The sequence below is a fragment of the Lacerta agilis genome, chromosome 13 (assembly GCF_009819535.1).
Source record: "Lacerta agilis isolate rLacAgi1 chromosome 13, rLacAgi1.pri, whole genome shotgun sequence".
Classification (NCBI taxonomy): Eukaryota; Metazoa; Chordata; class Lepidosauria; order Squamata; family Lacertidae; genus Lacerta; species Lacerta agilis.
In genome coordinates, this window is record NC_046324.1 from 3,620,620 (window position 1) to 3,692,708 (window position 72,089).

A 72,089-nucleotide genomic window follows, 5' to 3' on the forward strand; every position below is an offset into this window, starting at 1 on the left:
CTAGCCTTGTGTTAATCCCCAGGAAAATGAGTGTCCTCTGATCTCGCTTTCCAAACTGCGCTCTTCCCAAGCCAAGAGCTGCTGCTGCCGCCGCCTTGTCCCAGCAGCTACCCCCGCCATCTGCTAGCCGCCTCCCAAGTTCTCTGTACCATCTGCCAGCCACTGGTCCACAGTAATCCCTGCATCCCAGCCAGACGGGCAGGGTATAAATAATAAATTAATAAATTGTTGTTGTTGTTGTTAATTATTATTATTCCAAGCCATTCGTTGCTTTCCTTCTGCTTTTCAGTCTCCCACTTAAAAGACTTCTAGATGACTGCAGTGCTTTGTTCGTGGGGCTGCCCTTGTCAGAAACAAAAGCTTCTGGAGAGTGCCCAGTGGGGTATGGCTGGTAGAGCTGCCATTCAGCTAGATGGACCACGGATCTGTGTCAGGAATTCAATGCAGCTCCCTCTGTCCCTGAAGGCACACTGTTTCTCCATGGGTGAGTGTACATGATTTCCTCTTACCTGGTGCTGCCTCCCTCAAGTGCACTTCCAAGTTCCTATTCAGGGCTGGAGGTACAATGTTCTGCTTCCATCACATCTACTCTCCACCCCCAGCCAGTGGTGACAGAAGCAGTAAGCATAGCTCTTCTGCTGATTCTGCTGGTGGGTAGTGTGATTGCTAATACAGCAGTACCAGCCTGGGCTGGAGCACATCCAGAAAGAAGAACCGTACCTCAGTGGTTCTGCATTTGCTTTGCATGCAGAAGCTCCCAGGTTCCACCCCTGGAATCTCTAGATAAGGCTGAGAAAGAGACTCCTGTCTGAAATCCTCGAGAGCTGCTGCCAGTCAGTGTGGCCAATGCTGAACTAGATGCACTGTAAAATGTTTTAAAAATAAGAAGAAAGAAAGGATGGATGATGCAGTGGCCAGCAGTCCAACCTGCCAATCTTTACCCAGGTGCTGATACCAGACCCGCTTGCCACCACTGATGCACCATCTGCTACTTCCAGGGTGGTCACTGAGAGGAGGGCTTGGCCGAGGCCCTAGACAGCTCCCCTAGTTCCATCAGTCACTGCGGCTACATCCTTTCACCATTTAGGGAGTGCATCTTGAAGACTGCTGAGATGTGAAGCTTAAAGGTAAAGGTAAAAGGACCCCTGACCATTAGGTCCAGTTGTGTCCGACTCTGGGGTTGCCGCACTCATCTCGCGTTACTGGCCGAGGGAGCCGGCCTACAGCGTCCGGGTCATGTGGCCAGCATGACTAAGCCGCTTCTGGCGAACCAGAGCAGCGCACAGAAACGCCGTCTACCTTCCTGCTGGAGCGGTACCTATTTATCTACTTGCACTTTGACGTGCTTTCAAACTGCTAGGTGGGCAGGAGCTGGGACCGAGCAATGGGAGCTCACCCTGTCATGGGGATTCGAACCGCCGACCTTCTGATCGGCAAGCCCTAGGCTCTGTGGTTTAGACCACAGCACCACCCACATCCATATTGTGTCCTGGGACCTGCCAAGATTTATTGAGTCTAAAACAGGAATGAGGAGCCTAATATTGCTGGAGTACAACATCCCTCATTCCTGACCATTTGCCATGGTGACTAGGGTGAAGGGAGTTGAAGTCCATCATCATCTGGAGTGTCAATGATCCCTGATCTTGAAAAGAATTACCTGCACTTTCTAGAACCTAACATGTATTCTCCAGGGGTCTCAGGTAAGGTAAGGTAACATGACCTTAGAAAGATTTAGCAAAGCAACCAAGAGCTTAAGGTGTCACCAGCACAAACACCTGATTAGCTCATTTCAAGCAAACAGAGGGAAGAAAGTACTAATTATCTTGAGAAGCACTAATTATCCAAGGTATTTAAACTACAAATATAGAAAGCTCTTTTACTTTTCTCTTTTACTTTGTCCACTGGGAAGCCTCCCATCCTTCTCTGCTCTCCAGCAGAAGGATCCAAGCTGGAAAAGAAGCTTAGGTGATTTCACAGCCTTCTTGGTGGAATTCACATATCTGATTCCCATTTATTACTGTGCAAAATTTCATGATGTGAGTTGGCTGCAAAATCCTGGGCAATGCATGAAGAACAATCCAGGCTGAGCTGGATTTTGGATTTCTAAGGAGAGTAATTATGATCCTGAGGGAATGTGCGGTGGGAGGCAAGCTGACCACCATGAGCTAATAACCTAGTTGTACTTGCAGGTCGCTGGGATTAGTGCAATGAATATGCTGGGCAAGATGGACCTTGATCTGATCAAGCAAGTTGCTTTTCGTGTTCTTAAGCTTGATTACAGAAAGTTACACTTGTCATGGCTGAAATTCATTTTGTTGGTTCACTAATCTGTTAAAATAATCTTTAATCTTGATTCCATTGTCTGGGGTATTAGCTGCCACTCCCAGTTTGGTGTTATCTGGAAGCACACACAGACACCAGCCCTGGAAGGCAAGAGGAGAAGGATACCTTCCAGGCAGAAGCCCTGAAAAAGAGGGCGGAGCAGAGCTAGAGAGGGGTGTGGCCTGGTGGTGGCACAACATAAATGGTGGCCCTCCAGAACTTCCTTATGTTGTGAACCTCTCTGAAGGGCGGAATACAAATTTAATAAATGAATAAAAATAAAATAAATTCAATTCCAGGTCTGAGGTACTCCACCCCTGGGTAAATAAGTAAGTAAGTAAGTAAGTTTTATTTACGGCCATTGGCCCAACACATAAAAAATACAATTGCAAAACAACCTATAATAATTAAAACCTTCGCCAGAGGCTGAAATCCTCTGCTCGTTACTAAATAAAAGCACAGACTGTCTGACTATCTATTTTACGCATTTTGGCTCCTGGATTAGCGGGGTTCTCCTGACCGTATCAGAGCCCTTTTTTCTTCTTTAGAGCTAAGACTCTGTTCAACCCTGGGTTTGTTTTGATGCAAAGTTCCTGTTGACTTCTCCCCCTTTTCCCAATTATGCTCCTTTCATCCAGATTCCCAGGATGGGGATCCATCGACAGCATCTACATGCCTTCTGAAAGCAACAGAATAAGTTGTCCTTGAAGGATTTTCCTCCGAAAGAAGGAAGTATCTGGGAAGGCTCATCATCTTCCAGAGTATCCCCGTCCACCAGATAACTCTAGTTCACAAACAAATTAAGTAGGAAGCTTTGTGTCCCATCTCTGGAAGAAGAGCACTCTAGTCAATAAAAGGCAATAATCAAGATCAACAGATGGCGGGAAGCTGTAAGTGCCCGAGGCAAGATGGATTGCCATGAATTTATGATATGATAATTCAGTTTCTCCAAGTCATGGTCATGTATCTGCATCTGAAGAAGAAAAAGATGCTTACTGTCCATGGCTCAAAACGCTTGGCACATCGAAATTAAAAGCCATAACCCAATGTAACTGATTTAAGGACCTGGAGGCCTGCACTTTCCTGTCACTAAAGGACTGTTCATCACCTTCAGCTTTTATAGTATATCTATACTATAAAACATTGTTGTTTCCCCAGGAGTGTCAGGCACTGTTGTTTTCTAGTATTTGCTATGCCCATCTCTGTTCTATTGCTACACTCTTTTCTCTCTATTATAAAAGGGAAGTTTGGATCCTGGTGTTCGGAAAGGTAAAGAATAATTATGTTTTAAATAAACTAAAAATGAATAAAACAGGCAAGCGTTGCTGCTCCCTTATTTTGAAGCACCCCAATCTCTGAGCAGTGAGAGACCCCAGGGGTTCCAAGAGCTTACTTGGGGTTCAGTTCCCTCAAAATGAAGGTGGGCTGCATAGGATGGAGGGGCTCACAGCATTAGCACACCCATAGATCTTGCTTCCCCAAACGTTTCCAAAGCACAGCACAGACCAAGACATGTCTCTGTGTATTCAGCTTGCAGCTTGCTTCCAGCTCGCTCACCCCCAACTCTGCCTATTGTTCTCCTACATAGCAGCTAGGTGAGGGGAAAGACCTGCCTATATGGTGTGGTGTAGTGGTTAAGAGTGGTAGTCTTGTAATCTGGTGAAGTGGGTTTGTGTCTCCGCTCCTCCACATGCAGCTACTGGGTGACCTTGGGCTAGTCACATTTCTTTGAAGTCTCTCAGCCCCCACTCACCTCACACAGGGTGTTTGTTTTGGAGGAGGAAGGGAAAGGAGAATGTTGGCCGCTTTGAGACTCCTTCAGGTAGTGATAAAGTGGGATATCAAATCCAAACTCTTCTTCTTCTTCTTCTTCTTCTTCTTCTTCTTCTTCTTCTTCTTCTTCTTCTTCTATACACTGAGGGTCAAGACAAAAAAAAAAACCCTTAACGAGAAAGGAGGGGGAGAGGGATTTTCATCTAAATAGCACTGATTGGTGGCCACAAACTGGTACACATTTTTTTCCTGTTCGACAATAAAATGTTATTTGAAAATGGAGACTTGGAATTGGTTTGAAGCCCTGGTCAAACAGCGAGCATCTGCCAGGGTCCCTTCGCCATACACCTCCCTCCCTGGCTCCCATCAAAAGATACAGTAAATAATTGTAGAGACTTGCATGTTAAAGGTGCCAGGCTCTAGCAGCTCTGGGGTGGGCTGAGAATGTCACCTGCCAGAAATCCTGGAGAGGAATCCGTGGCTCTCTATATGTTGTTGGACTCTAACTCCCATCATAACTGACAATGAGCTCATGGGAGTTGGAGTCCAACCATACCTAGGGAATGACAGAGGGCCATTTTGATGATAAAGGACCATAGCTCAGTAGTAAAGCATCTGCTTTGCATGCAGAAGGTCCCAGTTTCAATCCTCAGCATCTCCAGGTAGCTCTGGGATAGATTCCCTGTCTGAAACACTGTGTAGACAATACTGAGCTAGGTGGACCAATGGTCTGATTCAGTATAATCTGCCTTCCAGCTTCCACAGGTTTTTTACACATGCACACACACACAGCAATTCAAAGCTAGAGGGACCATTGATCTGGCTCCATATAAGGCAGCTTCCTCTGTTCACCAGGAACATTGGTGGTAGGCTCAGTGGTAGAGCACATCTGTTGCTTGTGTGCAGCAGGTCCCAGGTTCAATTTCCAGCACCTCCAGGTGTGGCTAGGAAAGACTCCTGGCCTGAAATCCTGCAGAGCTGCTGCAAAACAAGCCTAGATGGACTGATGGTGCAACTCAATAGAAGGCATATTCCTGAACATATGAACCAGCCCAGAGCAATCTTCAAACTGATCCTCAACATCCAGACAATGTTGTTTCTAAGGCTGTGTCATGGCAACATTAACCATTCTAAAGAAGAGAATTCTTGGCAAGTAGAATTGTCTCTGTATCCAGATACCTTGGTGAACCTCTCTCTCCGCACACTCAAAGCAGAGGAACTAACAGATGCTAAAGGAATAGCCAGATGCTTTAATTGAAGAGGAATTCAGGCATGATTTTATATTTTCTGACAGTAAATCTATAGCTTGAGTGGGAAGTTACTGAGTGGAATTCTCTGTTCTCCACTCTGGGCTGAGGAAACGCATTCCCCTTAGAAGCTGTCAGAATCTGAACTGAGACGTTTTGATAACAATTCGATATGAGCCTCCCAGCTATCCCGTTTCTCAGGCGTAATTGGTGGTGGAAGCCAGGCGATTAAAGCTCTTAGTCTATCTGGGATGGGCTGAGAAGCTTTCAATTCTCAACTGCAAAAGGGAATGTGCAAAAATCCCTCTTCCCTTTCTTTGCTCTAGAATGAAGACCTGGTTCAAATGGAAGCAGTGGATGGTCCACTGAGGGTGTCTTACTCAGGGGAATAGCAACATCAGGAGTTGGCATCCTCTTGCACATGCCAAGGCCTCATCATAATCATCATCTGTTCTTACATTACCCAGCCCTTCACCAGCAGGTCCCAGGGCACGTTACGACAATTGAAAATTCGGAATTAAAAACAGTTAAAACAAACTGCTACCAACATCTATTTCAGTGAGCAGAATTCAAGAGTGAAAAGCAGGTGCGTCTGTATGTCTGCATAGGAAGCTGCTTTATCCCAGGTCACACTTGTGGTCCAGCTAGCCTGGCACTGTCTGCTCCAGGGGTGGGGAACCTGTGGCTCTCCAGATGGTGTGGGACTCCCAATTCCTGTGGGACCCAGCTAGCACTGCCAACAGTGCGGGATGATGGGAGTTGTATTCCAGCAACATCTAGAGGATCACACCCCGATCTATGCTGAGTACCATAATGTAAGAACACCAGAAGAGCTTGGCTGCTGAATCAGACCAAAGAGGACCCATCTAGTCCAGGATCTTGTCCTCCCAGTGACCAGCCAGATGCCAATTGTGGAAAGCCCACAAGCAGGATATGAACTCAGCACCTCTCTGGGGTTTCAGACCATGGCCTCCCCACCCCCACCCCATTGTCTTCTCTGTGTTCCTTTTAACTAGAGATGGCGGGGAGAGAACCTGGGAAGTTCTGCCTGCAAAGTAGGTGCCCTTCTGCTGAGCTACAGTATTTGATGCAGGGCTGGAGCCAAAGGTTAGCATGGCTGGGCACCTGCCAAGGGTCCACAAACACACACCCAAAAGGGGCCCACTGACAAAGAGCCCCTTACAGCTGCTCCTCCTCTACACCATTGCAGCCTGTTTGTTCACCTGCCTCTTTCCCTGTCACAGAAAATGTGAGCAAGCAGAGGACTCTGGCAACAACTGTCACTGCCTGCTTTCTCATTGGCTGCCTGCCTAGGAAACAGTAAGGCAGGAAGCTGGAGGGGTGGAGCAACTAGAAACAATAGGAGGGAGGGAGGGAGGGAGGGAAAGAAAGAGGGACCACTGAAGGCATCCTGCTCAGGGGCTCCTTCAAAACCTGGAGCCAGCACTGCATCAGGATGAATCCAGAGCAGCTGGATTATTTATTTCTTTTTAAAGTTTTCAAAGTCACCTTCCAACCAAACAGATTCCAGGGCTTTTTTCTGGGGGGATGCAGGGGAACACGTACCCCTAAACATTTTGTGAATCTAACAGGAGAAGAAACAAACAAACAAAAAGTTTCTTCTGTAGCACGGTGAACCGTCAGTTCCGTTGCTACCCCCGATTGCGGCCTCATTTCCACTCACGGTGTTTCCCGAGTCTCAGACGGAATGAGAGTACCTCTAAACATTTTTTAAAGAAAAAAAGCACTGGCCGTATATGGTAATTTTTTTAAAAGATATAGTAGCACAGTGAAACTTCTCCTCTACCACAACAAAACCAAGCAGTTAAAAACACTTGAAATCTACGAAGCAGGCAGGGTCATGATGAAGAGGTAAATTTTCTAGATAACTTACTGTAAATGATTATGCCCTAAAACAGCTGGTGCTGGAACTCACCAGAGGGGTAGTGATCCTGGACTTAATCTAGAGTGGCGCCCAGGAACTAGTGTGAGATGTGTTGTTGAGCCAATTGGGAGCTGTGACCATAGTACTGTACTATTAAACTGAACGCACATGTAAATGGCCAAGTTTTGCTCCTGGATGCAAGTTGCTGGAAGCCACAGGAGAGGGAGAATGCCCTTGTGCTCAGGTCCTGTTTGCCATTTTCTCACAAGCATGTGGTAAGAAAAAGATGCTGGACTACATGGCCTGACCCAGCAGGCTCGTCTCTTTGCACCATCAAAAAAAGGCTAATGCTATTCTAGGCTGCATTAACAAACATATAGTGTCCAGGAAATCATAGTACCACTTTATTCTGCCTTAGTCAGACCATACCTGGAGTCCTGTGTCCAGTTTTGGGCACCATAATCTAAGAAGGGTATTGACAAGCTGGAAGGTGTGTAGAGGAGGGCAACCAAGATGATAAAGGGTCTGGAAACCAAGCCTTATGAGGAACAGTTGTGGGAGTTGGATAAGAAGAGACTGACAAGAGGTATGATAACCACCTTGAAATATCTGAAGGGCTATCAATTTTATATCCTTCTGTGATTAGATGAGTTATTTTGTCATTTTTAACCCTTTTAGATTTATCCTTGTTCTAAACTAATAATTGTGCACTGTCTACATTTTACTACACAGGTAATGTTGCATGAACACATTTTCTTCACATTTTATTTACCTCATATGGAAATAGATGTTGATGGAAATCTTGATTTATTTAATTTTGTTAGCTTGATGATTAAGCCCCTCTGGGGGAGGAAACATGATGTATACCGGAACTACGTTCAAGTGTTGAGCACCTGTTAATTTATGAGTGGATTCTTCTGCTATCAAGATTCAAATATATTAATGGTCATTAAGAAAAAGATTGCTCCTGTTATTTTCATGGTTGTTGAGGTTTCTAACTTTGTAACGGTTGCCCTGGTGATACTATCTTTTGTTACATTACATTTTGCTGTTTTATCACCACTCTCCCTGTTGTGTTGTTGAAGTACATGGAAGATGGAGCAAGGTTGTTTTCTGTAGGGCCCAAACCAATGGATTCAAATTACATGAAAAGAGATTCTGAGTAAACATCAGGAAGAACTTTCTGATGGTAAGAGCTGTTTGACAGTGGAACGGATTCCCTCAGAAGGTGGTGGGTTCTCCTTCATAGAAGGTTTTTAAGCAGAAGTTTGAAGCCTTCCTGTCAAGGATTCTTTAGTTGAGATTCCTGCTCGGCAGAGGTTTGGACATTTGGGTGCCTTCCAACTGTGCACTTGCATGATTCTTATGTGGGTGTGGATAGCTTTCCTTCTGATAACTCCCTGCCATTCACTTATCTTAGGATCCAAGCCACTATTAGCAGCAGGAAGTCAAAAGCAGGACATTGTCATTAAACCCAACAGGCACTCCCTTACATTGTCTCGCCAATCTCCAATGGCTGCACTCCTCTGTCCCCCATCTGTCTGGGATGCGGAGCATCACTTTGAAAGTGAATTGATGCAAAACAAAATACTGGTTCTGATTTATTTCTAGAGGGGTGGGGAGGGGAGCCCACAAAACGAAATTAAAGAACTCCACCAAGCCTAAAATACAAATCATGCAGAGCATTTCTTCATTTCCACAACACAGAGTGGGAAAGGTGGCTACGGAATGCTTTCAGCGCTCCAGGAGTAGGTGAAAGGACAAATTAAAGACACATTTTCCCACCGGGTCAGAGCAGTGCTCCTCAGAAAGCAAATTGAGAGAGTGATGTTTAAGGCAAGATCAGAGAGCGTATCAAACAAGTGCTTCTATTACCTAGAGGCCGATGCAAGACCGCGATGCAGCATTTGACAGATGAAAGCGGATACACATGTAACGTTAAACAAGCCGGCAGCTCATACTCTGGTGCTGAATGAACAAACAGCTTCCAGGCCGGCCTGGATTAACCATTAGGTCAACAACCTGATCCTCCCTGGAAATGCCTAGTGCAAATGGCAGGTTTGCATCTCACAGATGCAGCTCCAGAAATAGATGCAAAGCATGTGCAAGGGAGCAGGAGTGCGAGGTATGTTTTGGGAAGGGAGCAGTGGAAAAGATCTGTAGTGCATGTGCTAGTGCTAGCCTGGAGACATCTTTACAAAAAGTACGGTAATAATAATAATCACAAAGTGATGTGGAAATGTGATGCATGACTGGGAAAACGAGAAAGAGAAAAAATGGAAATGGACAGATTCCCTATTGCAGAGTGGGATGGACCTGAAGGGATTCAACCAATTGCCTTTGAAGAGGAGTCTCAAGACTCTGAATGTGTTCGAACACTAAATCATTCTCAGTGCATTTCTTCTTATCTTGGCCAAAGACAACCACCATTTGGCTTTTTCAGCTCCTTTATAAACAGCACCAAGAAAGTGCTCTTTCACTCTGTGCTGTGGTCTTTGTCTCGTCCAGTTCCTAGAGTCATCCAACTCATGCATTTATTTCAGTCTCGCCCAGCTATGCCAAACACTCGTGCCGATTTGGCAAAGGGACGCCATCCTAGGAGCCAGTTTCCCCTCCACAGATGTATATCCCTGGCTGGAACTTCGGAAGAGAACAGGCAACAAAGCTTTTAATCTTTAGCTTTCATTTTCTTCTGGTTTGGCACTCATCCAGTTAACAGCAGCCACTGGATGAGTGCCAAAGACCATCGCTGCCTGATGGCTCATGCGCTAGAAGATACAGGGGATCTCTCCACCCCACCCCATCACCAAGGAATGGCATCTGTGCAGGCCCAAACACATCCCTGGCAACCAGATTTCAATCCTTGAAGCCGCAAAGGTCCCTCAAGTGTCAGAGGATGAAATGTCATTTCAGCCAAAAGAACAAGCCATTGGGACACAAGGCAGCCACTTCTTTTTGCCCCATTGTCACATTTCAACAGCTTGGCTTCTTCAGCATGCTGAGTGCGCCATGGTTCAAGGTGGCCAAAGAGATGGGGAAGGAAGGACCACACAATATAAAAAACGAACATATCGTTTCTTTACAAAACCAGAGTTGGTTAGAGAAAGAGAGAGAAAGGGGCTCATTAAGCCTTCACACTGGGGTTTGGGAACATATGAGGTTGCCTTCTACTGAGTCAGACCACTGATCCATCAAGTGCAGTATTGCTTGCTCTGACTGGCAGCCTCTCTCTTGGATTTCAGCCAGGGGTCTCTCTCCAGCCTTAACTGGAAATGCCAGAGGATGAACCCGGGAGCTTCTGTACACAAAGCAAGGGCGCTCTAGCACTGAGCTGTGGCACTTTCCCCAAAAGCAAAATAAAATTGCAATCCTAATGGTTCTGATATTAAAAAAAAATACAGAACGCTGCTTTGTGCAAAGCTATACCAGTTGGTTCATCTAGCTCAACCCTGCCTACACTGACTGGCAGCAGCTCTCCATGGTTTCAGACATCCTTGGAGATGCTGAGGGTTGAACCTGGAACCTTCTGCCTGCAAAGCCAAAGCTCTAACACTGAGCTATGACTATTTCCCTGACTGGGAATGGGAACAGGGACTTTGCCAGCTGTTTTTTGCTCTCTTAGCTGCCTCCTCAACCATTTGCTTCCCTCCTTCCTTTCAATCACTTGCAGTTTGGCTGACCAAATGGTATTCTGCAGCATGTATAATTAGGAGAGCAGAAAACTCCTCTGCTTCGGCAGCTTATTTCCCCTCCCCGAGCTGGGAAAGTCAGCCTCTTTTCTGCCAAGAAGGGTTACCTTCAAAACACACCTAACATCCCCCAAAGGTGACTGAGTATCTTGGAGCCACTCTCTGCCTTGCTGAACACGTGTGTGTGTGTGTGTGTGTGTGTGTGTGTGTGTGAGAGAGAGAGAGAGAGAGAGAGAGAGAGAGAGAGAGAGAGAGAGACTCCTTCCCTGACCATATTGCAGGAGTAGGGGAAGGGATGAATATTTCATGACAATAATTTTCATAATAAATAATTTTGCATAAAATGCTGCCACAGCCTGTTAGATTATCTGCAACATTCCTTGCTTGTTCACTGCCTCTCCCCTCTTTCAAAAGGCTGCCTGGAAAATGTGGATGTTTCAGAAAGTCTGGAAGAACTCCTCCTCCTGTGCCCATCCACAGCAGTCTTCAGAAAGTGCTGTATCACGTGGAAGAACAAGGGCCAGGGCCGGCCTACCCATGAGGCAGCGTGAGGCGATTGCCTCAGGTGGCAGATCCTCCTGTCGGCAGCGGATCTCCATGCCCGTTTTCACTGCTGTGCTGCATGTCCACATGCCGCCGCGCCCCCCACCACTACCAAATGGCAATCGCACACCTGCTTTTACTCCCCAGGCTGCCTCAAGCAGTGTATGGACATCTGGCATTTTTGGTTTTGCCTAAGGCAGCAAAATGTCCTGGTCTGGCTCCAACACGGACAGTCTCCTGGCGGACAGAATGGTTTTGTCGGTGTAAATCTCCCCCCTTCCTTCACCTGAAGTAGCCATAAAGGAAAGAACACAATATTTTGTTTCTTGTTTATATATCCTGAAATGTATCTTTGTGTTTCATCTGTCCTAAGTAATGGTTCAATAATGGCTTACCTGTGGTGGGATTCATGCTTAACAGGATATAACACTATAACTAAGTTGTTACTGTAGCTTTGCCTTTTGTCAATGTTTATTTGCTTCTCTGTTGCTGGAAAACCTTTCAGATTCATTGCTCTGGACTTGTATGCACTACCAGGCATGTCCAAAGTCCATTTCAGGGGCCTAATCCAGCTCGCCAGTTGGCTTAATAGGAGCCAGTGTGGTGTAGTGTTTAAGAGGTGTAGACTCGTAATCTGGGGAACCGGGTTCGCGTCTCCACTCCTCCACATGCAGCTGCTGGGTGACCTTGGGCTAGTCACACTTCTCTGAAGTCTCTCAGCCCCACTCACCTCACAGAGTGTTTGTTGTGGGGGAGGAAGGGAAAGGAGAATGTTAGCCGCTTTGAGACTCCTTAGGGTAGTGATAAAGCAGGATATCAAATCCAAACTCCTCCTCCTCCTCCTCCTCCTCCTCCTCCTCCTCCTCCTCCTCTTCTTCTTCTTCTTCTTCTTCTTCTTCTTCTTCTTCTTCTTCTTCTTCTTCTTCTTCTTCATCCGGTCCCTGTGGCAGTTTATTTCCTGGGGTAAAATCCTAAAAAAACCCAAAAACCTTCAATCCTAAAAAAAGGTTAACAACTTTGGTCAGCCCTCACGGCCCTCCACTTGATCAGATCTGGCCCTCTTTGAAAAAAGTTTGGACACCTGATGCAGAACTTTTTCTTTGTCAATGACAATTGTTATTTGTAAAAGTATAAATGTTTTTTTTATAATAATAATAATAATAATAATAATAATAATAATAATAATAATAATTTATTTGTACCCTGCCCATCTGGAAGAAGAAGAAGAAGAAGGTGCTGTATCCTGTGGATATTCCTATTTAGGCCTCTCAGAGGCAGGCTTTCCCTGTGGCAGGAGCAGGCACTGGCTGCATTGGGAATACACTGGTGAGTAAAAACTGATCTCTGAATGCAGAGAAACTCCAGGAGTCCCAGCGCTTTACCCATGGTTGGGTTTCCTCAGAATGAAGCTCAGTGGAGACTGTGGTGTCTTTAGGATATATGGTTGTATTTGCACCTATACAACAACCTGAGCATAGGATGGTGGAGCTCACAGCATTGACACTCCAACAGATCTTGCTTCCCCATTAATTTCCCAGGGAAGCACCAAGTCACAGTTGTGGGGTCCTGCACAGAGCAAGACATGTCTCTGTGTCTTCCAGCTTCCAGCATCAGCCCCAAACTCACATGCACACAATGCCCTCCTTGGTTGTGAGTTGGGGGTGGGAAAATGCCTACCCATTTGTCTCTGTGGCAACAGAGCAATCTCTTTGGTCATGTAAATGTACGTAAGGGACCAGCTCAGGCCATTGCCCTACAAATAAATATTGTCTAACCAGTTTACCAGGTTTGCTCTTGTACATTCTAACCCCATAGTTACAGGTATGGTGTAGGTCTATCATTCAGAATGACCCCCTCCTGCAAACTGATAACAATATATCTATTTTCATTGTTCCTTAGATATGGCAGGTGTACATTTTCATCTGTCTAGTAGCACCTAATGAGTTTTGGCAGATTGTCTTATGTTGTACACCCTCTTGGTAACTTCTGGTTTCAAGGTGGAATAGAAGAGAAATAAATAAAATTGTCGGCCCTGCCCACTCACAGGGACGCCCCTCTGTCTGATCTATTTAATCTGACTTTAAATTGATATTTTAAATTGTGTTTGACTGGATCTTCCACAGTGCCTTGCTTTAATGGAATACTGTAAAGAAAAGAAAATTTTTTGTCACTGCCAAACATGCTCAGGAGGGCTCCTTGAAAATATGTGTTTGCTGAAACAATTATTTCTATTAATACATTCTTGACAGTTGGCTTCATGTTGAGATTGTTACATGCCGCCCCAATCTCAGAGTGGTGACAGACTCCAGGGTTTCCAAGCACCAAACCCAGGGTTTGGTTTCCTTGGAATGAAGGTCAGCAGAGATTCTGGTGTCTTTAGGCTACATGGTTTATTTACAGAGATATATATTGAACCTGAGCACAGGGTGGAGGGGGATCACAGTGACTGAGATCTAGGTGTCTTGTCTGTCTTTCAGCAGCTTCTAGCATTCAAGCTATTGTTCCCCATCTCTCAGTTGTAGCTATTGCAAGTTAGCCCATTCTTGACATGCTGATGAGGGCACTTAAGTGGCTGGCAAATGTCATTGCCTTACAAAGAAACTTGCCTGACTGGTTCAGCAACCTCTTCTGCTAGATTCTAACCCAATGGATACAGAATCACATGCCTGGAGGGGATCCAAGGATATCATCCAGAATGACCACCCTCACACTCATAACACTATGCTCTCGTGTTCTCTCCTCCCTCCCTCCCTCCTTCCAAATTTTCTCTTTTTTCCTAATTGTTCATTAAATCCATTCCCAGTTTCCTTTTGAAACCTGTGTGTCAACTGGCCCAGCCTCCAGAGGGTCCTGAACTGGTGGGCTCTCTAGTGTCTGGGCAGGATTGAACCTGTGCTTCATCCATCACTACCCAACTCTGATTCATTATTTTTTTTAAATTAAGAGTGTATTCAGTGAAATTTTACTCAGAGGAGAGCCACTGAAGTCAATAAACACAACTAAATTAGGTCTATTAATTTCAGTAGCATTACTCCAAGTAAAACTTGGTAGTATACCACCCTAAGGTGGAATCTACACACATATAAAAAACGGTGTGAAAATGGTTTTTTAAAGCGTTTTGAAAAATACATTGAATTTTGCATAGCTCAGTCGCCATCTAGTGTCACATTTTTATATTGCACTTTACAACACATTTAAAACGTTTTATTTGCAGCTGTGTAGCTGAGTCCTAAGTTTTCTTTAAAAGGTTGGAGGGCAGGAGATGCTGGGGTTAGTATCCTGAGTTTGCAAAATATATCAAGCCACAAACTGCATTACAAAGGATTTTGTATTTTCCTTCCTCCAATCAATCCCACTTCAAGGAAGGCTGTGAGAATTATGTCCTAAACATGTGCACCAAATTTCATTCTAATCTTTCCGTGTTCAGTCATGTTACTGCATCACATTCCCACCCACAAAGCAACACAGCAAAACCTAGTTTAGCTAAAAGCATAATAATAATAATAATAATAATAATAATAATAATAATAATAATAATTTATTTGTACCCCGCCCGGCTTGCAACAAATATTAAAATACATTGAAATTTAGAATGGCCAAATATGAATTTAATGGCCACAAATGTTTCAGGGTGTGGTAATGTTATAATCTCCACTGCACACTCTCTCTCATGTAACCCCACACCTGCTCATGGTGAAAGCCGAAAATATTTGTGTAGCCGAAATACAATACGTCAGCCACTTATTCACCCTCCTCTCCTCTCCCACCCTGCTCCCATATCCATTTAGCATTAAGCCTGGTAAAAAGCCTCTTGAAATGGAATTTAAATAATTGTTTTTAGCACTCGTCCTCATTCAGCCAATTACAGCATAACATTGCATATTTTAAAAGAATATTCATTAGATTCAAAGCTGCAATATGAATTGCCTAGTCTCCCTCCAAGATGACTTGCTCTGGATGAGTGTGCCTTCCTTCTAGGAACAGCAAATCATGAATAATACTGTCGCCATGAGACACGTCTCCAAGGTTTGCTTTGGGCTAAGTCTCTTCCCTGGAAGGAGAGTAATATGCTGAGGTTTGTAAATTTTGATGCTATTTAAATAGAAATGATGGGGGGGGGGCCCATCCTCCATCTTTCTTCTTTACTAAGAATATATCATGAATGAAGGTGTCTCTGAGAGCTTCCACCTCAACCCATATTGGGGTTTCTTTGCTGGGCGGGGGGGGGGGTGCTCCGGTCCTCAAGAGAAAGTTTTTCTTTGGGAAAATGGTGGAGGTGGATACCTTTCACCCCAGTGTGACACCCCCAAATTAAACAAATAAAGCTTCTGGTTTCCAGAATGCTGCTGTTCTGTCTAGGCTGAAACACGAGAGCCCTGCATACATCCAAGATGTGACAGTCCTCCTCCTCAGGTGTTTTAAGGTTGGGGTAAAGGGAGGGAGGAACCACCTCCTGGGAACTGTGGAACCAAGAACTGAACTTAGGGGCCAAAAGTTGGATCTGGTCTGAGAACTACCTTGTGCTGACAAAATCAGCATAGGTGTGAATCGGAGGACAGAGCCTCTAACTTAATACCTGTCTGGGGGATGTGATTGCTACTAAAAGCACTGCATTGAGCATGAGAAATTTGGTTTCACAAGTCACCATTGGTTAGAACAAGGGTCCCGTCAAGGCCAGTAATAGATTTTTATTCCACCCCCAGCCAATACATTGGCTTTATGCCGATTGTGTATAGCAGCCAATGTTGCAACTCCTTGTGTAGGCAGGGATGGTTCTGCAATTATCATGAAAATTTATCCTGGGATTCTGAAATTCCAGCACACTGGAAGCTGCTTTACATCAAACCAGACCATTAGTCAATCCAGCTCTGATCCTGCTTGCTCTTTGGTTCTGACACCTGCCTTATTCTCTGACATTGCCTCCTGCTGCCTTCAGATCCAGGTTACCCTCAGCTCCTGGTCTCAGCTCCTGACTCTCTCCATGGGCTAGACCTGATGAAACACACTGATCATCAGGCTTCTGGGAAATCTAAATGCTAGCCCCATCCCCAGGGGGGTAAAAGCCCCAAATTAAATGAGATCCCACTGGGGAGCTGGAGCAGCTGTGCTGATGTTGGGCCTGCTCCCAGGGCAAGCAGTGAAATGGTTTCAAGCGTAACCTCCACTGGAAGTGTGGCATCGTTTGTTTGCAGTCCTAGGCTGGCCTGGTAGCTTTCTGAAGAGGAACTGCAGGAGAAAGTGTGGCTCATGGAAGCAGCTCGTGACGGGGCATCAGCACCTGTGTTTGGAGGCCTCACATTTCAGGCTTTATTTATCTATTTCATTTAAGGGAGCCAGTGTGGTGTAGTGGTTAAGAGCGGTAGACTCATAATCTGGTGAACCGGGTTCGCTTCCCCGCTCTCCCACATGCAGCTGCTGGGTGACCTTGGGCAAGTCACACTTCTCTGAAGTCTGTCAGCCCCACTCACCTCACAGAGTGTTTGTTGTGGGCGAGGAAGGGAAAGGAGAATGTTAGCCGCTTTGAGACTCCTTCAGGTAGTGAAAAGCGGGATATCAAATCCAAACTCTATGTACTGCTACATTGCAAAACAAAAACAAACCCAAACCTCCAAGCAGTTTACAAAAAGAATAAAAGCAATGAAATTATTAGTATAAACAATTAAAACATTCAGAAAATTAAAACCATCAATGCAAAACTACAAAACACTTCAACGTTCTATATATCTGGGTAGGCTTGTCGAAACAAAAATGTTTTTTAGCAGGCGCCGAAAAGAGTACAGTGATGGCACTTGCCTGATATCAATAGGCAGGGAGTTCCAACGTGTAGGTGCTGCCACACTAAAATATCAGCTTCTTAGAAATGTGGAATAGGTACAATGTGGCACTTGCAACAGCGGCAGTTCTGCAGATTGAGGCAGACAAGTAGATGTACATAGAGTAAGGCAACCTCACAGGTAAACTGTTTCCATGTTGTTAGGGGCTTTGTATACGCATAGTCACCCCTTGAAGCTGGCCCTGTGCAAATGTCTGCGTGTGCAACCTCTACACACTTTCAGGCAAGGTAGAAGAAGTATGTTTGAAGAATGTCACTCCCCAAACCTCAGGAATCTCAGCCAGCAGCATTCCTCGTGAGGTTCTCATGCATCCTGTGAAGATTTGCGCTTGTCATCCCTGAAAGATTTACATCTATTAATGCAATCTAGAATACAGATAAGCCACATTGTTCGTAAGGAGCACTTGATGGCTGTGTTGTCAAACAAACAGCTGCGTCTGTTTAAGCTGCAATTTCAAATGGCTTTTAGGCAGCTCGGTCCCTCACTGCTTCCTCCAAATTGATCTTGTGGCAGGGAGGAGGTCTTCTTATTCCCACTGTTGCAAAGTGCTGGTGTTATGTGCAGCTAAGACTAGGAAGGCCCTGTTCCAAAGCCCCCCTCAGCCATGAAGCTCACTGGGTAACCATAGAGCCACAGAGGCGGGAGGGCCCCTGAGGGTCGAACCCCCAATGCAGAAATCACAGCTAAAGAAACCCTGATGGACGACCATCCAACCTTTGCTTAAAAACCTCCTGTGAAGGAGACTAGTAGTGAGACACACCTTAGAGCCAGCGTGCTCCTGCCTTGTTTGCTTCCGGATCACTCCTTGATCCTGCTACCCGATTTCTCCTTTGGTCCTGACTGCTGGATCTCCAGTCCTGGCCAGCAGCTTGCCCTGCTACTCTTGGCTCCCCTCCAACTGGTGCCCACAGCTCAGCTGACACTGACATATTCAGATATTCCTTCCTAGGAAATGAGGGCAGGAAGAATGGTCCCTTTCCAGATGAGCTGTTCCAGCTCAGCGTATTGTTTCAGCAGAAAAGTGCCGCGGCAAGTTCCCTTCGTAGGTGATGCCAGCTTAATCAATCATCCCGAAGCCCCGGCAGGCATGAAGCAGAGAAGGGCTCTTCTGCCGTGTGCATCCAGCCTGCCCCCAGTTCTCTCCAAAGGGGCCTAATTCATCACTCCCTTAACCACAGAGCCAAGAGCATGCATTGCGCTCCAAGGGGCTCAGAGACACACACATTTCCGGGTGGCGGCTGTTTGCGGTCCCCCCACCCCACCCCACCCTGTCTGAAAATCAGGAAAGGGGCAGACCATAACACTGGAGCAAAAACACACATGTCAACTTGCTTCTTAAGAGCTGGGCGCCCATGGCGGAGGAAACTTGGGTTTTGCTTGCAATATTTCATTCCTGAAAATGATGGAATGGTTTTTTTAAAAAAAAAATGAATTAATCCAGCTGTGGAAATAAACAGTTGCAGAGCACATGGCAGAGGTAGGATCTGAGCCTCCATGTCTTGTTATCTGGTTATGTACATCATAAGACCCTGCTGGACCATCTTTCTACATATTTTATGTATTTCATATAATTCATACACCACTTGGTTACTTTAAAAGCCCTTAATGCATTTTACAAAAAGGATCAAACAATAACATTAACAATAAGAAAAACCAACACCTATAATCTAAGACTCTTGAAAAGTTATAACAATAGACTAAAACAGCCTTTCTCAACCTTAGGTCCCCAGATGTTTTTGGCCTACAACTCCCATCAACCCTAGGTAGCAGGACCAGTGGTCAGGGATGATGGGAGTTGTAGGCCAAAAACATCTGGGGACCCAAGGTTCAGAAAGGCTGGACTCAAAACAGATTAAATCTAGTCAAACATCCTGTTCTCACAGTGGCCAACCAGATGTCATAATTTGTCCAGGGAAACGGGAACAACGGGCATGCTCCCTGCTGGCCCAAACACCCCCGGCCGAACTGCCGGTCGGACTTTGAAGCCCTGGAACAGCAGCAGAAACCAGAGACCTAGCTTCAGAAAGCCAGGCACTCTTTCTGTCCATTCAGCAGCAGATGATGCACCACAGAGGCTAGCATGAGCATTATATATAAGCATTTATTAGGCGAACATGAGGACAAAAGAAAGCACACGTGCAGTCACCTCCATGTTCGGAAAACGAAAGAGAAAGTACAGACTGATGAACGGAAGTTCCCAGCAGCACACTGGAACACTATACAGACATGTGACAAGCTCCCATCCTCAGTCTGTTATTAAGGTGGAATGGGAATTACAACACCAGGTGCCTTTGAGAAATTTGTAAGCAGGAACTGACCACAAGAGCAACACTCTCCCCTCCTGTGGCTTCCAGCATTACAGTAGAAGCATTACTGCCTGCTGGTTACCTGCTATGGTCTGTGGATGAATGCAATAAAGATTATGCATTCATAGACAAGGAGCACTGGGCAGTGGTGTTCTGAACCCATAAATTCCCTGTAGTTTTCCAGGATTGGGGGGCTTGGATAGATGGTGTGGGCCACTAAAGAGAAGGTGAGCAAGTAAGAAACCCTTTCCCTTTCTTGACCTGAGTAGTCGAAAACTGACCCCAAGATCCACTTCTCCATCGCATCCATGGCTCTCTTCTCCCACTGATCCTCCTTCATCCTTTAAAGACAGCCCCACATTTTGGCTGCTCCGAGGGACTGCGATGCACAATCTGAAAGACACGAGCAAATATCCTTTGCAATATAGAAGAGGACTTTGCATGCAGTCCAAGCTTTGGGACTCAGAATCCTCCTCTGGCAACCAAATGAGGGTGGGGAAAGTGTCAGACAACTCTTGGATCGTATCTACTGCCTCTGGATATGGAGTGTCCATTTGGTTGTAATGGATTTCAGCCACATGATAGAACTTGCCTCCACTAATCCATCTAATCCGCATTGTGACACCATCTTGCTGCAGTGAATTTGAGAGGCAAAGGATGAATTGTGAGGCACGACACAAGAAAATTTCAGAGTAGAGAAGTCTCCGTTTACCCCCTTCTTAGCTTTAAATCTGAGTTTGAAGCTGCCACAGGTCAGTGCAGACAACATCACATTGCATCACTGCCAGCCACCCCTTTCCACTTCAGGGGTGACTCTGATTGTGCCACAGAAGCATCATGTAGGCAACACCTCGGAGGGGCGGATGTACAGAGCCCCTTTACTCCCCAATCCAATGAAGCTCAAGTTCACACCTCCCAAGCTGACACCAGCTAAATTTAGCTAAGCACAATGGATCCGGCTGTGTTTTGTGGGAAATAAACAAAAAGCCTCATTAAGGCTGCTGCACAAATGCTTCTTCATCTATATTTAATAAGATTTTTTTAAAAAAATTAAAAAATGTTTCCCAACCCTGTTCTCAGCAACAGTCTGAAAAAGCTCGTGTGCAAAGTTTTGGAGAACAATGAGGTTTGAAATTAAGACTGCAGGCTCCTTGGAGGCAGAGACATTGTTTCACATAAGGTACTCGGCCAAGTGTGCTGAGTGCTCCCGGGAAGGACAGATCCTGAAGTTGAGGCTCCAGTACTTTGGCCACCTCATGAGAAGAGAAGACTCCCTGGAAAAGACCCTGATGTTGGGAAAGATGGAGGGCACAAGGAGAAGGGGATGACAGAGGATGAAATGGTGGGACAGTGTTCTCGAAGCGACTAGCATGAGTTTGGCCAAACTGCAGGAGGCAGTGAAGGATGGGGTGCCTGGCATGCTCTGGTCCATGGGGTCACGAAGAGTCGGACACGACTGAACGACTGAACAACAACAACTCGGCCAAGTGTCATCCATACAAGGAAGGAAGGACCTGCATCAACAGCGGTTATTTGTATCACATATTGTTAAATTCCATTTCAATTTATTCCATTTATTATTACTTCCCACTGCCATAAGAAGTCCCAAAGTGATTGACGGGAACAACAGCATCCAAAATATACAATAAAAGTTCATTATGCTGAAACAAATATATTAAATTTGTTCATCCAGAAAATTCACTCAACACCATAAAATAACCACCACACCCATATAAGAATGATCGGGGAAAGTAAACAACCAAAAGCCAGACTATTGCATTGGAAAAATACAAACACACTTACCTGATGCCAGAAAGATGGCAAAGCCTATACTATGTGAATTATTGTATTTTAGTATTTTGTTGGAAGTCGCCCAGAGTGGCTGGAGAAACTGATCCAGATGGGCGGGGTATAAACAATAAATTGTTGTTGTTGTTGTTGTTGTTGTTGTTGTTTCCCAAGGAAGAGCAATCCACAATTGTGGAGCCACCACAGAAAAAGTCTGTTCCTTCATTGCCACCCTCCAGACACATCTCAGAAGGGGCCCACAACAATTGCTTACAGCAGTTTTGCCGGCAGGGACTCAACAAAAACTTCCCTGAATGAGGACACCATTTTGTAGATTTTAATAGTGACCCACTATGGGAGCCAATCTTGACTGGAAAAAGTAGGGTGTAAATAAATAAATAAATGCTACGGGCACGGCTGTTTGCCTTCAAGCTGGCCTGCATCAGATGGGATCCATACTGTGCTTTTTAACATTCTCCCACCTCTTGACTTGGCATTGCCCCACCCGAACATGCTAAAAAACCCACTGGCCATATTTGCACATCATTGGTAAACTAAAAACCACGACTCACATTTTATTTGCTCCTTCCCACTTCTGCCTACTCATGCTGGGTGGAAACAAACCCTGAAGCCTGGCTGAGCATTATATCTGCCCCAGGGTTTGTGGTTCGTTTCGCTGCATGCAACCCCAATATGAACTATGGTTTGCCCTTGGCCGGTTGTTGGATGTATAGCTAAGCCAAGATTGCAGTTTGGTCCCTCTCTGCGTGAGCTGGAAGGAGACAAACAGCCCAGATCATGGACATCACAGCAAGCAATCAACTATGGGTTACCATGACGTGTAAACTGGGCCGCTGTGGCACCTGTTCATGAGAAGCTAAGGAGCTCTGCTGGATCAGGTCAGAGGCCCATGGGGTTCTCACAGTGCCCAGCCAGTTGCCAATGGGGCAGGAGAGCCAACTTGAATGAAATATTGTGGGGGCCCAGGTAAGGCCCACCCCACATAACTGATCACATGACACAGTGCACACACACCATTTGAATGCCCATCAACTGGGAGGGGGTTTGCCCCCTGAAATATAGGAGTTGGCTCCTATGCAATGGGGTAACCACAAGCAAGGCCATGGGCACACTCATTGTCTCCCAGAGATGCTTACTGATCTAGGAGGCAGCACACAGCCATCATGGCTAGTCGCCAGGGATCTCCTCCTCCTCCCCCATTAACTTGTTGAATCCTCTTTTAAACCCATCCTAGTTAGTGGCAGCAAATCCCGTTGTTCACCCAGGCCGTCTGCATACTGGCCTAAAGAGACTAGCCTTCCTTCCTATATGGCACCGTTCTGTGGGTTTCAACGGCAGCCCACTTTGAGATCCAGTCTCAACTGGGGAAGCGGGCCACAAATTCAATACAGAAGTTCTGGAGTCATGTCTCAGTGCTCATTTGAGCACTTATGTGAAGGTCACCTTCAGGCACTACTCACTGCATCAGCTCTAGTCTTCCCCTTGGGCCAGACCCCCAAGATTCAGCGGCTCCCTCATGGCTGGAGCCTTTGTCCCTCCCCCCCACTTCTCCATGTAGCTTACTTGGAGGATGTTGCATTGAGTACGAAGTGGTTTGCATCCAAGTAGGTCGGCCTCAGGTGGCATCAATCCCTTGCTTTTTAGCCTTCTCTCGGGCCAAAATGCAGCGAAAAGGCTGCAACTCCCTAATGCACCTGTTCATGTGGGCTTATCTCCTTGAAGAGGCTGGTCCTTCTGAAATAGGATTTGCCTATTGGGCAAGATAATAACAGAGGGAGTCACAGCAGCGCCATCTATTGGCTCCTCACAATGCAGGACACTGACGTGAAATTCAAGTTATAGACCGTTGGAATAAGCACATGTTGTTAATTGAAGGAACAGACAGATAAAAATGAATGTTTGGTATTAATGCGGGGCTCCCCTGAGGCTGGCCCAGCTTCTTACACTGCACAGATAAATAAAATGCAGCGGCTCATCTGCTCACTGGGGCAGACTATTGCAGCCATGTGATGCCACTGTTGAAAGAATTGCACTATCACTTAGCTGCTGAGCAGAATTCAAGACTGTAACAATGAAAGGCAACATGTAGACCAATAAACAGTCAAGGCACTAATTCATTAAACATAACAAACAACCCATAATCCAGGACCACATACTTTTGTAAATATGGTTCCTATCCTAACATAAAAGTCTCTGAAAGTAATATAAGTCGTATAAGTCTTTTAAGCGACCGCTATGATAAATGTACGTCTGGCAATACAATGAACAGTCTCGGGAGGCACGTAGATGCACGTGGAGTGGTGCCAAGGTGATTGTGAGAGCAGTGATGCGGATAATCACACTGTTTCAAAATAATCTTCCTCAGCACGACACAACAATAAAAGGAGTAGTCTTCTAAGGAGCAGTGGTCATGACTTGGGCTGAATTCAAGGCCTGGTGTACAAAGGCCTACAAAGGAACACAGGTGGCGCTGTGGTCTAAACCACTGAGCCTCTTGGACTTGCTGATCAGAAAGTTGGCAGTTTGACTCCATGCGATGGGGTGAGCCCCCATTGCTCTGTCCCAGCTTCTGCCAACCTAGCAGTTCAAAAGCATGTTGTTGTTGTTCAGTCGTTCAGTCGTGTCTGACTCTTCGTGACCCCATGGACCAGAGCACGCCAGGCACGCCTATCCTTCACTGCCTCTCGCAGTTTGGCCAAACTCATGTTAGTAGCTTCGAGAACACTGTCCAACCATCTCATCCTCTGTCGTCCCCTTCTCCTTGTGCCCTCCATCTTTCCCAACATCAGGGTCTTTTCCAGGGATTCTTCTCTTCTCATGAGGTGGCCAAAGTATTGGAGCCTCAACTTCAGGATCTGTCCTTCCAGTGAGCACTCAGGGCTGATTTCCTTAAGAATTGATAGGTTTGATCTTCTTGCAGTCCATGGGACTCTCAAGAGTCTCCTCCAGCACCATAATTCAAAAGCATCAATTCTTCGGCAATCAGCCTTCTTGATGGTCCAGCTCTCACTTCCGTACATTACTACTGGGAAAACCATAGCTTTAACTATACGGACCTTTGTCGGCAAGGTGATGTCTTTGCTTTTTAAGATGCTGTCTAGGTTTGTCATTGCTTTTCTCCCAAGAAGCAGGCGTCTTCTAATTTCGTGACTGCTGTCACCATCTGCAGTGATCATGGAACCCAAGAAAGTGAAATCTCTCAAAAGCATACTAGCGAGTAAATAAACAGGTACTGCTGCGGCAGGAAGGGAAACGGCATTTTTGTGTGCTCTGGCTTCTGTCATGGTGTCCCGTTGCGCCAGAAGCGGTTTAGATGCTGGCCACATGACCCGGACAAATGCCGGCTCCCTCGGCCTGAAAGTGAGATGAGCGCCACACCCCATAGTCGCCTTTGACTGGACTTAACCGTCCAAGGGTCCTTTACCTTTACCTTACAAAGACCTATACAGTCTGGGAGCAGGATACCTGATAGATCATCCCACCTCTTATATAGCGAACGGAGGCAGCTATGTAAAGGCTGCATTCCCCCTTCAAACTCAGGCTGCCTGCCTGTTTTTTTATTTTATTTTAACCAGCTACTTCTGTACCACGGCAGCTGCCATAAAAATGAACAGTTCTTAAAAAGAGTCCCCCTTATAAAGGCCTGCTTGTGACATCAGCGTCGTTCTGGAAAACTGAATTCTGCAATCGCATTATGAATCCGGTCAGTTTGCTTAGCTGCTAACACCTATCCTTATGGCAAAATGAAATAATTTTATAACCTTGTTTGGAAATACTGTTTCAAAAAAGCTTCTCTCTCTCTCTCTCTCTCTCTCTCTCTCTCTCTCTCTGACACACACACACACACACAACCTCTTTCAACCTCCCCCTGGCTTCAGTCGTCCTTTTTTGCCAGGGCAATTTAGGCTACTGGGCACTGTGGCAACTGTCTATCTGAGAACAGAGATCACATCTGTGCTGCCTGGCAGTACGGCTGGGCCATCTGTCATTTGGGGCTAGCCTAACAGGATCTGGCAAAGAGAGATGAGCTTCCGTAACCAGGTAGGAATCTTGGAACGCTGGCAATGGCCTCAAGGCATCCTCTAATGGGAGAAGCTGCACCTGTCAGATTTCATCCTGCTAGGTAGCTATTAAAAGCATTGGGCCAGGAGGTGGGTAGTTGGGGGTGTTTAAAAACAAATAGCATTCACATGGGCCCTGAATAAACGTCACACACATTAAATTAGGGCTGCAAGTTTTGGTCAGTTTAATCCATAGATAAAATCGAACGTCAATTTATTGGGTGAGTCCACAATTGTTGAGGCTAGTTTGGATCTAATGATGTTACTAAAAGAAAAAAAGAAAGAAAGAAAGAAAGCTGGGTTTTCCTTCTCAGTTGTGCAAAGTTGTGCTTTGCTTATATCTTCCACTTCTGTCAAGGTCTCAATAAGGTGTTTAACACTAAAGTTGGGAAAATAGAGAAATCCATTTGAATGCAGCAACAAAGGCAAATAATTCACACACACACACACACACACACACACACACACACGAGAATAAAATGTTGTGAAGCAAAAAAGCCTGTGTTCAAATCCCAGGATAGCCTGAACTCACTCTGGTAGCCTTAGAAAAAAAGCATTCCAGCCTCAGTCACCCATCCTCCATATGGTGGTAGCAGGAGGAATCCAATGCTAGCCCTACTCAGATTAGGCCAATTTAAGTTAATGGACATTACAAATTTTGGTGATGATGATGATGATTTATAGCCCACCTTTCCCACAGACTGGGCCTCAAGGCAGCTTACAGATGAAACAGAAAAAACTAAAAACCTAGAAAAGATTGTCATTAAAAAGTAATTGAAATTAAGAGAATTAAAACTATATTTAAATGTTCTATTAAAAAGATAGTCACAAAACAAAAAGGTGACGCGGGTGGCGCTGTGGGTTAAACCACAGAGCCTAGGGCTGGCTGATCAGAAGGTCGGCGGTTCGAATCCCCGCGACGGGGTGAGCTCCCGTTGCTCAGTCCCTGCTCCTGCCCACCTAGCAGTTCAAAAGCATACTAGCGAGTAAATAGATAAATAAGTAGATAAATAGGTACCGCTCCGGCAGGAAGGTAAACAGCGTTTCTGTGTGCTGCTCTGGTTCGCCAGAAGCGGCTTTGTCATGCTGGCCACATGACCCGGAAACTGTACGCCGGCTCCCTCAGCCAGTAATGCGAGATGAGCGCCGCAACCCCAGAGTTGGACACGACTGGACCTAATGGTCAGGGGTCCCTTTACCTTTACCTAACAAAACAAAAGAAAAAAATATCACAACACTAGCCCTTTCCAGCTAGTTCCTAAAGGCCTTCTGGAATAAAAAGGTCTTCACTTGCCAGCAGAAGGACAACAAAGAGGGAGTCAGTCTAACTTCTGTAGGAAGGGAGCTTCAGAGACTCTTCCTCCAGTCCCTTGTCTAGGAAGGGAGCAGCCACTGAGAAGGCCCTTTCCTGTGTCCCAGCCAAGCATGCCTGTGAGGGGGAGGGACCAAGAGAAGGGCCTCCCTGAAGATCTCAGAGCCTGGGCAGGTCCGTATGAAAGAATATGTTCTTTCAGATAGCATTAATTTCAGTGGGTTTACTCTAAGAAGGACTTGGTTGGTTACAACTGAAAAATAGTACAGTGGTGCCCCGCTAGACGAAAATAATTCTTCCCGCGAAAATTTTCGTCTAGCGGGGTTTTCGTCTTGCGGAGCGGCAATGGGAGCCGCGCTCCGCAAAACGAAAAGAAAAAAAAAAGACGAAATTTTTTCGTCTTGCGAGGCAGCCCCATAGACTTTTTCGTCTAGCGGGGCAGCCTCCCGCTAGACGAATGCTTTCGTCTAGCGAGTTTTTCATCTAGCGAAGCATTCGTCTAGCGGGGTACCACTGTAATAATGATTCAAATTTTGTGGTTCACAATAGGGGGCAGCAGAGCACCAACTGAGAGGCCCATTTCACAGCAAACCCATTTCACAGAAACCTTTGCATTAAAGGGGGGTATCTGAGAGGTTTTTGGCCCAGTTTAAGCTCACCGCCTATGCCTGTAACCCCCAATCAGCATGCAAGTCTGCAATAGTTCCCCAAAAGAGCAACATGTCAGCAAAATACACACTTTGCCTTTGATCCTGGGGGGGGGGGGGAACTGAAAGACTGCACCACTTTGTGAAGACGTCTGAGCCTCCCCCTCCCCTTTTTAGAACAGGGGTGTATCCTTCTCCCCCAAGCTGTGTTGTTCAGAGATTTAATGTTCTAAAACTTGGTCCGGTTCAAGTCAAAGAAAATCCTGAGAAGGCTCAAAACGGTACTTTTGATAATATTAATAATAAGGTCCTGTCTCCACAAATCCGTGGAGTGTCTCCTTCCTTCCCTTCTCTTTTTAAGTGGTTGTGTGACTAATAAGGTGTGACATGGCAAAGATTTGCAAGCGTTCTTTTCCATAACATAAGTTCTTCTGGCTGACCGAAAAGGGGGGGCTAAATTTAGATACCTGGAGCAAACATGAGCCTTCTGAACAAATGGTGGGCTTAGAGACTCAAATTGGTTCTGACATGTACGTGTGCTGACAAACCTAAGTCCACCTTACCCCTTGTTCTCTGCCTCATTTGCAAAGTCACTAGGGAAAACCATAGAAACAATCTATTTTCCAGGCTGCCTAGGCCAGGGGTCTGCAACCTTTAAGACCAAAAGAGCCACTTGGACCCGTTTCCGAAGGGAAAAAAAAACCTGGGAGCCGCAAAACCATTGCAACATTTAAAACAAATATAACACTGCATTTTATTTTTAAAAATCCGATTTAAATAAAAAAAATCCGATTTAAATAAAAAAATCCTATTTAAATAAAAAAAATCTGATTTAAATTTTAAAAATCCATTTATTTATTTTTTAAAAAATCATTCATTTTTATCCACCCTGGGGACCACTACCAGGTCACAGCCAGATCCAAGGTGGGTTGCAACAGCATACAAATATTTGATTTGTTTTCTTTTTTTTTTTTAAATGAGTCCTCAACTGCACACTTGTGTTAAATGTTTGTCCCATGTCTAATTGAAGACTGCTGGCTTTTACAATAATCTTAGTGTCTTTTACTCTTAATATTTCAGACCAGAGGCTATGTTCACCTCTTCCAACCTCCTCTCTTGCTAAATAAAGCACAGAATTGCACCAGAGAAGCCTGTGATGTTTGTGCTGACTTGCATACAGGTGGCTGTAGTAGTTCGTAGTGTTCAAACCTTTTTAGGGGAGTTCCCTGCCCCCTTAATGACAATGGCGATAGATTTTGCACATGAACACAGATCCAAGTTAGGACTCCTCTCTTCCACGCCAACAGGTGCTTTGTCAAGGCTCCCCTAACACACACTCAGGACAGAGGAAAAACTGCAAAATGTCCCGGCCTTGCTCCGGGGCGGAGAGAGACGCGCGCCCGCGAGAGCGCGGTCTGATGCTGTGAGCGGAACCAGGAGCGAAGGAGGCAGCGGCAGGGAAACAGGCGCCGCTTCCTCGACCATTTTTAAAAAGAGGGCTTCCCCCCTCGCCCTCGCCTGCCACCCGCCGCCCCTGGCCCAGCCCACAGCTGCCTACCTCGTCGTCGCCTCAACGCAACAGCCAGCAGCCTTCCGAGAGGAACCGCGGCCAGCCCGCCCCCGCGGTCCCATGACCCAGCCGAGGAGTCCTGGCCTCCAGTGCCCGTGCGGGCACGCGTCCGAAGGCCCCCTTCCTGTCCCCATCCCGTCCCGCCTCCCAGGTGCCTCTGGATGCCGCGGGGTCCCACATAGCTGCCGACCCCGGAGCTCCCCTGTCCGCCCCAAGGCCGCATCCCACGCTAGGAAGACTCCTGGAGCTGGGCAGGGTTGGTCCCACCAGGCAGGCTTGGGGGGGCGGCCTCTCCCATGGACGCCTGCTTCGGAGGCGGAGGCGGGGTCTTCAAAGTTCCCCTCCCGCTCGCCCAGCTCCATCTCTTCCCGAAGGAGCGCGCGCGCCTCAGGTGCGCTCCCCGCCAGAGCCCTCAGCTGAGCTGCGCCACCTCTACTGCGTCCCCACCGCCTCCGAGCCCTGCTGCCCCGCTGTTCAAGGCCATGTGATCCTGGGTACGCCCCTGAGCAGCGCCCTCAGCCTCCGGAGGGCGGGCCGCCAGCCAGCTGGAGGGTGGTCGCTTCCACTGGCCAGCTGGAGAAGTGGGCGGGCGTATCTGCCCCGGAGCCCCAGAGCCGCGGCAGCCGTGTAAAAGAGCCGCATGCGGCTCCGGAGCCGCAGGTTGCTGACCCCCGGCCTAGGCAAAAGCACCTTGCCAAATGCAATTCCCTCCCCTCTACCCCATTACCCGTTCCGATGGGCTGTAACCAGGACCCTCAACATGGAATGTCCAGCTTTTATTTCTATAAAGGACTAGCTGGCCCGGCCACGTGTTGCTGTGGCTGATTTGGTGAAACGGGAAAGGGAGGTGCAGTGCAAAAGTGGAAGTGTATGCTTACCGACACTTTTTCTTGTTGAAGTTGAGGATGCGTGGTTTCCTTACCGGCTCTGCAGATGTTTTAGGCGCCACCATAAATGGCGGTCATTTCGTTTCCGGGTGTCCAGACTCTCCTCTCAGTGGAGATGGACTCCCGGAAATGACCAAAGTTTTTTTTCCGGTCGACTCCGCAGGCGTTACGGCCGTCTTGTTAGTGGAGGCGGCGTCGGAAACTGCTTCTTATCCGGCTGGCTCTACAGCCGCTACTGCCACCGCCACAAATGACGGTAAGTTTAGTTTCCACCTGCCCTGGCTGTTTTGTAAGTGGAGGTGGCGGCGGAAATTGAAAGGTTTGAGAGTGCCGTTTCCGCCCATCCTGGCTCTGTAGGTGGCCGAGGTAACACCGCAGATGGCGGAAGCGACGTTTCGTCTCGCTTTTCCTCCCCACCCGATGGAGCCATGGCCGCCAACCGCACAAACGGTTGTTCCTGCCTGCGTGGGTCTACAGCTGCCGCCAGAGACAGCAGCGGCGTTTGTGAGCGGCGTGCCCCTCTATTGGCTGGAGGTAGTGACGTAGTAACAGGAGGAGGAGGGGTTTGAGATGTTTTTAGTGTGTTATGCTGCATTCCGTCCACTGGAGGGAGCTGTGTTTTTTTGGCGCAAAATCCAATTTTTACCTGGGATAGGTGTATTATTTTTGCAATCTAACTACGTAAGATCCTTCCCATATGCCCATGGAACGTTGTGTCCAAATTTGAACGGAATCGGTCAAGCGGTTGCGGAGAAAGGTGGTACAGCACAAACACCCACCTTTTATGATTTTATATATAGATAGATTGGCACACTGCTCTTTGACTTGTTTGGATTTCAGGGAAGCACATCCAAAATACATATCATGATATAAGAGACAGTAAGAATGGAATGCTAGATAATAGGGGTCTTGGGTCTAATTCAGCAGGGCTCTTGTGATTTATCTGTCTATTACCCACCCTTCACCATAAGGTCCCAGAGCATGAGGACATCACAAGAGCCTGCTGGATCAGGCCAGTGGTCCATCTAGTCCAGCGTCCTGTTCTCACAGGGGCCAGCGAAATGCCTGTAGGAAACCCGCCAGCAGGATTCAAGCACAGGAGCACAAGCCTTCTCCCACTCATATGGTTTCCAGTTTCCAAGGTGGGTCTTAACATTAAAACACTATACAAAAACAGTTTGAAACAACTTACTATCAGAAAAATAAGGTAGGGTTGAAAAAGTTGTTGAACTTTTGAAAGGAAAATCTGGACGAATGGCAGCCATAAAGTAAGGCAAACCCTTAAAATACACTCTTATGGCAGCAAATACGTTATTTAAAAAGTAAAAGTGCCAGCAATTACAATTACAGGTGGGTAGCCGTGTTGGTCTGCCATAGTCAAAACAAAATCGAAAATTCTTTCTAGTAGCACCTTAGAGACCAACTGAGTTTGTTCCTGGTATGAGCTTTCATGTGCATGCACACTTCTTCAGATACACTGAAACAGAAGTCACCAGATCCTTAAATATAGTGGGGGAGTGGGGAGGGGTATTACTCAGAAGGGTGGTGGGAATGGGTGATAGGCTGATAAGTGTGGAAAACCTGTTGACGACTCTAAACGGCTGCAATTAGTCTTGCAGGGAAAGGTAAGGGGTGGGATGGCTAAAGATGGCTTTGTTATGTATAATGAGATAAGAATCCAATGTCTTTGTTCAAACCAGGTTTCTCCATGGTTTTAAGTTTGGTGATTAGTTGCAATTCAGCCACTTCTCTTTCCAGTCTATTTCTGAAATTTCTTTGTATTAAGACAGCTACTTTGAGATCTTTTATAGAATGTCCTGGGAGATTGAAGTGTTCTCCTACTGGTTTCTCTGTCTTGTGATTCCTGATATCAGATTTATGTCCATTTATCCTTTGGCGTAGGGTTTGGCCTGTTTGTCCAATATAGAGAGCTGAAGGGCACTGTTGGCATTTGATTGCATACACAATGTTGGAAGATGAGCAATTAAATAGTCCTGAGATGGTGTGTTTGATGTTGTTGGGACCAGTAATGGTGTTATCCAGGTTTATGTGGCAGCAAAGTTGGCATCTGGGTTTATTGCAGGCTCTGGTACCAGTGTCCATGTTGAGTCCTGTTTTTGTATTATTGTGGGCGCTACAAGCAATTACAATGATTGATTTTGTCATGGGCATCACATGAGCATCTGATCAGCCACTGTTGGAGATGGGATGTAGAACTAAATGGACCCTTTCTCTCATCTGGCACGGACAAATTCTGTGTACTGAGTCATAAACGTCTCACTAGGGAAAACCATAGAAACAATGTCTTTTCCAGGTAGCCAGCAGGTCCATCACAAGCAGGCACTAATCCTGGCCCAAGGCATTTTCTGAGGTGAAGTGGCCTTATTTGTGGTGGCTCCCCATTTATGGCATATACTTCCCAAACATATTTTGCCACCAGGCAAAAATGTGATAGTTCTCCCTTGCATTTGAAGATTTTTTTGTTTTACTTGCAGTTGTTACTGCTTTATTACTGATGGATACGTTATTTTCAATCCATCCAGATTTATTGCTTAAATTCAGAGGTCTTCGCAGCAGCAGCAGCAGCAACAACAACAACAAATGGGGGATGGGCAGAATACAACTGAGCAAGAAAGAAAACAGAATTAAACATAAGTCTATAATAGCAACTTAATTAAAACCAGGTCATCAACTCTTCAATGGCATAATTAGCAAGTCAAGCTCAGCCAGTTGTTTTACCTAAATTTAAATTCCCATCATACCAATGTCTAACAACTGGCCAAATTGAAACATGCAAAAGTAAATTTGAAATAGTTGTGGCAATCAAGCTTTTCCAGTACAATCTCACACTTGCCTTGTAAGATTGGATGCTGTGCCATTAAAAGGCAGCCACTTTTCTCAGTATCTTAATATCCTTGTTAAGAAAACAGGAAGCCTGTCTTTTGACACATTGACTAATGTTATTAACATACCAGCAAGATATTTCTCACTAATGCCTATAACTGTGTGTAAGAGGATGCTGAACTAGATCGGGGTGGAGAACCTGTGGCTCTGGGGAAATTGTTGGACTCCAGTTCCCATCAGTCCATGGCCACTGGCCATGCTGGATGTGTTGATATTTTCACCCCTCCCGTTGTGAGAATCTGGTGATCATATGTTTTGAGAAAGGAGGTGGCGGAAACTGCTCTTTCCCTCTTCCGTCCCTGACTGCCTGACTCTGTGTTGGAGAGAGTCTTATCCATGGGCTGCGTGAGGACTAAATCTCTCAGGCATGTCTTCTGTGTATATACGGTAGTAGCTATTAGAAATAAAAAGGAGTTGTGCTTCATAACCTCTACAGCTAGTTTCCGTGTTGTTTATAGGCCTACTCTGCTGGAGTCTGGTGCTCACAATGAGCTGTTGTGAGTCCAGTGCACCGGGACCTGTTCTCCGGGACTGGAAGGTCGGTGGAGGTGCTCCAGTCGCCTAGCCCAGTCGGGGCAGAACCAGGCACATTGGTTGTTGGACTCAGATGCTGCACATCGGTTAATGGGCATACTGACAGGATGGGGTTGGTGGCAGTTGGAGTCCACACAACATCTGGGGGTCACTAAGTTGACGGCAGCTGGTTAGTTCAATCCCTGGCTAAACAAGCTGCACTTTCTGATTCAAAGAATGTTGCCATTGCTGTCTTTGACATTTTCTCCTCTTGTTCCCAGTTTAGAAATTCTGCTTTTAATTAATAAACGATGTCTTCCCAGACAAAGAAGAAAGGAGTGCTTGAACACCTGCCACTCAAACGTGGTCTTTGTTGTTTAATTACCCCGTTGCAGAGGAGCAGCTTAGGTGCCAAACGCAACGGTAGGCTGTTCTCCTACCACAAAGGGATTTCATCAGCAGAAAACACAATGACACATAATTAACAGGGAGACGGAAGAATTCAGGATCAGCTGGTGGGTGCAGGGAGCTCATCAACAGACACACTGCACCTAAGTACTTTATATTGTTATCTGCTAGTTAGGAGTGAGGCTGGGGCGCAAAGATTTGGCTGTGATAAGGCAAGCTTCTGGATCTAGAGTTGGGTGTGAACAGCAAAGTGGCTAAGTGCTGGGACCCTGGTCTTGAGCTCAGAGTTGGAGGAAGAGGAGCTGGCTGAGCCCTGGCCTGCTGGCCCAACAGGTGGGGTACTGGACCAGGCTCCTGATTCTGTGGCTCAGAGCCCGCAGAATCTGAGGTTGGTGGCTTGGAGCCTACAGAGCCCAAGGATGGTGATTTGCAGCCTGCAGACCCTGAAATGGGAGCATCACAGATGCCTTGCCTTGAGTGTTACTTGCCAGGGCAAATCAAACACTTCCCAGAGCGGCTGGGGCAACCCATTCAGATGGCTGGGGTACAAATACATTGTTGTTGTTGTTGTTGTTGTTGTTGTTGTTATTCCCACACGTGTCCAGTGGCACGGGGAGCATGCCAGTCAGGATGTCACAGGAAGGTGAAGAAGCGTGGTGACTGGTCAGTCGCTGGGACTCACAAGTGGGAACAGTGCTGCTGTTGCATTCAGGTCCTGCTTGTGGACTTCCCATAGGCATCTGGCTACCCACCAGAAGAACTTGAAGATCCACAACCTTTAGACCAAGTGGGTGGAGCTTGGAACATGTGGACTGGAGGAAGAGTCTCATAAGGTCTCAGCTCACCAGTCCAGCCCTTGTTGGAGCAAACTGGATCACTCAGAGCTCTCCGTGGTGCTGCAGCTGCTGGCCTGCCTTGATGCCAGGATGGTAAAGTCCCAAATGGATTGTGTATACTTCTGGCTGCCCCCATCACAAACACTGTAGAGCTAGAACATGTACAGAAAAGGACACATGAGGCAAGTGAAGATCACCTCAGAGTGATATTCAACTGAACTTTTTCTCTCCCCTGTACCTCCAGCTGCCCTGCGAGAAGGATCCCAATGGCTTTTTAATAGGTTGGCATTGTTGAGGGTGGCTTTCAGAAATGTAGCTGAATGTTTCTTGTAAGCCATCTTAGAAGGATGGCTTTCCTGAAAGGAGGGGTATAACTAATTTGTAATAAATAAAGCAAGCTGAATGTAACTGATCTGTAGAAAGGACTATGAACTGAAAGCAGAGGTGCTGTGTGTACTTTTGTTACCCAAGAAAAATATTAATGAAAACATTTTAAATAAATAAATAAATAAACCAAGCAAAGAAATAGGAATCTGAAGCACCTTCCACATGAGGAGAGGCTAACATGAAGAGAGATTTTTATTCAGTTCAGGGGGGAGCGGTGACTATAGGAGCACCTGATAAAGATTTGCATAGCAGAGAGAGAGCAGAGAAATTTTCTCCCTCTCTTATCATGCTAGAACTGGGAGTCAAGCAGTGGAATGAACTGGCTGGGAAACTGTAATTTGTTTAGGGTGCGGGGAATTGTAGCTCTGTGAGGGGGAAACTATGGTTCCCAGGATTCTTTGGTGGAAGTCAAGGGCTTTAAATACATAGCTGTCAACTTTCCCTTATTTTGCGGGAAATTCCATTATTCCAGTGCCGTTTCCCGCTGCAAAAAAAGGGAAGGTTGACAGCTATGTTTAAATATATGGTGTGGATCTGCTCAGCGTCTCTTTCCAAGCATTGATGACTGTCGCCTGCTCTTTTTGAGAGAATATTCCAAGGGCGCCTCTTCTCCTTCAGTCAGTGTACAGACCACAAATCCAGAAATGGTAGCCCAGATTCTCACTGGCACCCTGTATTCGCCACCCGTGGACAGCACCTCACACTTGACACCACCTGGCTGTACCGCTTCAGGTATAAATGAAAGCCAATCCCATTTGAGTATCACTCCAACATACTGTATCTAAATGCAAATCAAGCCCTGTTGCGGAGGGGGGGAGGTGATCTTATGAGGAGAGGGAGTGTTTTCTGAGACATCTGGAGGGAATATTTTACAAATTGCAGTATGTTCTCCCTTAGGGGGCTATTTCATCATTTCATTTGATTATCCATGATGTTTTAACTACCACGTTTAAAGGTTTGGTTTTTTTCTCGCAAGAATGAAATTTTGAGCAGAGCAGCTACAAAGTCCCAAGGGGGGCGGGGGGTGGGTGGGTGGTGGAATTAGACTTAGGTAAGCCAACCATAAACGTAGAATTAAAATTGAAGTAGGGAAGATAGAGCAGCTGATGCAAAGATGAAAAATGGTAGCTGGGAGGGGAGGGAGGTAAGAGAAAGCAAGGATGGAGAAGAAATCCGTCACCTTTGTAGGAAGGTGCCACAATTCAACTAAATAAGCAGCAAAAAGAGAGAGATGAAATATGATGGCGCAAGAGGACAGGCTTAGAATCATAGAATTGTAGAGTTGGAAGGAACCTTGCAGGTCATCTCATCCAGCCCCCTGCAATGCAGGAATCTTCTGCCCAACATGGGGCTCGAACTCATGTCCCTGAGCAGTGGCGGAGGAAGCCTCTTCGCCGCCCAGGGTGGTGGAGCGGAGGCACCCCCCTGGGGGCGGGGCGTCACACGCGTGCGTCATGACGTCACGAAGCACATCGGATGCACTGCGCATGCCCGGAATTTCTGGGCATGCGTAGTGCATCTGGGCCGGCGCTGCTGCTCCCATGACAAGCTGGCAAGCGAGTGGCGGGTGGTGGGGCTGCCCCATCCTTGCTGCTTTAGGGACGGGGCAGCCCTACAACCCACCGCTCACTCGCTGCGGGAGCAGCAGCACCGACTCGGATGCACTGCGCATGCCCAAAATTTCTGGGCATGTGTAGTGCACCCGGGTCGGCACTGCTGCTCCCACAGTGAGCCGGCGAGCGAGCGGTGGATGGTGGGGCTGCCCCGTCTGCCCATAAAGAAGCACGGATGGGGTGCTGGGTGGCGGGGGAGTGGCGGGAGGGGCTGGGGAGTGTCACCCCCCTCCCCTGGAACATGGGGCACCCCGCCCCCTACGCCCCTCCCTTGCTACACCACTGTCCCTGAGATTTAGATTCTCATGCTTTCTGAGTGTGCTATCCCTTCCATCTTGTGGCCTCTCAGGTCTCAGATGCCCACTTCCTTCTTCAGGTTTAGGGAGGGTTACTTCTCTCTTGTGACTTCTCTCTTCCAAGGCACCTCCTTCCCAGGCCTCCACTTCTCCCTTCCAGTGTGAGGGTTGCTAACATTTCTTGCTACATTCACGTCATTCCCTGAAAGCACTATGATGGCACACCCAGGGCTGCCCCAAAATAATTCCGGGGGCCGTAGTCTTTTAAGGGTGGAGAGAGTTGTTAGGAGACTTTGCTATTCCCCTTACAGACTTAAAATTCTCAGAGTGGTTTAACAATCTCTCTTCACAGGGAAGTCAGGGAACTGTAGTTTTCTGAGGGGGATGGGGACTCCTAGCAAGTCCATACACAGCTGTCCTCTGTCTTCTTGACCCCCTCCCACTCAGCAGATGTACCTTGAGGCAGATGCCTCATTTTGCCCAATGATAGAACTATCCCTGTGGTCTGAAGCTCAACATCAAAAAATCTAAGATCATGGCCACTGGTCCCATCACCTCCTGGCAAATAGAAGGGGAAGAAATGGAGGCAGTGAGAGATTTCACTTTCTTGGGTTCCATGATCACTGCAGATGGTGACAGCAGTCACGAAATTAGAAGACGCCTGCTTCTTGGGAGAAAAGCAATGACAAACCTAGACAGCATCTTAAAAAGCAAAGACATCACCTTGCCGACAAAGGTCCGTATAGTTAAAGCTATGGTTTTCCCAGTAGTAATGTATGGAAGTGAGAGCTGGACCATCAAGAAGGCTGATCGCCGAAGAATTGATGCTTTTGAATTATGGTGCTGGAGGAGACTCTTGAGAGTCCCATGGACTGCAAGAAGATCAAACCTATCCATTCTCAAAGAAATCACCCCTGAGTGCTCACTAGAAGGACAGATCCTGAAGTTGAGGCTCCAGTACTTTGGCCACCTCATGAGAAGAGAAGACTCCCTGGAAAAGACCCTGATGTTGGGAAAGATGGAGGGCACAAGGAGAAGGGGGCAACAGAGGACGAGATGGTTGGACAGTGTTCTCGAAGCTACTAACATGAGTTTGGCCAAACTGCGAGAGGCAGTGAAGGATAGGCATGCCTGGCGTGCTCTGGTCCATGGGGTCACGAAGAGTCGGACAAGACTGAACGACTGAACAACAACAAAAGAACTATCCCTGCCCGCCTCCCTCACGCTATTATCAATGCCACCATCAGCTGCTCTTGCCTGCAGCTGAAGGAGAAAGTAGCCTATGCCAGAGAGATCAAGGAAGGTGAATATCCTGGCAGCAGCTGTGCTCTTCCTTCTACCTAGCGAAGCTGCTACAACAACACCGAAGGGGTGCAATGATCCCAGACAAGGCCTCTCCTCTCCCCAAAGTGCAGTGCTAAGATTTGCGCAAGTCTAAGGGGAATTTCTAACAGTTCTGAACCGGTGGTCTGTAGGAAGGAAGAAGAGGAAAAACAAAACAAATGTCTTTATTCAACACACCTCTTTGCTGCTGCTGTTCTTGAAACCTTCCAAGCATCTTGGCTTCCCACTTGGGCTCCGAGTTCCTGCCAGCTTTGTACTTAGAAGAGCTGAGTTCAAACTCTAAAATTCCACAAGCATTCAATAAACTCTGTTGGTGCTAGACAGGAGCATTTGAGGTAGTGGGATGGATAAATAGATATTTATTACTACGGCCATTGGCCCATCACACACGATTTTTCAAACAACATATGTATACTTAGCCTTTCTACTTAGAACTTCGAAAGGACTTTAAAGTAACAGACTAAGCAGTAAATTTACAACATAAAACATCACCCCCTATTTATAAAATTATAAAATTATAAAAACTATAAAAACTATAAAAAATTATAAAAACATCAATTAAGGTAACACATAATTACATCCTGAGTCATGATTTAAAAGGAATGTCCAATCCGCCCAGAAGTCCATTTTTCTTCTTTTGGGATAGGACGGTGATCAGAAATCTGGCAACCGTAAGTGATCTTCATCATTCAGTAGGTATCTCAGTTTGGCTTCGTTCGAGTCATCGGCAATTCCCTTTAAATATGGAGCAAGAAACTTACTCCTGGACGATGAGTGAAGAGCACAATCAAAGATTATGTGATACAACGATTCTGGTGCTCCGCAATTACAGTCACATAAGAGCAATATTTGTCCATTGGAGAATCTATTTCCCAACACGTTGGATGGGAAGGTGTTGAATCTTGCCTTTATAAAGGCATATCTATGAGCTGAGGAAGTTAAGGAATTCAAATAATTTGGGAGTTTTAGGGGGGGTAGTAAACCAAGGTTTAGAGGTGAACAGGTAACATTACCCAACACCATTTTCTGCTGCAAATCCATCTCCTCTAATCTACCCGTTTCTGTTCTTTTAGCAGGAACTATATCCTGCTCCAGTAGTTTAAAAGGGGAGATTCCCATTGCCATGATTTTCAGTTGTAATGTTTTTACCCACGGGCTCTGGAAATCATCCCTCCACATACATTGTATCAAGTACAGGTTTGGGAGATTGTGCCGTAGTGATAACCAGTGGCAAAGAATAAACTTCCACAGGGCATTTTCTAGGGATATGGTGTTAAGTTCCATGCGTATCGCAGTATTACTTACACAGTTGGGTAATTTCAGTAACCTTCTTAAAAATTGATTTTGAATAACCTCTAGGTAAGATAGGTTAACAAAAGTCCCCCAAATTGAGATGGCATAAGCAATTGTCGGGATATAGTGAGAAATATTTGTGGGGCAGAGAATGTCTGCTATCTCTCACTCATTGGAGTCACCTGTATGGTTACCTGAAGCAGGGAGAGGAGTAAAAGTGAGCAAAACTCTCCACATGCTCAAGGTACTTTATTCTCTCCTGCATCAGTGCTGACACACTTCTGGTTTTGTGGATTTTCTACCACATTGCTTAGGCTTTAGGCAATGAAAGTACGTGTGCATAAAAGAAAAAAGAAACCAGTGTGTTATTGTGGCACATGCTGTCCCTCTACTGTACATGGAAATTGCAACCTATTGCACAGCTCTTTTCCGGGTCACAAGATGCTCTCAATGGGTGATGAGTGGTGCTTGGAACTGGGATCAAAAGCCAATGTAGATTAAATAATAAAGGAGTCATGTGACCTGAACAACTGGGCCTGGCAGACCATGAAGCTCAGGGGGATCCACTTCTACCAGTTCTCTAGATCCACTCAATGTGTCCCCAACGAAGACTCCGCATAGGAAGCAAAACATCACAGAACTTAACCAACCTTCTCCCAGTTGCTGCCCTCCTGCTGTTTTGGACTACAACTCCCATCAGCCATATACACAACTGGAGGGCATCAGGTGGGCAGAGGATGATCTTAACTGATGAAAACTGAGGTGTTTTTAATGCCTTTCCTATAAACCACTTGGACAAAAGTTTGCTGCAAGTGATCCCTCCCATGTTTTTCTTTTTTAAATCACTTTTACGTCAGATTCATTTCAATGGGACTTCTGAGTCTTCTATATTTTTGACATTTTCTGGTTATAGCATATATAGTTGCAGGGGGGGTGGGGGACATTAAATTATTAGCTTGTGTACAACACACCGAGCTTAAATGCTATCCAGCCTGTCAAAAGAAATGTCTTAATTAGCTAGACGAGAGCCTTTTTTCTTGACACAGCTTGTCAGGCAAAACATCCTACTCTGAGGGAGTTTAAGTGAATTCAGTTGTAGGAATTTAATAAGACCTGATTCCGCTTCCTGTGCAGGAGAAGGAACAGGAATTTCTCTCTCTGCTCAGTGGGGCTCGGGGGATCCTCAGGGACCTGCGTCAGAAAGAACAGCCAGTTGATGGAGAAGCACAAACCTTCCAGGAAGGCAGGAGGAGGAGGAGGAGGAGGCTGGCTTCAAAGGTTTCACGAGAGAAGCTAAAACAAAAGAAGAGGACCCCCCCTTATTAAATAAAAGATGCAACTGGAAACATGTAAATGGAAATAATTAACAGATTGGATTTTGTTCATCAGGTGCTGGCAGCACTAGAATGTGGGGCCGATAGTTGCAGAAAAAGTGATGTGCTTTGGAACAAAATTATCCCAATTATGCAACTTTGCCTATCGACGCAGCTACTACAGTCCAAAGGAAAGATCACGGAGACATTATGGCAAGCAGTTTGAAAATGTCAACTCAATTGTTTTAAAAAGGCAAAAAGGGAAAGGGAGAGGGAAAATGTTGGGCTTGTATGGAAAGTGTATGCAGATCATAATACCAGCACTCTCCCCCACCCCAGTAGATGCCAGCACTTAACAAGCTGAGATGGGTTTCAGAATTTGCAGGTTTGCAAAATTATTTCTTGGAGGTCTCGACGCACACCTGCATCCATATAACCCCTCTTCAGGGCCAGCCCAAGACATTTTGGCACCTGAGGTGAACCATAAAGTGGTGCCTCCCTCCCCACCAGGGAAGAAGGGGTGAGAGAAAAGCTGCATCAGGAGCAAGGGGGAGGATTAAAGAGCTACCTGTCCCTCTGGATCCTGCCACCTGAGGCAGTCGCCTAACCTTGCCCCATAGGTGGGTGGACCCTGCCCTCCTTTCTGCCCCCTACCCCCCACATGGCCCAAGCAAGCTGCTGAGACTCCAGACACAATGGGATGTGGGGAAGTAGCCTCTGGGGGGGGGCAGCTTACCTCTTTCAGGTAGGCTGTGAAGAAGCAGAGAGCAAGAAACGGCCATCTCCCCTTGATGCTGTTCTCCAGCTCAGTTGGGCTAATCCTCCCTGCCCACGGTGAGCCAACTGTGGGATGTAAAAGGACAGGGGCAGTCAAACCCAACTTCCTTATATGGAACTCTACAGTTGGGAGTGAACTCTACAGTTGGGAGCTTCCAACTGTAGTATATGCCGAGTCTCCATGTCGCTGGTCAGTTGTCGTGTTAATCTCTAAGACAGTTTAAAAGCAGCATTATTAAAATGCACCGTTGGCACTAGGCCAAAAGTAAAAAGAGGGACTTTCTCTCAAAAGGAGAAAGTCACCATATGTATATTATTTAGTAACTTTTAAGCCTGCCTCTAGGATCCTTGTGTGACTAGATGATTACTTGTAATTAAACGTTATACACTTTACCAAACACTGTGAAGTGTCTTATTGAAAGAGGGATAAAAAGGGGAAGACACCAGGACAATATTTTTAATGACTCTAGCGAGTCTATGCAAACTATCTGCTGCGCATATGAAGTAAAAAGGGAATGTTAGCTCTGCTGATATTATCGAGCTTGTAAACGCAAGTTGGGATAGGATATCTAAAACAATATATCCTCTCCCACATCCCTCAACATTCCCACACCAACTGCAAGGAAGAGCAGAGGGAGCAGTGAGTAAACCTCTGCAGGAGTGATGAGGAACCAGCAGACTCCAGCCTGGCCTCCTGGAAGGTCAGTGGCTTCTGGCTGCATTACAGCCACTTTGAGGAAGGTCAGGCCACTCCCCAAGCTACTTCTCAGGAGCCACCCCAAGGTGTTTCCAAACTGTAAGCACATCCATTTCTATTCAAACTGGTCCTTAAAGAAACCTTGTAATATTAAATACAAGTGGTACCTCGGGTTAAGAACTTAATTCGTTCTGGAGGTCTGTTCTTAACCTGAAACTGTTCTTAACCTGAGGTACCACTTTAGCTAATGGGGCCTCCCGCTGCTGCCACGCGATTTCTGTTCTCCTCCTGAAGCAAAGTTCTTAACCCAAGATACTATTTCTGAGTTAGCGGAGTCTGTAACCTGAAGTGTCTGCAACCTGAAGTGTCTGTAACCCGAGGTATCACTGTATTTGGTAACCGGGTTTGTTTTTCCTCTTCCCTCCCCTCCTGTTTTCCTTTAGTGCCATGTCTTCTTAGACTGTGGGCCCGAGAGGAGGGCCTATCTTTTTTTTTTTATTGGATTGTAAGCTGCTCTGGGAGCTTTTCCAGCTAAAGGTAAAGGTAAATGTATCCCTGACCGTTAGGTCCAGTCGTGGACAACTCTGGGGTTGCGGCACTCATCTTGCTTTACTGGCTGAGGGAGCCGGCGTTTGTACACAGACAGCTTCCGGGTCACATGGCCAGCATGACTAAGCGACTTCTGGCGAACCAGAGTAGCACACGAAAATGCCGTTTACCTTCCCGCCACAGCGGTACCTATTTATCTACTTGCACTTTGATGTGCTTTCGAACTGCTAGGATGGCAGGAGCAGGGACTGAGCAACAGGAGCTCACCCCGTTGCGGGGAGTCGAACTGCCGACCTTCTGATCGGCAAGCCCTAGGCTAAAGAGCAGGGCATAAATGCTTAGATTAAATGAACACTCTACACACAGCTTCTAGATTTCTCGTAGAGTACTGATTTAAACATATCATGCTTCAGGCAATAATTATAAAATTAAAACAGGTAGAAAATTAAACAAGGAGATATTCGGAAAGGAGAGGAAGTAATGCAGCATATAATTCAAATACTAAACATGGCTCCAAAAACTCCAAAATTGGGAAGCGTAATTGGAAATTTGATCCAAATCAAGCTGCTCCACACTGTGGGACTGGACAGGTTTGTTCCAGGTAAAACCAGAAGCCAGTGTCATTGGGTTGCATAGCCAATGTTAATCTAACTATGCTAGTCCAACAATGTTGGTCTTACCCTGCAGAACTGGCCCACAGCTTCAGCAGACACTGGGAGAGCTCAGACTGCAGAGCATAAGACCCTTAATCCCAGGGTTGTGGGTTTGAGCCCCACACTGGGCAAAAGATTCCTGCATTGCGGAGGGTTGGACTAGATGACCCTCAAGGTCCCCTCCAACTCTACAGTTCTTGACCTGAGTTCCCAGAGAGACCTTGTGAAAGCACATTGAGGAGAGCACCCACCTGAATTATTAACGGAATGAGGCCTATAAATGCCAGTGACTGTGTCTTCTGCTGGTTTCCTCACTGCAAGGAGCGAAGTTACAGGGAATCAGGCAGAGGGCCTTCTCGGGAGTGGTGCCCTCCCTGTGGAACACCCTCCCTTCAGACGTCAAAGAAATAAAGAACTATATAACTTTTAGAAGGCATCTGAAGACAACCCTGTATTGGGAAGTTTATAATGCTTGATGTTTTACTTTGTTTTTATATGTGCTGTAAGCTGCCCAGAGTGGCTGGGGAAACCCAGCCAGATGGGTGGAGAACAACAACAACAACAACAACAACAACAACAACAACATAAACTTCCAGAAATAATAGCTGAGTTTGAATATGCTTTTCAGGTTCTTGTTGGGAGGTCGGGGAGAGAGAGAGATACACAACACAAAGGTTTTTGTCTTGCTGAGCTTGATATGGGCAGAATAGATCTTGATGACTCACGCCCATAAATGTGCTAGCATCTTGACACTCCTTAAAGCTTGCAAAAGGTGAAGCAGGTGCGCCATTCGAGAAAGTGCTAGACTGGGTTCATCAATGATCCAAGTTAGAGCTATGAATTAGTGCTAAATATAAGAAGCAATGAGAAAACTTTGCCAAATCATGTTTAAAGTACTGTCAACAAGAAACTGTTAAAAGTGGCTCCAGGGACAATTCTTAGGTATATGAAACTACTGGGTGCACTGACCACTTTTTCATTCACCTGCCTGGTGTCTCTTGGCAGAATCCAAAGGGAGGGTGGAAGTTGCTGGTCCATCAGGCAACAGGAGATGGAGAGAGATGACATTCTGCTCCTCCTATTCTCCTTGATATCTTTCCATTTCACCTGGTCATTATGAGAACTAAGAACTAGTGCCTGAGTTGGTTTTCCTCCTCCCTCCCTAATGCCTTTTCCTTTCATGTTGTGTCTTTTTATATTTTAAGGCTGAGGGTATGTAAGTTACTCTAGATGTTGGCTGAAAAACAATATAAAAACATGATAGATAGATGATAGATAGATAGATAGATAGATAGATAGATAGATAGATAGAGTGCAGCTGGAAATGCTGATACAGCCTGCACAAGTTCCCCTTCCAACACGAAAAGAAACAGTGCCAGCAACAAGCCAACATCTACCATTTTTAGGTGGGTACCAGGAGGGTCCATAGTTTGGTGGTGGTGCACTTGCCTGGCATGTAGAAGGCTTCAGGTTCAAACCATTAAAAGGATCCGAGAGCAGGCAATGAGAAAGAGTTCTATTGAGACCTCCAGGAGTCACTGCCAGCAAAAGTAGACAATGCTGGATGGACCTAGGGTGGCCATGTGTTCAAATTTACAGAGGATGGTTTTCTGTTTGGAGGTGTCCTGTATTTCAAGGAGTCCTCTAGTCAATAGATTAAAAGGTAGGTAACCCAAAAAGAGATCAGGAGGGCCCTTGAAGTTGCCTCATCCACAGTGAGCAGCACCAGGACAGCAGACTGAGCAAGTACTGTACATGCAGGTAAACCTGGACACAGTCTCCCCTGATGGCAGGTGACACAACTGTTCACCCAGTTGTGAACAGTTGTGAACTTGTCAGGATTGAGCCGGACGAGGAGGAGTGGTGCCAAGCCCCCCCCCCCGGCAAGGCTGCACCCATGGAAGAATCTGGGGAAATGGAGGAATTCATACCTGGAGAAGACTGGTGGCGGCACTCCTCAGAAGAGGAAGAATCAGTTAGGGAGGTGGAAAGACCTGGACAGGAGGAGGGAGAAGTCGAGCCAGAATCAGGCCCTTGTGAGGAGAGGAACTGGCTGGCCCCCTCCCCTCCTCCCTTCTCAGCTGTAGAAAGTTTTGCTGAGAGACGTAGAGAACAATTAGAGGCAGCTGCAGCTTGCAAGAGGCGTGGTCATGAGCCGGCTACTTAAGGAAGGCCGGCTGCTCCATTCACCAGCACCTGCAACTGCTGTGCTGGAGCATGTGGTTGTTCTTGCTTGTCCTGTTCCTGGTTCCTGTGTTCGTGACTTCAGCTTTCTGACTCCTGGCTTAATCCTGACCTCGGCTTCCTGACTTCTGTCTTGAACTGACTTCGGCTACTCCTGGTCCCTGTGCGACTGCCTGACTTTGGCTGGCTTCTGACCAGGACTGTTTGGCCTCGGCTTAATCCGACTCTGGCTGCTGCTCTTCAGCGCGCCAACTTGTTGGTGTCCTAACACTACTCACCACTACAGCAAAGGATCCTGATGGGTTTCATGGCTACTTAGCCCCGCCACTGCTTGCCACCTGATGGCCAGCCCAACCCCCAGGCTAGGGTGCAGCAGGTCACAGCCTGAGCAATGAGGTTTGTGTGTCAAAGAGAGCAGAGAAACTGCTTAGTTAACAGCATAGCCTCCAGAATCCAATCTACGCACTTCAGGGTGCTAAGTATGTAAAGAAGAAGAAGGCGGGGGGAGGAACAGAATTGGGCAAGTGACTAAGCAACAAGAAGCTGGGATGACACCTAGAAATAGATCTGCTGTGGCAGCATGTTTGTTCCAAGGGCAGGATCGCAAATGGCCAAGATGTGGAGCAAGGAGGGAGCATTTCAGGCACTGCTAAGGGCAGGGGGTGGTCAGATCACATCTGTAGGGCACCAGTCACTGGAAAACTCCCTTGCAGGAGCCCAGCTTCATGGTGTGTGGGGTGGATTTTGACTCATGCACTAGAGGTCAGCAGTGGAGCCCCTGTTCACCATCCTGTCAAGACATAGTGACTTTAGGCAGGGACCTCTTGGTAGTGGCTCCCTGATTATGGAACTTCCTTCCTCGAAAAGTGCAGCTGTCCCTCTCATGCTTTTGTTATGGGCAAAGCATTGGCCTCCTTAGCTTGCAGGCTACGTTGTAACGATTGACAACTGCATTACATGCACACACTAACACTGGTTTCTATACAATTCCCTCTGTTATACTGGGCTCCCAGCACCATAATAAGGCAAGGAAACCCCATTTTCTGAATGATAGAAATTTATCAAAAATAGTCAAATAGATGGTTTTATTTAGTTCCAAAAGGTAATAATGGCAATGAGACCCAGGAAAAACAGAAAAGGGTGTAAAGGGATGCTTTCCTGAAGAAGGGATATGTAAATACTCTCATTGACTTGTGTGAAGTGCAGTGGCGTAGGAAGGGGGGCGAAGGGGGCGGGGTGCCCCGGGTTCCAGGCTGGAGGGATGACACTCTGGGTGCCCCCCCCCCGGCACGACACCCAGCAGAGCCCTGCGGACGCCGGGGAAAAGCCACGCCAGCAGTGGCGCAGGACTCGCAAACCTGCTCGGCGCGTGCTTTGCTATTTCCGGCTTGGGCGGAGGCGAGGGGCGGACCCGCTTGGGGCTTTGCTTTGTTCCTTTCCGCTCGGGCTACGGACGGAGGGGAGGGGCGGGCTTCTCTTGGGCCACTGACAACCCTCCCCGGCTCGCCTCCGCTCGGTAGCGTGCATGCGCAGCGTTGCTACGCATGCGTTAATAATAATAATAATAATAATAATAATAATAATAATAATAATAAACTTTATTACGGTCATAGACCAGCAAAAGAGAAAACAAAATGATAGTACATAATATAAATGTTTCTTAAATATCATCTTTTAACAATACTATTTCAGATCCCATGTTAGATTACACAGCAGCGTTGTGCATGCGCACTATGGAGTGACTCTGCCCCCGGGTTTTTTGCCCCGGGTGGCGAAGCGGCTTCCTCCGCCCCTGGTGAAGTGGGTACTTGAACCATGCAGGATTGAAAGGGACATGTCTGGATCTCAGGTTTCTGTCTGACACCATACCTTTTCTGTGACATACCTAGGATGTTTTGATGCTGCTGTGTGAAATGCATTATGGAAAATTTTGGGAACTCTTCAGAAGCCATGTGGCCTTTGTTCTGGGCTGCTTCTTCCTTGGTTTTTTGGGGAGGAGCTGAAACCTTGTTGCAACCATAAAAGCAATGAAAGCTTCCTAGCTGCTGCTTTGCTTCAGTTTACCTGGCTGTGGTCTCTTGCTTGAACCCGACTAATTCAGAACCTGCAGAGCTAGACCCTAGGAAAGTTGGGAAACCATTTAAGTACTGGATCCCAAGATTTGTCCTTATCACTTCAGTATTTAGGCATCAATTACAGATGGACATACATTTGCTCTAGGATTCATAGTTTTTATGTTTTAAATTAATTATTGTGTGCAAACTGTCATTTTTTTTTAATCCTGAAGTGCACTAGGCCCTGCCTCCTTTGGGAGGCTGGGTGGCATATAATACACTCTTCATTATTATTTCATCTCTCTTGAATCTGCCCTGGTCAGGAAGACGGAGGGAGGGAGGAACAATAAACCAGTCATTGAGGCTGCTCACTTTCCTTCACGAGAACATCTCTTTCTCTTACTTTGCCTCTTTATTTAGGAAGCAGACAGTATCCCTGAGTAACAAGAAGTACTGCCAACTCTACCCCACCCTGCATTAAGATTTTAAAAGCCAAGTCCACAGTTCCAGGAGGAAGTGGAGTGCACCTGTGCCCTGTGACAAACAACCCCAACTTGCTATTGATATGAGCTTTCGTGTGCATGCACACTTATTCAGATGCACATGAAAGCTCATACCAATAACAAACTTAGTTGGTCTCTAAGGTGCTACTAGAAGGAATTTTGTTGTTGTTGTTGTTTCGACTACGGCAGACCAACACGGCTACCTACCTGTAACCACAACTTGGTATACCGTACTCATCAGCTGTGAAATACCACAGCCCGAGAAAGTGGAGGCTGAGAACGGAAATCATACAGTTCACCCAACACAACAATGGACTTTCCCCAAAGAGCAAATACCATTTGCACATCAGATAAATGTCACAGGAAGGAATGCCTGCCTGGGATTGTCTTGGGTGAAGGGAAGGGAGAGGGCACTGGAATCAAACTTATGGATTCCATTCACATATTATTATAACATCACTTCTTTCGGCGGATGAGGTAGTCAGAGAGACAAGGGCAGAGAAGGCGACTGGATGTGCCAGGCAACCGTGTGGCCTGAATTATCGAGCACAATATTTTCCTTGTTAAGCATAACTAATGAAAGGCACAGGCATTTATCAAGCAGACACTTCCCTCTGGTCCTCGGCAGCCACCGTCTGCTCTCTTCTCCTGCCCAAAATGCAGAGAGGCATAGAGCAAGAGCCGGATCTGCATTTTCAGGGAAAGGAGAGCTCAGTACTGTGAACAAAACAGCCCCTGAGCCACCTCAGACACATTAAGGCATTTCCACTGGGTGGGGGGGGGGGTGGCAGACTGGATTTTGAAAGGAACCTCAAAACTCTTATTGGCTGCAAGCGATGGGGCAGGGATGGGGAATCCAAGGCCCTCCCAGTGTTGCTGGGACTACGGCTTCCATCAGCTCCAGCCACCAGGGGTGCCAAGTTCAGCTCAACATTGAAGGGGTGTGTGAAATGTGTGCATGACATCACACACATTGCAACACGCTGTTGGCACAAGACCTGCCTCCACGAGGCTCGGCCCCTCACGACTGGGGGGGGGGGCTTCAGCCCCATTCCAATAGACTTGGGCAGGGCTATAGAGTTGGCACCTATGCCAGCCATCATGGCCAAATGCTTAGCTGTAAGTCAGTTACAATCTGGTTCTCCATCCCTGTTATGGCAAAGTCTGATGAATGTAAGGACCACTTTGCTGGATCACAACAAAAGACTTCAGGGATGCCTGCACTTACACAGGGTTTGGTTTCCTTGGAATGAAGGTCAGTGCCACGGTGACTGAGCTATCTTTAGGGTACAGTATATGGTTTTATTTACACATAAACCAAACCACCACAAACTGGCTAATAAATGTAAAAGGGAATTTACTAGAATGATAACTGAATGAAGATTGACTAATAACCATTCAAACAAGCAAAAACGTATTTACAATGCCATGTGCAGATTAATACTGGTTTTGCCAAAAACATGGAACAAACTAAATGAAGGCAGTTTGTTAAAGATGAACAAAGCTTCATCAGTTCGAGGCTAATCAGACAAAACAGTTAGCACAAAATAAGAAACTATTCACAGGCACAGCTAGTTTCTTATTTTGTGCTAACTGTTTTGTCTGATTAGCCTCGAACTGATGAAGCTTTGTGGCGAAACCTGTTGCAAATCCGGAGGACAGGTCTTCTTTCATTTGCCCACCTGTGTTTATTCCGTCATGGTGGCGGCAGCTATATAAGACCCACTGAAGAACATTTCATCCCATTTCTTCCTTCATCCACCCACGTTCATTTCATCAGGGTGGTGTCAACTTTAGACCTACTGAAGAACTCTCCGTTCAGTTCATCTTTAACAAACTGCCTTGAACCTTCTGTTGGCATCAAGATACTGTTCAGTGCTTAGCCACTTGTTGAATGGTTCAGTTATTCAGACACTGAAACGTTCACCGTGCATATAATTCATTCCATGTTTTTGGCAAAACCAGTATTGATCTGCACATGGCATTGTAATATGTTTTTGCTTGTTTGAATGGTTATTAGTCAATCTTCATTCAGTTATCATTCTAGTAAATTCCCTTTTACGTTTATTAGCCAGTTTGTGGTGGTTTGGTTTGGTTTAGTGTCATATTATTATCACCACTGTGATACTTTGTGTAGTTTGTTTATTTACACATATACACAACCTTCCCCATTAGTCACAGCTTTGGATCCAGCATGTCTCTGTGTCTCCAACTTCCAGCCTGCTTCCAAGCTCAGCTCTCACACACTGGCTGTTCTTCTCCTACTTAACAGCTCAAGGGGAGTGGGGGGTGGAGGCCCACCCATTGGTTCTATGGTACAGAGCAACTTCTTTGGATATGGGAAATTGTGGTACTTAACTAGTCATTGAAAGCCATTACCTAGACAAAGGTGCTGGTTTGGCAAGCTCTTATACCCAACAGAGAGAGAGAGAGAGAGAGAGAGAGAGAGAGAAAGCGAGAGAGCGCATAACAGGTTTGGAAAGGGCACAGGAATCATCCAGACTGCCCCCCCCCAATCTCATGACAAAATGCATTTTGTACACATAATTTGGTTGGAGAACTGCATCGCAAAATGGAGAGCAGTGCAAATTTTGAAGGATAGATGTGTTTCAGGAATCTGAACCCCAACCCTTATGTTAGTTGCCTAACAGAAGGGCAGGCCATTCCGACAAGCTTTCCTGCACCTCCAAGCATTGATTTGAAGTTCATGTAATTAAGCATAAAACAAATCTCTCTGTTTCTGTTGGCACTGATCCACAGAGAGCAATGCGTCCCTGCTTACATATCAGTCTGCCTTTTGCTGAGGGATGAGGGGGGCTGCTTTCTTCCCCATTGTCAAGCACAAGTTGTGGTCTGTTTACATTTCCTGCGCCACAGGAGACCTGCTTAAATATTTAAATCTCCCAAATCCCCAATTTCATTTGTATCAGCAACAATTAATGAAGAGGAGGGGGGGGAAATGGCTTGCCAGTCAGATTTCAGAGTATTTGGGTAGGAGAGAGAAAGCAAATAAAAATTTATCGCAGATTGATGCCTCTCTCGCCAACCCAGAATGCAATGCTCATGGCCTGTGTGTCACCCCCCAACAAAAACAGTTGGGTAATGGAAATGCTGACAGAGCATTAAGCATCCCCAGCACCCCCGATAATAACACCTTTGCGAAAGCACACCTCAAATGGCTGGGTTCCAAGGATGGTGTTATAATGAGAGGCGCAGTAGGGGCCGTGCTGTGGGGGGCATTGTTTTCAATCTCACAGCACAACTGGGTGCAGGGAACGGTGTGTGATCTGCCTTCGAAAGATGGACACCGCCAGCTTATTGCAAAGTATCTTTGCTCGCAAGGTTAAGGGGGTGGGGGTGGGTGGAAGCGGCAAGGAGCCAAGCCTCGCATCACCAATGAAGATGGAAATAAATTTACTTGGAGAAACAGTGGCTTCAGGTCCTTGCTCCTGTTAGGAGGCGGTGCACACTCTCCATATCAACTCAGGTTCCGCCCCCCTCCGCAAAGAGAAATCAGATGAACAATGTGCAGCATGGACAGGGGGAACAAGGAGACCCTGGAACCCAGGAGAAATGCTGCTTTGACCTTCAAAGTTCAGAGGTCAGGAAGAAAGGTTTTACTGGGCAGGACTCTCACAAACAAGAGCTCACTGCTGAATGTAACCAGCCATGCCCTGGGCTCCCCAATCTCTCTCACCGCCACAAAAACCAACAAATGGATACATGAAGCACCTACCCACGTGACGCTGACACACCACCCTGCACGTACACTGTGTAAAAGAAAGGAAGTTTACTATCCCCCTTTCATTCTCCCCTGCCCTCTCTCCCCACCTCTCTTCTCCCCCAACCTCACACTGCCTATGACAGTAGGGTCTCACCATAGCTGTCAAGTTTCGTATTTGAAAATAAGGGATCAGCAGCCTCACCTATCTCGGGGACAGTCACATGGCAGTGGTGGGCGGAGCCAGAAGCAAAAGTGGGTGGCACTGGTGTGAACGCACGCAGTAGGCTTACTGTATTTTGGAAACGCTGCCCGTGGGCTACGACGCCTGTAGGCGCGGGAAATGGCTCCCGCTTGCTTTGAGGCTGCAAGGAGGCGAGGTCTTCCCAGTCCCTGGCTAGCAGGGGGAGGGAGAGGAGCTGCTTCCTTTGAAAAAACGGGAAATAAAAGGGATATAAAAAATAAGGGATAGCAGCGGGAAACTGCTTGAAATAAGGGAGATTCCCGGGGAAAACGGGATACTTAACAGCACTGGGTCTCACATCGGATGATACTGATCTGTAGAAAGGACTCCATGTATTTAAAACAGAGGTGCTGTATGTACTTTTGTTACCCCACAAAAAAATTAATACAGTGGTACCTCTGGGACGCAGGTGGCGCTGTGGGTTAAACCACAGAGCCTAGGGCTTGCCAATCGGAAGGTCGGCGGTTTGCATCCCCGTGACGGGGTGAGCTCCCGTTGCTCGGTCCCTGCTCCTGCCAACCTAGCAGTTGAAAAGCACATCAGTGCAAGTAGATAAATAGGTACCACTCTGGCGGGAAGGTAAACGGCATTTCTGTGCGCTGCTCTGTTAGCCAGAAGCGGCTTAGTCTGCGGACAAACGGCGGCTACCTCGGCCTATAGAGCAAGCTGAGCGCTGCAACCCCAGTCGTCTGCGACTGGACCCAATGGTCAGTGGTCTCTTTACCTTTACCTTTACCTCAGGTTAAGAAATTAATTCGTTCTGGAGGTCTGTTCTTAACCTGAAACTGTTCTTAACCTGAGGTACCACTTTAGCTAATGGGACCTCCCACTGCCACTGCGGCGCAATTTCTGTTCTCATCCTGAAGCAAAGTTCTTAACCTGAGGTACTATTTCTAGGTTAGCGGAGTCTGTAACCTGAAGTGTCTGTAACTTGAAGCATCTGTAACCTGAAGCGTCTGTAACCTGAAGCGTCTGTAACCCAAGGTACCACTGTATTTAGAATTAAGAAAAGGGAAGCCTAGAGAAGTGAAAGTGAAAGGTCAGCTTACTGGAAGGAGACCCAGGAAACAAAAGGAAAGAAACTTGTCTGCGCACATTGTTAGCCTATGAAGCTCATTGCCCCAAGATGTATTGGATGGCCACAAACTTAAATGACTCCGGAAGGGGATTAGACAAATTTGCAGCAACAAAAAAGTACAATAAAAGTTCCTGCATTGCGGGGGGGTTGGATTAGATGACAGTTTGGATCCCTTCCAACTCTGCAGTTCTATGATTCTGTAGTTCTCACAATACTGTTCAATGAAGCTACCCAATTAAGCTGAATGGTGAAAGACAAGAAAGAGGAAGCCCTTCTATGGAATTCACTGCCACAAGATGTAACAGTGGCTCCCACCAGCTTTAAAAGTACAGATAAATCTATGGAGGATATGTCTATCAATGGCTACAAGTCAGGATGGCTGTGCACTCGCTCCTGTATTGGAGGCAGGCAGCTTCTCTGAGTGCAGCTGCTGGGCATCAGGAGCGAGAAGACTGCTGTGGTGCTGAGGTTCTGCTGCAGGGTTCCCTTTGGGTCATCTGGCTGGCAGAACAGGATGCTAGACCAGAGAGGCCTCTTGTCTGAGCCAGGGAGCCTGTCCAGGGTGTTTGAAATGCAGAATGGCAACCCCACTGGATAGGATTAAGGAAGAATCTCCCTTGTGCTCCATTATATATCTATTCACAGACAGAGTGAGACAATAGGGCATTGTGGCAGTGATCAATGCTGCAACATCCCGCAAGAGGGCTTAGAGGAAAGGAAATGGATTAAAAAGGGGCAGCAGATTGATTTCAAAAAAGAGACAAAGACCAGTAAAATGGGGGCAATTCAAACACATTGATTGCAGCTCACTTGAGGAGTAATTGATACTGTGAGCAAACAATTTCAGAGGCAGGGGGAATATAATAAAGCAACAAAAGGAACTCACCTCCTTTTATTACAGGGAGCTGAATTAGGGGCATTTCACCTGAGCCTGGGCATCTTGTACAGAAGTACTTCTTCACTACTTTGGCACAAGAGCTGCAGCATCCAAAGCCATGGATTCAAATGAAAAGAAAGGAGAGTCCAACAAAACATTGGGAATAACTTTCTGATCTGTTTGACAGTGGAATGGACTCTGCCTCGGAAGTTGGTGGACTCTCCTTGTTGGAGGTTTCTAAACAGAGGTTGGATGGCTTACCTGTCAAGGATTCCTTAGCTGTGATTCCTGCATTGCATTAGATTAGGTGATCCTTTGGGTCCCTTCCAAGCTACAGTTCTGTGATTATATAGTCTATATAGTCTTGTTTCTTGGAGTTTATGAGAGCTGCCACTCTAAGCACCTGAAGGGCACCAGGCTGGGGAAGGCTGACATGCAGGGATAGCTCCTTTCTGTGAACATCCTTCTAGCTCTTCTCCAACTCCAACATTTATGAAATTTTATTAGGGGTGTGTGTACGTGTGTTGGCCAGCCAGCCTTCTCAGTGTCTGGACTGGTTGAAAGTCAGTTAAGAAATTTAATAGCAATAACCCCCCCACACACGGCCGCTTCATGCATAGTGCATCCCTTCCCCCACCCCCTAAAATGAGCTCTGTACAAATTGCATTATGATTGCAGCCTCAGAAATAAACTGCGGTATTTAAGTTAATCATGCATCACATAACTCTACATTCCCGGGGGGAAACTATGTTTATAAACTAAGATGCATTCCTTAGGCAGGAGGCTGGCATTTATGCCTTCAGTTACAATACACTATCATATAACTATCTGCTAGACTGCAGGGGTGGCCAACTCCCAAGAGTCTGCGATCTACTCACAGAGTTAAAAACTGGCAGTGATCTACCCCCTTTGGGGGGTTCAGGTCAAAGTTGCTGAGCTTTTTTTTAGGAAGGAGGAAGACCCATTTTGGGGGGGGGGAGGTTCGGGGCAAAGTTGTTGAATTTTTTCAGGGAGGAGGTAAAATGTTGAGCTTTTTTTAGGGGAGCTTCTTTGGGGGGAGCCAATGATCTACCAGTGATCTACTGCAGACGTCCAGTGATCTACCGGTAGATCACGATCTACCTGTTGGACATACCTGTGCTAGAGCATCGTAACTGAAGGCAAATGAGCAGAGGCACTGATGCTCAAGCCATTTAAAGTTGTGTTTGAGCTCTTGCCCTATGAACATCTTTCTGTTGCCCTGCCTCTTTTTCAATTGCATTGAAACATTAATTAATAAATGAGGGGTTCCGTTTTGCAATAGGTTGACAGTACCTGCATGTTTACTGTATATTCACAGTCATGAAAGAATCAGATAAAACCAGTATGGAATTTCAAAACGAAGTGTTACTGAGTGGTGAGAAAATATAGGGATGCCTGTGCTTGCCCAGGGTTTGTTGTTTGTTTGTTTTGTTTTGTTTTGTTTTGGAATGAAGGCCAGCAGAGATTGTGGCGTCTTTAGGATATATGATTTTATTTACATATCTGCAGCATGAACATAATAAGATGGAGGGTCTTTGGATTCAGCACAGAACAAGCAGGTCTCTGTGTCTGCAGCTTTCCTGCCTGCTTCCAGCTCAACTTGCACCCATCACACTGACTATTGCTCTCCTACCTAGCAGCAAAGTGAGGGCAGGGAGCCCCACCCCCATTTGCCTGGAGGGCACCATCACTTAGCTGTAGCTCTTGCAACCCAGCTCATTTCTTTGGGATGCTGATGAGAACTGTTAAGTCACAACTTCCTCTATGAGGATTCTAACCCTCCCTGGGTGCGGGACCCCAAGAATTGGAATGGACACAAAGCATCATCCAGACTGACTCCCCCCCCAACCCATAACAATATGAAAATGTTTATTTTGCCCTGTCCCCCAAAAAGGTTCTAGATAAAAGGGGGGACAGTGCAGTAGCCATAACAACAGGGAGGGGTTACAAGAGTGCACCCATTTTTAATCAGTGAAATGCTTGCAAGTCTGGAGGTTTTTAATGTTGGCTCTCAGTGGCCCATTTACATGCACAGAAGCTTCTGAGCTGAAAAGGTTGGTCTGCATCTACGAAAAGAATGCTGCAGCCTCGTCCAGTAAAAGGCAACTGTCTGGCCAATTGTGAAAGGCGACTTCTTCCTTTGTGGACAAACAAGGCAATTTAATGAATCCCCCCTCGTCGCACTCTGCAGGCGACGATTGTTCCTGCCCCGTACACCTGCTGCAACTCACTCCAGAAGATCACATTGTGGTTGTGAAAAATAGTTTGCTATTTTGGAACCCCTGGCAGCCAGAGAAAAGCGCTAAAGGCCCAGCTCTCATTTATCTTGTGTCAGAACAGGAGCCAAATGGGTGCCATTTTGCCTGGCGGCTGGTGGAGGGAGAAGGGAAGGGAGGAAGGGAGGAGGCAGTGGCAGCAAAACGTGTGTGTGTGTGTGTGTGTGTGTGTGTGTGTGTGTGTGTGTGTCTTTATTAGGGCACTTATATCTCCACCTTTTTTTCTCCAAGTGGGTTAAGGTGGCCTATATGATTCTCCCCATCCTTATTTGACCCCACAACAACCCTGTGAGGCAGGTTAGGCTGAGAGGCAGTGACTGGCCCAAGGTCACACCCAGTAGGCTTCATGGCCAGCTGGGGATTTGAACCCTGGTCTCCCAGGCCCAACACTCTCACCACTACCCCATACCAGGTCTGTGTAATTAGCATGGATCAAGTGCCAATAAAGAGGACAAGGGAAGATGTTAGGCTTGTGGGGGGATTTTCTTTTTTAAAAATGCTAGGACCCCCCAACTCAATGCCTACCAAGTGGAGCCAGGTTCTTTATCCCCTGACAGAATACCACAATTCTCACTTGGAGGGGGCATTCAGATGTGGGGGATTTTGTGTTACTTTTTCTGATGATAATGCCACCACTCCTGCCCTATCCTCTAATATTCCTTTCACACTGCAGCACCAGTTGTGCCGGCGCACTGTGGATTTTTGACTGACAGGCTGGTATGTCATGCCAAATTTCATTAACACCACTGGGTGTGATGTGACACAACAATGCACGTCATTGGACATTGCACCATTTCCGCACATGCCTGCTTCTGCTGCCCCATGAAAATAGTGCCCCAAATTTCATCCCTGACCTCCCATGATCTTCTATGAATGGATTCCCCCCCCCCCCCCGGAATCAGATAACGTGGAAACATAGGAGCCACCTCCTAGGGTATGAGGGGTCTCCCCAATAAAATATTTGAGGGGGCCGCCCCCTCAAGTTGCCATTCAAATGTGATCAATTATGCAGGGCGGGGTTTATCTCCCCCTCCCCAATATTTTGTTCAAATTGGCACCCATGCATAGAAATGAGCACTAAGTGTGCAGTATATTCCATTATTTTTCCTGAGGCGGCTTTTACATTATGGGAAAGCTCAAATAATGCAGAAATTAACACTTAGGGGAAATGCCAGGGGAATGAAACGAACTGAAGTGTGAATGCAACCTTGGGACACATTCACCACCTGCAGCAGCAGCAGCAGCAAAGGATTCTGGAAAACTGCGGCGCAGGAGCAATAAAAAGTCAAGATGAAGAACTATAAATTAGAGTTTACAAATAAAACAAGCACACCCACACTGGAGATGCCTCCTGCCTGGAGAAATGGAATTCTAAATCCCAGCCAGATACCTCCACACACAGCTTTGATATATTTGCTTAACTAACCAAATGACTGCTTGTGTATGTTTATAAAGTTATCCTCCACAAAACCAAGGTGCAAGTGGGATATTTATGACAGGATGAGCAAAATGCAACTTTATGCCTCATAGCTTCTGAAGTCCCTGATCTGGGCAATTCTCAGTACGGCAACTTTGCTTCAGATGAAATGGGAGCCAATGCTGGTAGAAGCCATGGACGGCAATTGGTGCAGGAGGGATGTAGCTCAGAAGGTCCCAGGTTCAATCCCCGGCATCTTCAGGCAGGGCTAAGAAGAGACGCTGCTATTCATTGTAGACTCTGGAGTCCTCTGGATGTGTCAGACTCCAACTCTCATCACTGGCAGAGGAAGAGGAGTGGGGGGGGGGAGCGCACCACCCCCGGCAGCGCAATCCCGGTGGGGTGCCATCACAGCTGCCCCCGCCCGTGTTGGGCGCCACGCCCTCACAGGCGACGTGCCACGCCCCCAGGAAGTGCACCACGCCCCCAGGAGCGCACACCAGCCACGCCCCTGCCTGCTCTCCGCCCCCCCCCCCCGGTGCCAGAGCATGAAGCTCCACCTCTGACTCCCATCATCACTGATCACTGACCTTGCTCACCAGGACTGATGGGCATTGGAATCCAACAGCATCTTGAGAGTCACAGAGGGTGCTTTTGCTGGGAAAGAAACAGCATCATTCAATTACTGGCATCTCCAAGTAGCTCTGGGAGAGACGCTCTGTCTGAAACCCTGGAGAAGCACTGGGAGTCACTGTAGACCAGACTCTTTTTGAGTCTGCGGCTCCCTTGACCAACTGCATTCTTTCTGTGGCATCACTGTGGAGTTCAGGAACCCAGTTATGTCACCCCTTGCCTGCAGAGCTGGCAGCCCCTCACCCTTTTTCGAACACCCTTCCCTGGAGAGTGATCCCTCAGCCTCCTCTCCTCTTGCCTCTCCTTGGCTGTCCCCCCCCCCCCACAGTCTATGAGCTGCCTCCTCACACTGTCCCACAGCGGCCTGGGAAGAGGATGCCCCCAGTCTTAACAGCCTGACAGAGACTGGCCAAAGATGAACATGAGTCCAGCACCTTACTTTGGGAGGCAGCAGTGGGTGCTGCCAGGCCTGCATGGCGTAAAGGCTCCCCTTCAGCACTGGGCACTCAGCTCCCAGGCAGGCCTTGCACACAGCAAGCACAAGAAAGGCCAACACAGCACCTGCCTGCCTGCCTGCCCGCCCGCCGAACTCCCTCACCCATTTGCTTGCTGGCAAACAGCACCCCCTGGCCAGCCCCAAAGGCACAATTTGACTGGGGAGCCAGGGCTGCTGCAACAAACAGTTGTGCACACAGAGGCAGAGGCAGGGATGCGAGAGGGCATCTGAGGAAGAAGGGAAGAGGGACAGAGGCCAGTGTTGTCCGCAGCACCCCTGACCATCCTTCAAGGTACCCTAGGGTGCCACAGCACACGGGGTTGAAAACAACTGCTGTAAACAATACTGAGCAAGATGAACTAAGTGTCTGACTCAAGATAAAGGCAGCTTCCTATTTTCCACAAATGTTCTTCCCCCCTCTCATATTCCATGTGCTTCATCTGCCCCTCACTCTCTACTTGTGGGTTGTTGTTGTTCAGTCATTCAGTCGTGTCCGACTCTTCGTGACCCCATGGACCAGAGCACGCCAGGCACGCCTATCCTCCACTGCCTCCCGCAGTTTGGCCAAACTCATGTTAGTAGCTTCGAAAACACTGTCCAACCATCTCATCCTCTGTTGTCCCCTTCTCCTTGTGCCCTCCATCTTTCCCAGGGAGTCTTCTCTTCTCATGAGGTGGCCAAAGTACTGGAGCCTCAGCTTCAGGATCTGTCCTTCCAGTGAGCACTCAGGGCTGATTTCCTTCAGAATGGAGAATTTTGATCTCCTTGCAGTCCATGGGACTCTCAAGAGTCTCCTCCAGCACCAGAATTCAAAAGCATCAATTCTTCGGCGATCAGCCTTCTTTATGGTCCAGCTCTCGCTTCCGTACTTGTGGGTACCTTCCCAAAAAGGCAGGATGCATTTCGGGTCCCTCTCTAGTACAAGTGTCAAATCCAGTGTCTGCTAACAAAAATAGTAGTATCCTGCATTGAAAAGAAGAAGGTGAAATCAAGTAGCTGGACCACAAGATAAGCTTGGAAATATGGTTTGTCAGGTGAAAACAGGAGAGAGCTGGAGAAAAAGCCCCATGTCCAGTTTTTTTTATACTGTGCATAACAATTGAATCCTCACATTCCTTGTCTGAAACTTCTTTCTTTTGAACAACACACAAGCAAAGCCCACAATACCACAGAATGAGCCACCAGCTCTGTTTTAGATGAGGAGGACAAAGCCCAGAAGAGTCCCAGACAGGCTGCCTGGTTTGTCCTCTGACTTTTTTTAAAAAGAGAAAGAGAATAAAAGATACCAAGCACCTGTGCAAGCCGAGTGCTTTTGCCAAACGCCCATCAGTTCAGAGGCCCTCCCTTTTGAAACAGTGTTCTAATGATCGGAGACGTTTTTGAAGTTGGTTCCCCCTACCTCCTTCAGATTATTGGCAAACAGCTTTGCTGGAGAAATGCTAAGATGAAGGTTACCTTGAGTATCTCCTTAGAATTTTTGATGGTGCTCAAACTCCCAGAAGTTTAAAGGAGCTCAGTTCTCATTTGTTGAAACTTTGCTTCTCAAGAGGGAGGGCTGGAGCCCAAAGCAGAAAATCTTCCTACTCCTCCCATTAGCTTGCCTGGGTCACAATACAACAAGAAGTCCCTTTGTACAAGGCCCATTGAAATGAACATGAGCTGTGCAAGAGCATTACGGCAGAGGGCAGCAGTCACTAGAGGAAAGCACCAGTTGGCCAGCACCTGTAGCATCACCTGTGCTCTTATCCAGCCCTCCTTCATCTCAACAGGGTTTGCGTTGGATAATTTCCCACTGGATTGTGTTCCCCATGACTCAGAACTGAAAATTTATCACGTTTATGATATGCCTTTCTTTTGATGAGCTTACAATCATGTACCTGCGTTCCTCACAGTGAGCCTGGTGCGGGCCCAGGAGCACTGCCAAGATGTCCCTAATGCGGAGCAGGCAAATCCCCAAAATCTAGGTGGTCACCTTCCCCAGCACCATAAAAAGAAACACATGCATGAAAGATAGATCTCTGCCCCAAAGAGCTTATGGTCTGGATGATACTGTTGGCCGTGCCACCCTTTCTCTCTCTCCTGTCCCACCAGCAGCAAGGCCCAACACCTTTAACAGCTGCAGGAAAAGATTAGACCAGAAAGCCCCGTTACTCCTCCGATTTGTTTTTGTTTTTTAAATAAAGCATGTGCAGTAGAGAAGAGGATAAACGAGAACAAGTCATATATCAAAGAAGTGGGTCAGCGTCTTTCTTGTGGCACTTGGAAATGTTGGGCGCATCAGCATTTTGTGTTAACAGTTGCACCTGGCTGGACCAAAAACAACACACATGAAAGTGACTTAATTTCCACTTCTTGAAAGGCTCACGAATGTGCTCACAGCGATTGTCTAGCAACTCTATTAAGTGGCCTCAGGTTCAGACAGAAATCTTTCAAGGCCCAAGGTTTAAAATACCCCTTGCACCTTCCCCTTTCCGCAAAATGACACGGCCCACATACATGGCTGACCCAAAGTTATGTCGCATGCTCCTCGTTCAAATGAGCTGTCGCCAGGTCTCAGCAAACACTGGGCTCCAGGTTCTGGAACTGGGCTGGAGGAAGCTGGTTGTTTATGCTAGCAGACAAGAAGTGGGTCTGTGGTCCAAGCAGTGGGGCAGGCAGAGTTCCAAAGCGATGGATAAGGATTGGAGGAGCCAAAGGAGGGGTGAGATGTATGTGCAAAGACAAAGCCCAGGCAGCAGGGCCAAGATCCAAGGCATATTCATTTATGCATTTAAACTGTCCTGTTTCAGTAAACAGGGGTGCCAACTTGAATAAAATACTGTATTGGGAGGGAGGTAAGCCCCACCAAACATGATTGATCACAAAACGTGGTGCGCACACATCATTTGAATGGCAATGTCCATCAACTTGGGGGGACAGCCCCCTCTACTATTTTATTGGGGGGAGGCCAAAAGTACCTCAGCCCCTAGGAGCAAGCTCCTATGTCAGCATATTAAACACTATACCTAAGATGTCTTCTTGCCTCTTACATTTTCTCTCACCTAGAAAGCCCCAGTTGTCATAAGCTTTACTGGTTGGGGACTTTATTCCATCCACTTGATCATTTTCTGGTTGTCTTTTCCAGCTGGACACAGAGGCGTATGTAGTGGGGGCCGGAGGGGGTTGGTGCCCCAGGTGCCACTCTGGGGGGAGGGTGACAAGATGGCCCCTGCTTCCCCCCAGCTGTAGAGCCATCCATATGGGCGTCGGTACGGCCTGCCGCACATGTGCACGCTGTATGGAATGCTGCACATACGCAATCCGTACGGACGTCACGTGTGCGCCACCGGATGGTTCGCCCCACCGGTCGGGTGCCGGAGACGGTTCCTCCGCCACTGACTTCACAACATCCTTTTTGAGGTGAGGTGACCAGAACCGTTGATTTGTATTATAATGGCATCGTCATATTGGCAGTTTAGACGTTACATTCAACTGTGCTAACGTACTTACATATTAACACCCATAGACTTATGCTGCAAAAATGAAGTCCTGGCTCTTTTATGCACATATTATATATATATATTTTTCTGTATAATTTTGAAAGACAAAAACCCAGCAATGCATTAGCAACTCAGATGTTCATCCCCATTCAACAGAAGAGACTGTTTGATGTGGGCAAAACCTGAACAGGTCAGAACCACCAGATACCCTGCTCTCTGTTGAGAAGGCTTCCCTCCTCCTTCCCGTGAGGGAGGGAGAGAGGAGGAGGAAGGTTGTTCAAAGCTCAGTTCCAGGATTGCCAGTCTATTGTTCTCTTTCACACAGAGATGCTTTGATGACATTATCTCAAGTCAAGGAATGGGGGTGGGGGGGCAGATATGCCACCTATCAGAAGGCTCCCCAACTATTGCAGCTTCTTTGGCAATACATCACACTTACTTGGCCATCTCTTTAGTTAAGGCCTGGTCTCCCAGTACCTGCAAACTGCTTTGAGAGTTGTTGTTTTACAGTATACATTTTATAAAACAAACAAGCAAGCCAAAGGAAGTCTTGCCAGGCTAAGTTTGTCCACCTAGTCTGGCCTCTTGAGCAGTCTCTTTTTGCAACCAGGGACCTGGAACAACAACAACAACGACAGCAGCAGCAGCAATAACAATAACAATAATTTCAACCACTCTGCATGTGCCCATTGTTTGCCACAACATGGTAAACCCAATTCAGGTAATTAGACACTTTCCATGCCATGCAATGAGGTAGAAATTCTGTCTCACATATGCAAGAATACAGCCTGACCACAAAACTGGTAAGAACCAGGCTGGATCTACACTGTTCTGGAAAACACTAATAATAATAATAATAATAATAATAATAATAATAATAATAATAATAATGTTATTTAAAAATAGCTCCCAATGCAATTTCCCTTTGGCAAAAGATCGTTGCTCTACAGCGCCCTCTGGTGTTACATTTTTAGAACAAGTTTTTAACGTTATTACTCACCAGTGTAGATTAGCCCCCAGTTTAGGAGGAACCTGAGAGATTGCAATACAGCTTCAGATAAGGTACAAGGAGGGCTCTGCACGTACAGTAGAAAAAATGATTAAATCATGTCAAGGACGGTGGTTGGATGAGAGATGGCGGGGTGATCAGGAAGCTTATCAGGGAGAGGATGAAGCAGCCAAGTTAATGTAATGTTTATTATGGGTGTGTGTGTGTGTGTGTGTGTGTGTGTGTGTGTGTGTTAATGGAAAGCTCTCTGGACTCTGTCCTGTAATGCATTACTCAGTAAAGTCCAACCAATTGGAAACTTGGCATGAGCCTCTGTATTGAACCCCAAAGGGAAATTACAACTGCAACAGTCCTCCTCACCAGCCTTTAAAACCCTTTGTTAGAAGCCTTCTGTTTACCACTCACATTAACGAAAGACGCACACAGGAACTTTGCGCAATAATTCCTTACTCCCTTGCTATCCTTCCTTCCTCTTCTTCCTCCCACCCACCCTTTACCCTCCCACACTGACTGCTCAGCTTTTTATATAGTCTACTCATGCAAACTTGAATGTGTTATCTCCATATCAGGAGCTTCCTTGCTGGCACCAAGATTGAAAACCTAATTTTCCTTCCTTCTACTTGAATTGAATTGTTGTTATTATCCAGTTTTCCAGATGTGAAGATCTGTCAGAGACTGTCAGGCCCCACGTATCTAAATTTGTACGCCAAACGGGAGGCTGGGCTGGTGGGTCTGAAATCCCGCTGTGCTGCTAAAATGGGAGGGGGGGATGTAATTTCTTTCTCCCTGACAATCAATGTCCCATTGTTATGACTCCTGTCTTGTCTTCGGAAGGTGCCCCTGTTATTTCTTAATAATGTATGTAATGCATCTAATAGCCCAAGAGGCCTGCCAGCGCCACACTCCTCAATCGCAAAAAAAAACCCTCTTTCTAAAAATTAGGCATTATTTGACATTGCAGGGCTAGGTTTTTGTTCATTTGTTTGTTTGTTTAGTGTAGCAGACTGAATAATCCGGAGTGAATTATTTCTTCAATAAAATATCCCTGCTTCACAACATGAAAGGGAGCCAGGGGAGAAGGGAATCCATCCTCCAATTATATGGCAAATAATGCCACTAAGCGAAGAGGTTGCTTTTTCAAGGAAAACAAAATGCCCTCTCAGGGTGATGCATTTGACTGGCAGTGGGGGGTATCCAGGGGCAGATGCTGAAGGAGGGGCAGCAGGAAGGAGTTTGGGGAGGGCAAAGCTGTGGGGGCCATAAGCTGCGCTCCAGCCCTCAGGGGGAGTGCAGGATGCGGCCCCACTCAGACGCTGCCAGCCGGACTACCTTTTGCCATCTTATTCTTTGCCTCAGGAAAATGACTTGGGCCAGCCCTGAGGTTGGTGCAGCTTCCAAGAGCCAACCTGGTGTAGTGGTTAGAGTGCTAGACTTGGACCTGAGAGACAACGCATGGCACTTTGAGCTCCTTGGAGGAAAGATGGGATATAAATGTAATTATACACACACACACACACACACATTGATAATTGTTATTCATCATTGTGATCACTATGATTAGTATTTGAATGGAAGGCACACATCATTTCACAGTAATCCATAAAACAAACACAAAATGTCATAATGTTGCCAGGGGGTCCTGTTAAGACAGAGAGAAGGCCTCCCTTTTCCATGCAGTCAATGTGTCTAGGTTTATTATTACTACTACTAATAATAATAATAATTATTATTATTTAATTTTATATACCACCCTTCATTCGAAGATCACAGAGCAGTTCACAACACAAAAAAACCAAAATGGGAATACAAAATATACATAACAAAACTAACCTTAACCAATAACCCTGTTCCCATAAACACATTATAAAGGCCATTGAATGTTGAAGAGAAACGTTTTTGCTTGGCGCCTAAAGATATGTGATGAAGGCACCAGGTAAGCCTCACTGGGGAGAGCATTTCACAAATGAGGAGCCACTGCATAAAAGGCTCATTCCAGGAGCGAACTTTGGTCTTTCAAATTCCATTGGGGCCTTGTGCAAGGCTAAATTTGGCACACACACCCTTCTACACTTGCCTTCTATTCTGCTCATTTCACTGTGTCATAGTTGCAATGCCCTATTCCCCCCCCCCCCCGGCTCAGCACCCAGGATAGTGGAACCGGTCAGGCTGCCCTAAATCCGCCTCTGGCTGGCACAATGAGGATGCACAATGAGGAGGGTTGTCAACCTTCAGGGGGTGCATACATTTTAAGATTTTTTTTGTCTCTCAGGCATGGCTGCGGAAGGTTTTTCTGTCTTGCCACAACATCAAGTGATGGCTTGACTGACATCGTGCTGTTTCCAGAGGCTTTTCAGGGTGAGGGAGGACAGAGAATGGATACCACCAGTGGCCAATTAATCCATCCTTTGGCGGTGGCGGTGGCGGGGTGTGTGTGAATATCTTTAGCTCATATACACAGAGCTCTGCTGTGCACACTCACTTGAGAAGAATTGAAGCACAGCAAGAGTACCTTGGACAGCTCCTTGCTTGGCTGAGGCTGGGCTGTCTATAAGAGCTGGGCTCAGATGTTGTTTCAGCAGCAGCAGCAGCAGGCAGAGCCTTAAATAGTAGCTGCTGCTCTGTCTCAGCTGTGAGTTCCACCTTTGCTGGGAGGAGCTTCTTCATTTAAAGGGGCCCAGCCTGCTTTAGTACTTGTTGACTCTGATGGAGCCAGGAAGATGGTTGTTGCATTAAGAATCCTTGGGGGGCAACACCTTGGGCTCTTGGTAGAAGAGCCACCATGTCAGATGCTTATGGTTCCAGCCCTCAGGGCAATCCCCTCTCCCACATTGAATCCCAGGGGGGAGTCTGACTCCAGGGTCATGGCACAGGCCTTCAGCCCACTATTAGCCTGGCTAACTCTGGTTTTTAGAAGTCACAACAATTGTCAGAATGGAACCAAAAGGCCCTGCCCCAAACACAGCTCCATCCACCCCCACCCCCACCCGGCAGGAAGTGTTCTGTATTATTTAGCCACGATAATTCAGAGTGGTGCTTCAGGGTTTTTGTGTTGCTTTGGGCAAAATGCTGTATTATAAATGATACCACATAAAGCTGAGCTTGACCTGCCCGTTGATGCAGAATAATCTGACTTAATTTGGAATATTAACTACATATTGTGGCCTAAAGGAGTTTTTCCTTCTCTCTCTCTCTCCTCTCACCGCTTTCTAGGTGTACCACTGAATTATACAAGAATCTATCTCTCTCTCTCTCTCTGGTAAAACTAAAATATAAATAAATCTCCAGTTTCTATACTAGCATACAAGATACACAAGCAGGAAGAATATATTGAATCTGAACTACACATACTGGGGGAGGGGGGGTTGACTCAGCTGAATGGGATAATGCATGCATTTAAAAAAAAAAAAGTCCCCCCCCCTTGAATTAAGCATTTAAGGTGGTGGGGGGGAAATCTAACATTAATAGTGATTAGTATTATTCTGTCATTTACATAGTTACATAAGCTAAAGAAAAGAATAGAAAACTTACAGTGCACTTGAATGCAGAAGGGCTTAGTCCAAGCAGGTAAGTGCACCCCCAACCTTGAGTCCCCTGGGTGTATTGGACTATTATTTTATTTGTTCATTATTTAGTAAATTTATATACCGCTCTATACCCGAGGTCTCAGGGCAGTTCACAGAACAAGATCAACAGAAAAGGTCATAATATATATAATAAAAATTAAAACAACCACCCAATAACACCCCCCCACAGGTCTCATTATCCTTGAGTAATTTCTGTGCTGGTTGAGGGTAATGGGAGTTGTATTCCAGGACCCAAGTTGGGCCCCAGGTTGGGGAAGGGGACTCCAAAATATGATTTGGAGTATTGTCTGAATGCAACCTCACCTTGTCCTCTAAAGGCTGGGGAGACCTCCCCTTCAGAAGCAATATCTCTGAAAAAAAACTGAATATGAGAAGTAATTGGCTGACATATAGAGAGCTGTTAACCAAAGTAGAACATCAGGTGAAAGTAAAAGACTATGAGAAGGGACTTATTCATGGATTAGTTACAGTTTCACCAACTAAACGACATTTTTAAGACAAATAAAAAGAAAGGTTTTGCTTGTGAGATATCAAGATTTCAAAAAATCTGTTAGAAAACAACACCAAATTATTTTCAAAAATGTACAGTTTGCTCTTAGAATGGCATACAAAAGATGAACAGGTCAAGTTGGTAATGATTTGCTGGACAAAGGATTTGGGATATAATATTCAGATGGCAGATTGGGAAAGGTTATGGAAAACAGACTTGAAATTTACAGCATGTTGTACACTGAAAGAAAATTAAATGAAAATGATGTACCGGTGGTATTTGACTCCTAGTAAGTTAGCAAAAATGTATAGGACAAGTAAAAATACCTGCTGGAAAGGTAAAGAAAAAGAAGGTACCTTTTATTATATGTAGTGGACTTGTAAGGTAATAAAAGCTTTCTTGGAGATGATATATAATGAAATGAAAAAAATATATGTTTCAAATAACCTTTGTTTAAAAAAACAGAAGCTTTTTTATTATGAATTACAGGTACTGACATCCCAAAGGAGCAAAAAAATACTTTTTATGTATGAAACAACAGCTGCTTGGATGTTAATAGCCCAGAGATGGAAAGAAGACAAGGTCCCTACCAGAGGAATGGCAAACCAAGCTGAAGAGAAGAGAGGAATGGCAAACCAAGGTGATGGACTAAGCTGAAATGGCAAAACTGACTGGAAAACTCAAGAACCAAGAGGACAAATATGGTACTTTATAAAAGAATGGGGGGAAATTATAAGTTATTTAGGAGACCACTGTAAGCAGATGGAAACATTGGCAGGATTTTGATTCCACTTGTAGTGTAACAAATACCATGGACAACATGGACTGATATAAAAGTTAGAGTATGGAAGACTATGCAGTTGTAAATGTTTGAAATGGGACCCCATGGGGGGGGGAGTCGTGAGATTCGGAGGGATCTCTGTATATGGATATATACCGCAGTTGAATTTTTATAACTTTGCATTTGTAAAATCAAATAAAAAGGATTTAAAAAAAGGAAGAAGAAGAAGACTGGAGAGACCTGGGTTGAAACCCCATTCAGCCATGATGCTCCCTGGGTGACCTTGGACCAGCCACTGTCTTGCAGCCTACCCTACCTCACTAGGTTGTTGCAAGGATGAAATGAAGTGGGGGAAGGGAGAACCACGTGACACACCTTGAGCCATTTGGAAGAACAGGGGGGACAAATGAAATGTAATAAAACCATGCTAGGAGCTAGATCTGGCACTGATGGGAAAAGCAATGCTAGTTTTTTCCCTTTGGCATCAGAGTTTCCCTGAGGTGTGTGTGCGCACCTACCCCCCACCAGTCTAAAGTCCTGTCACAGTCTGAGGTGATTTTACTGCTTCATTTTGCATACTTAGACTCTTCCTAGTCTCTGTGTAAAACACTTGAAGTTGACTGAAAGACTAGAAAGAAGACGCTCAGGGCTAAGCATTTTCTGAGCAAATATTTCCACTGTTTGCTGAACCACACTCCAGATTTCAAGAAGAGACTGTTTTTACCAGCCAGCCTCGGTCAACTGCTCTCTTATTAAGGACTATCCATTCATTTTGGCCTCCTGCTTCTTGTTCCTTAACTGATCCAAATGAAGACTGATCCATCACTGCTGTGCTCACTCGGGAGTCTTTGGTGAGGTACCGTGTCAAAAACTTTTCAAAGAAAACAATGTTTTGCAAATATCATGCTGGTTCTTCTTCTCAGATGGATGCTATCTAGACCCAAGGATTTGTCCATTTCTAATTCATTAATATGGCCTAGAACTTTGTCTCTTGTTTCTGTTATTGACTCAGCTCATCCTCAGGCTCTGTCCTTCTCCAGGAAAGTTAGTCCAGCTATGGGGATGTGTCCTACATCTTCTGTTGTGAAGACGCGTGTCTTTGAGATCATTGTGAGGAAGGAGAGAGAGATAGGGGAGGGGAAAATATGGCCCCACCCACTTTGCATACGGACCCACCTGCCCCATCACACGGCCCTCAAAATGTTGCCCATGTGGAAATGTGGCTCTGAAGCTAAGATCCCCCACCCCAATTCAGATATCCTTGATATGTTTGTACCTGCCATGAAACTCTTACCTGTGCTCTCTTAAACAAAAAAAGATCAGTGGCTAAAATGGGCCATAAACGAAACCTGGCATATGCTACCTTGAAAACAGAGAAACCAGAGGCCATTTCAATGTTTGCTACTCTCTTCCCTCATACAGTCTCCATTCCAAGGGCTTCATTGCATATCTTTTAAATGCTGCAAAGGCATATAAGTGTGTTTTTAAAGATGTGGTAAGCTCTTCCAAGCGTATCATCATCCCCCACTGGGCACTGGCATGGATCACAGGGAAATTATCTGAAGATTCCACTTTTCAGATCACTAGTGCTCAGTTTTTTGGCTTGACTTATGCTGCAACCTAAAGCCAAGCATGAGAGTCCATCATCATAGCCAGATTAGTTGTGCTCTGGGAAGCACATGAGAGCTCCACAGCCTCCTTTTTTGAGTTGGAAATTCATTGCAGGGAAAGGAATAGGAATAGGAATAGGAATAATTTATTATTGGCCAAGTACATTTTCCAACATACTTGGAATTTGTTTCGGCTACATTGGAATGTAAACATACAGACACTGTTCCTCTCACAATACAAAGAAGCAAAGAAACCCCACCCATATTTTACCTCCCCTTAAGCTATACAACTACGAGTTTAACAATTTAATGGCACAAGGGAAAAAACTATTCTTGTGCCTGGCCGATTTTGTATATGAAGTCCTGTAGCGACGTCCAGATGGAAGTAAATCAAGCAGATGATGACCGGGATGTAAAGGATCTGCTACAATTCTCTCTGCTCTCTTCCTTACTCGGGTAGCATAAATTGTCTCTATTGAAGGCAAGCTAACACCAATTACCCTTTCTGCAATTCTTACAGCTCGTTGGAGCTTTTTCTTGTCTCTCTTAGAGGCTGTACCGTACCAAGCTGTTATAGAATTACAGAGAACAGTTTCAATGATGCCTCTGTAGAATTGAATCAACACTTCCTGGGACAATTTAAATTTCCTTAGTTGACGCAGGAAATACAGCCTCTGGTGGACCTTTTTAATAATACTATTGATGTTGCTTGACCAATTTAAGTTATAAGAAATTATGGAGCCCAGGAACTTAAAGGACTCTACTATTACAACCATGTTACCAAGAATGGAAAGTGGTGGCAGAACAGAAGAGTGCCTTCTGAAATCAATTACCATTTCTACTGTCTTTTGGATATTTAGTACCAAATTATTTTCGGTGCACCACGAAACAAGATGGTCTACTTCCCGCCTATACACAGATTCATCGTCCTCCTGGATAAGCCCAATAACTGTTGTGTCATCAGCAAATTTCAAGATCTTAACCGATGGATCAGTTGAGGTACATTCATTTGTGTATAGAGAGAAAAGAAGTGGGGAAAGGACACACCCCTGGGGAGCACCGATATTGATGGTATTGTTGCTCGATATAATTTTCCCCAACCTCACCTGCTGAAAGGGAGAGCTGATAATAAATTGTGAATGGCTCCCGTTTAGATAAATACGTAATAACAACTGCTACTACTGTCACAACTGATTTGACATGCAAAGAGGCTAAAACTGTCTGATTTTAATATCAATCCCTGCCCGCCTGCTCACAGTCTCACAGTCTCACAATTGCAAGGCCAACACAAAATGAAAAGGGCATGGTGAGGGAAGAGGAAAGGTAAGTAAAGCTCACTAAACCAAGCCTCTATACAAACATATTTGGTATCTTGGTCACAATAAACATGCCCTTGTCATTTAGCATCAAACACTCCATCAGACTACTTGGATTTGTTCCTATTTCAGCTGGATTGTGTAAGAACTATAACTCTAAGAACTGGTGCCTGAGCTTGCATTTTTCCTCTCTCCTCCCCTCTCCCAATCCCTTTTTCCTTGTGTGCAAAGTCTCTTATAGCACAAACCTGAGGGCTGCAATTGTCACAGTACTGCTCCAGCTAACCCTTTTAGCTAAGAATGGGATGGAAGAACAGCTTTAAGAGAAATAAAACAGCTTGCATAAAATTGAGTTTACATAGTGATTTATTTAAAAAAAGTATAGACTATTTTCAAACAAAATGTTTCCCACAGCAGTTTACAAAAATATTCGCAAATAGATTTGCCTTCTGCCAGCCACCTATGTCTGAGCTGTCAAGCAGCAAGACCCCCTTGCCCACCCCCAGATGTGTGAGCCTGCAGTCCTTGGGTCTGTCCTCCTGCGAAAGGAAGAAGGTGACTTAGTCACTCAGAATCCACCCATTGCAAGAAGCTCTGCGCTCTCACCTCCTCACCAAATTTGGATGAAGGATGATCTTCAACCATCTGGTCCCTATTTAAATTTTTAACCACCTCTCACTTGGAATATTTTCCCGTCTTTCTTTATACTCGTTTTGTCTTAACAAATTGGCCATAAGCTAAACGGCACCATCTGTGGCTCCCAGTAAATACAACTGTTGTTAATGAAATTACCCAGCTCCATCATTTTGATTTAAGTGCCTTGCCAGCTCCGCCAGCAACCTTTTCAC